At 37.5% G+C, this 60,948-nt stretch overlaps 5 protein-coding genes across 8 annotated transcripts in view; 3 read left to right on the forward strand and 2 right to left on the reverse strand.

The window, feature by feature from the left end:
- Positions 1 to 6,363, reverse strand: part of LOC127789521 (lipid droplet phospholipase 1-like) — a 13,921-nt gene extending 7,558 nt beyond the window's left edge. For all 3 annotated transcript variants that reach the window (XM_052318415.1, XM_052318408.1, XM_052318425.1), the window contains exons 1-4: positions 6,005 to 6,363; positions 4,938 to 5,005; positions 4,404 to 4,474; positions 4,030 to 4,272 (exon numbers count right to left, since the gene is read on the reverse strand). In XM_052318415.1, coding sequence (XP_052174375.1) covers positions 4,030 to 4,272; positions 4,404 to 4,474; positions 4,938 to 5,005; positions 6,005 to 6,141 — 519 coding nt within the window. In that variant the 5' untranslated portion in view covers positions 6,142 to 6,363. The remainder of the gene's footprint in view (positions 1 to 4,029; positions 4,273 to 4,403; positions 4,475 to 4,937; positions 5,006 to 6,004) is intronic.
- Positions 6,364 to 25,244: 18,881 nt separating this feature from the next.
- LOC127789596 (acid phosphatase 1) lies at positions 25,245 to 29,355 on the forward strand. The gene is made up of 3 exons (XM_052318534.1): positions 25,245 to 25,925; positions 26,124 to 26,333; positions 29,113 to 29,355. Exons 1-3 carry the CDS (start codon positions 25,510 to 25,512, stop codon positions 29,288 to 29,290), a joined length of 804 nt encoding a protein of 267 aa, XP_052174494.1. The 5' UTR covers positions 25,245 to 25,509; the 3' UTR covers positions 29,291 to 29,355.
- A 1,900-nt stretch (positions 29,356 to 31,255) lies between these two features.
- Positions 31,256 to 33,478, forward strand: LOC127789327 (L-ascorbate oxidase homolog). Its single transcript, XM_052318236.1, has one exon. It carries the CDS (start codon positions 31,421 to 31,423, stop codon positions 33,122 to 33,124), a length of 1,704 nt encoding a protein of 567 aa, XP_052174196.1. The 5' UTR covers positions 31,256 to 31,420; the 3' UTR covers positions 33,125 to 33,478.
- A 6,652-nt stretch (positions 33,479 to 40,130) lies between these two features.
- LOC127789565 (probable leucine-rich repeat receptor-like protein kinase IMK3) lies at positions 40,131 to 43,817 on the forward strand. Its single transcript, XM_052318486.1, has 2 exons — positions 40,131 to 40,925; positions 42,080 to 43,817. The coding sequence occupies exons 1-2, from the start codon at positions 40,436 to 40,438 to the stop codon at positions 42,664 to 42,666; spliced, it is 1,077 nt and encodes a 358-aa protein (XP_052174446.1). The 5' UTR covers positions 40,131 to 40,435; the 3' UTR covers positions 42,667 to 43,817.
- A 722-nt stretch (positions 43,818 to 44,539) lies between these two features.
- LOC127789319 (ceramide kinase) lies at positions 44,540 to 60,212 on the reverse strand. 2 transcript variants are annotated; one of them, XM_052318221.1, is made up of 13 exons: positions 59,846 to 60,212; positions 51,728 to 51,889; positions 51,472 to 51,639; positions 51,245 to 51,337; positions 49,745 to 49,837; positions 48,637 to 48,826; positions 48,476 to 48,502; positions 48,220 to 48,304; positions 46,865 to 47,014; positions 46,321 to 46,422; positions 45,334 to 45,696; positions 45,077 to 45,143; positions 44,540 to 44,920 (listed from the first exon to the last, which is right to left on the reverse strand). In XM_052318221.1, the coding sequence occupies exons 1-13, from the start codon at positions 60,014 to 60,016 to the stop codon at positions 44,780 to 44,782; spliced, it is 1,812 nt and encodes a 603-aa protein (XP_052174181.1). In that variant the 5' UTR covers positions 60,017 to 60,212; the 3' UTR covers positions 44,540 to 44,779. The 2 variants fall into 2 exon arrangements, with proteins under 2 accessions (XP_052174181.1, XP_052174172.1); XM_052318212.1 differs by having other exon boundaries at positions 48,586 to 48,826; positions 59,846 to 60,207.
- Between the last annotated feature and the right edge of the window lie 736 nt (positions 60,213 to 60,948).

The raw sequence follows: 60,948 nt of genomic DNA on the forward strand, positions 1-60,948 counted from the left end.
AAACTCCAAGTGCTGCCACTTTCTATCAACACCATCAGTTTCTTCTTGCCAACTTGCCCCTTTACCTTAATGATCTTCCTCGTTGGGCCCCCTCTAAGTGCATGGAAAGAGATCTCTCTCCCCTCATGCTCTTGTTCTTCCTCTAGTGAGTTCTCTGCCACTTCACACCGTTCCTCTTCCTTTCCTTCTTCAATGTCACCTGCTCTGTCCTCATCCTCTCTTTCCATATTCAACAGTTGCCTCTTACACTAGTGGCCAGGGCTATACTTATCTCCGCATCTGCAGCACAAGCCCCATCAACCTCCTTTGTTCCATGGTAGTGGCCTTATTAATAAGAAGGTTGGGGCTTCCTTTAGGCCCTCCGGGAGCCAATCTGGCCACTAAGGCTCGGGAATTCCCTCCTATAGAGTGGCTAACAGAAGGGATGGGCCTTGGCAGGGTCTTGCTTCTCTTAAAAATAGCTTCCAATGTAAGCTCCTGCAACCTAGCTTTTTTTGCCGCCTGCCTCATCGTGGTCGGCATCATCATTTTTAGCATGGATCTCAACTCATCCTTGAGACTACTGATAAAGCTAGACACAAAATATTGATCTGTAAGGGAGGGTTGGGCATTCCACATTAAGGCTCTTAATTCTTCAAATTTCTCCTGATATTCAGTAACCGATCCCTCCTGTTTAAGTTTGTTGAATTCCTAACTTACGTTAGCCATATGTCTCTCCCCAAAACACTTGCACAACTCCTCTGCAACGTCAATCCATCTTGTTTCCATTCCCCTAGATCTGGACCATCCTTGGAACCATGAGTCAACCGTATCATTCAGATAGGTTGTGGCTAGGGTAATCCTCTGATGTTCAGCTACATTATAAAATTGAAAAAACCTCTCACACCAGCAGATCCACCGTGTAGGTTTGAATCCTTCAAACAGAGGTATCTCTAACCTCGGCATGGACCCGTGATTAGTTCTAGGAGAAGAAAATTCTCTTACTTGATCTCTTGGTTCCTCATAAGGCAAATTTCCTGCCTCTAGTCTAGGGAGAATGCCTTGGCCAACCATTCCAAAATCAGCTACTGATCAGGGAGGAAATTATGATGGCAACCGAAATCGAGGAAGCGAAGATAGCATATTGAACATGCTATTGATCCTTTGTCCGTATTGCTCCATGGTCTCCCTATGTTGTTGTTGTACTTTCTATATATTAGTTTTGATGATGAAAAACATATATTGGCTTAATCCTTAAGTCATGAATCAAGGTTATGGTTTTCAATATATATCAATTTCAATATTACTTTATGAAAATGAAAACCAAATGAATTCCAAGTATCGAGGTTTGGAAAACCTTATTTTTTCTAAGTCTAGAAGGTTAGCACCTTATAAGGGAACATATAAGAAAATGTTTTCATTTTGGAAAACTATCTCATGGTATTTCGATATCTAATATCCATTGGTGTTAAAATAATTTTTAACGATTTTTTCAAGAAATAGAAAGTATATATTTTAGAGGTAGTAATATTGCAAAATCTTAAGTTTGTACTAAAATCAAAATTCTACTTTCTTATTGTTTTGGATTTTGATTTTCTAGATATTTTTTTTGAATCCAAATAGGGGGTATACTTTCTTATTTACATTTATGTATTAAAGTAAATGGAAGGTAAAATATAAATAAAAGAAAATGTGGAAATTTACTAAAGAAATGTAAATATGTTGCAATGTATACATGCTGTGAATTGTGCTTTCAAGTAAATGCTTATGAAAATCTGTCATGTTTATATGCATGTTTCGAAACCCCTTATGTAAAGGCTTTCAATATTTTTGTACATGTTATTTCGAAACATCTATGTACTGCATATGTTTTCAAACTAGGTTTTGGACTATGTTTCGAAACCTATATTGTATGTTTCGAAACCTCTGACTTCATATCAACAGAGCTTTTAAAAATCAGAGTTATATATGTTTTGAAACAAGTTTTTGAAATATGTTTCGAAACTTCTGGCATTCTGTCAACAGATCATTCAAAACCGAGATACATGTGTGCTGCATTTTTGTCTCTATCTAAAATGCTTCTCAATCATTTGTTTAATGCATTCTCCATGCCATGAGATTCAAATTTGAATTTGAATTGGAGATCATGTGTACAATCATAAGTGGGGAATAGATTATGTCTCCCACTCAATGTTGTCTCTAAGTGCATGTCTAGCTGGAAATGTTGTATGTTTCAAAACATGAGGAGTATATTTCGAAACCTTAGTGTAAATTTGTGATGTTTCGAAACCTGTATGTTATGTTTCAAAACCTACTTTTCTATCTTGTCACTAACGGCTAGATTTCTATCTCTTGATATAAATAGCAAGTGTTTGAAGAACAAGAACAAGAGAGCACACACTACAGACACATACACAAGCACAAGTGGTGATCAAAACCTTTATTCAAGTTCTCAAAGAAGATATTCTACAATCCTTGATGTGCATTGTGGTGTAAAAAGGAGAAGCAAGCTGAAATCCGAAGTATCATCTTTCTAGCTCTCCTAACCTCAAACCAAGAGGTTTGTACAACCATTTGGTAAAGCATTTTATTACTATACATTCTATTAGGCTGTAAAGATAAGTTTCATTTATCTTATTAATATTGTAAGGTTTGAGTTTAGCCTAAAACTCATTGTGGTATAAAGATTTGAGTTGAACCTAAAACTCATTGTGTCAAAGGTTTGAGTTTAGCCTTAAAACTCACTTGGTGCTAGGTTTGAGTTGAGCCCGTAAAAATTCATTATACAAGGTTTTGGGGTGAACCGTGGTAGAACCCTTGTTGTGATTGATCACTAGTAAAAGTGATTGGGATTGAAAAATCCTTCAAGTGGGTAAGCTTGAAGGTAGTGGACTAGGCGGGGTGCCGAACTACTATATATCTTGTGTGCAATTGTTCTTTCGTTTTTACTTATGCTTTCAAAAGAACTATTTTCAAAGGCAAAAACAAAGTTTTCTTGAGCTTAAACATACATATTCATATAAGCATATCTTTGATCTCAAATATCTTTAGTATACTCTTACTTATGTAAATCATCTTTGCCAAAGATCATTATTTTGAAATACAAGCTAAGAAATTTCAAAACAAGCAAAATAGTAAGTTGTATTTCGAAACATACCTCATAGATTTTGAAACAAGCTAAAACAGTGAAGTATATCTCGAAACATATGTAGTAGGTTTCGAAACCTACTTAATAGAAAAGTTTATTTCGAAACATAGTATTTTACCATCAATCATTGTTTTAAATTATCGAAAATTTATACGAATCCCAATTCACCCCCCTCTTGGGATATATTTGCCATCATTAGGATCAACATATGCCTCTCCAATTCCCTCTGCACACCTTCCCAAGAGGCTACCATATCCTCCTGCATTTCATCCCTGATCGCCCTCACCTTTTCTCTACTTTGAGAGACTGCTTCATGAGTTTGCATCATGCCAAACTCCAATGCTTCCATCCTTGATTCCAATTGCTTCAATTTCGTTCCCTCCACCATCCAATCTGTAAGATCTACACCTATTCAATCCATTGTGATCAACAATTCCATCCTTCGGTCACAATTCGCCCTTATTTGATCTGCTTTGCTTGACCGTAGCCAACGTTGACTCTATGCCGAGGATCGCCGACTCTAATATCAAAATGTCAAGTCTTGAAGATGAGACTTGGCAAATTGAGAATTATAGACGTCTGGAAGAGAAAAGAAAACCTTTTGGAGACAGAATTTGAAAAGAGAGAGAAAATTGAGATGGAAAGAAATTAAGAGGGAAAGAATTTTGTTATTTCTCACATGAATTCCCATCCTCATACATCTTACCCTTATATAGGCTCTTCTCTTCAGCTAACAACATCACTGAGGGGTATAATCAACAATGCAACACTAACTAATTCAGTTGGCTGATGCCAACACATCCAAAAAATTTCAAAATTGCCCTTGGATCGTGACACTTTTATACATGAAACATTCAATATTCATTATAATTAAAGACCAGTATGAAAAGGAAGAGACATACCTGCTTATTACCCCTTGAACCAAGGTGGGGTGTAGCCACAGTAATGAAGTTCATAGGTTCTAGACCACCTATTGTACCCTTGAATTCCTCTTCACGGGATTTAAGTGATAAATCCTCCACAATTTCCTTTTTGGGAGGCCTAAACAATCTCCCAATGGCATATCTTGCCACTAGTCCTCCAACTGAATGTGCAACGAAGGAAATTTTACGTAGATTTGGTCTTTGTTTAATCAACTCAAGGACCTGCCATGTATGCACTCAGCTAATATCAGAGGACACACAGATACATCTTGTTTGTTCAGGACAATTAAGCACATTTTGAAGTCAAAGCATCTAGTCTCATGGTAACTCTAATAGCAGAACAAGAAACTAACCTCCTGTGTCAATCGCTCACCCATGACATCCACACCATCTAATGTCAGCTTGGCTGTATTTCGCTCACTACCTGTAAACCAAGTCAACAACATTGAGGTAGGACCAAGTTCTCATTACATTGAGTACAGACTTTTTACCATCGGTTCTCTTTATGATGTTTCATATATTATATAGATACATATATGTACATAAATAAATTAAGGGGCGGAGGAGTCAAATAATGATAAATTGAATTGGCTCTCCCATGAATTATAGTATTAAAGCAGTCATAAGTGCATATCTCCCATTGATATACTGATATTTTTACATGTTCTTAAATGGTTCAGACATTGCATAGATGAAGAAAATAGAAGGAAATTTTCCACATTTATTTACACAAAGACAAAAGATAAGCAGAAATACAAAATGTTGAATGCACACATTACTCAAAGAAAACAGGATAGTATAATTTTTGCAGTCAGAGGTTGTATATATGTATTGAAAGGGGGTGGGGAGTTGAAATGCCAGAAGGAATGGTTAAAAAGGCTCCTTACAGTGGACAAATACTTTATCAGGGAGGATTCTAATAAATTGTTCAGATGCAAACTTCCAATCTGCGGCACTGCAAAACAATAGAGCACCATAATGAGTATACTGCATAAAATACAACAGGTTTCCAATAAGAAAGGGAGCAAATGTTGATATGCATAGGAAGTATTCCAGTAACTAAAAAGCCACTACTATTTGCCTGTATGGAAGACTGTTCCCTTAAAATGTAAAAAAATAACTTGCAGATATGAAATTCCTTTGTTGGAGAAGGGTGATGCCTGTTTATTTGGCTCCAAGTAGAAGTTTAAAAGCTGAAAATTGTGGCGGCTTCTTTCCGGAGAAAAATTTGTCCAAAAAGATAGATTTTCCGTTGCAAACGGAACCAAACAAAAGCTTCTATACAGGGGATTTGCAGAGTATAAACATCATAATAGAAATAACATTCAGTAACACCATCTTAAAATATCAGGACAGGTATGGGTGCAGCTAAAAGTTAACATCCACATTTGATCTAATCTCCGATATAAACCTATAATCGAAAGTGGGGCCATTGATGAAAACAGCATGAAGAAAGCAGGAAAGAGTGTCATGTCACCCAATGGAAGACAATTGTTATAACGAGTGATGAGAAAATAATCAATGAAGTCGCTGCCCCAGAAAACAAAAACAATAGGTCCAGTTCACCTTCACTTTCTCCTTTAGCATTCGGTAGGAAATTCAATGCATGTGGGGAATGAAAGGAACTAAAACTCCTGAAGCAATAGTCAGACGAAAAAATAGCAGGGCCTTCAAATATTCGCTAATACAATTGAAAATTTTCCCTTTCAGAAAACATCAAAAGCTAAATTTCATCCCGTAACCCCTGAAAATGCAAGTTGACATCTAAAACGGGCACATATGGAGGAAAATCCAAATTACACTCCAATCAAGGGTTGATTATTCCACACCAGCATCCAAAGTAATCAAAATTTGAAGTAAAATGCACCAAATCTATATCCGATGAAGAATTTACAGTGGAAACTGAAAATTAAGAACTCAGTTTGTCTTCCATATATATATATATATATATCACCTTCCCATGATTCCATGGACCATGACAACCAGATGATCAGCTGAAGAAGCATCAGATTCGCCACAGCTCCAGAAATCTTGCCCCCCGTTCACCGATTCTGACGAGCACACCCCCTTCTCCACAGCTCCGATCTCCATCACTCGTTCACCGTCAGCTCAGATCATTTACTCCGCATTCACTCTCGACACATAAAATTACAGGGCGGAGAGAGAGAGAGAGAGACCGGGGGCCGGGGGGGGGGGGGGGGGGGGGGGGGGCGAGAGAGAGAGATCGGAAAGCGATCGAGCTTCAAGTTCGAGGTCTCAAGCAATCGGCGAGAGGATCGTGACGGAGAGTTAGTTTTAGACTTAGTGGGAACGAGAAAGAGATGTCGAAGTTTAGTAATATATAAGAATTATTTTTAATGTTTAAGATAATAGAAAGCGGATATTTTTAAGATTTAATATTATATTATAAATTTTATTTTATTTTAATTAAATAATTAAAACATTCTTATATTTAAAAATCTTTTCCTCTTTTATTATTTTTCTTTCCATAAAATCCTATCTCTTCCTCTCTAGACACTATTAGATTTTATTTATTTAATAAAATATAAATTTTATGTGAAGTCTTGATTTAATAAATCTAAATTTTGTTTATTTTAATTTGATGAGTCTCAAAAGGGGTTTGAATTGAACATATCTCAAACGATTTATAAATTTGGCTAAACTCATATTGGTCTCGGATGACTAACAATTATTGATTGTTTATTTTTTTTTAATTTACTAAAATTAGGAAAAAGATGAAAGAAGATAAAAAAAACAAAATAGAAATGTAATGAAGGGTAAATGATTGTATCATTATTTCTTTGCTTAACAGAAGAGGAGTTTTTACTATTTTAAAATATAAAGAGTGATTTTTTGTAATTATATTAAATCGTAAGACTGATTATTATAATTTTTTTAAAAATAAAATATGTTGGGAGAGGTTCACGGATCTTTAAGTTGGGATTCAAGCAGCTTAACTTAGCCTTTAAGTTGGGATTAAAGTAGTTTAACTCAGCCATCTTGTCTTTACGTTCGGATTGAAGTATCTTTACTTAGCCAACTTGTTTTAAATTGAGTGTGATTTTGTTTACTTTGAAATAACTTAAAAAGGTCATTTGGATCTCTCTCTCTACCTATTCTATTTCTTTCTCTTCTCTTTCTCCTTTTTGTCCACGGCTGCCACCCCATTGCATTGAGGCGACGATGTAACGAGTTGACAGTGATTGACAAGTTAACGATGAGATGAAAGAGAAAGAGAAATAGAAACGGAATAGATAGAAAAGAAGATTCAAAATGACTTTTTTACCCCTAAAGTAAATAAAATCACACTCCTTTAAATTGAGATTAAATTAGTTTAACAATCTTGTGAGTTTGTTGTTCCAAAGAGCAATTCGCGTTATATATCATGTAAAGGATGTAGCCTAATTATTGAACATTGAGGAGGATTCACAAGCAATGAAGGCGGACTTTTCATAAGGCCCATGAACCGGTTGTCTCAAGGGCCATGAAAATTTGATTATTTGGAGGACCATAAATTGGAAATCTCTCTCTTTATAAGGGCTCATCCCTCTCCCTCTGCAAAGCTTCACCGGAAATCCCTGGGAATTCTTCCTTTTTTTTTCAAGTCTGTTACGTGCAACGTCATGAGTACAATCTTCATATGCAGATAAAATATCCGTCACATACAATGGCTGGGACCCGCGGTGATTTCAAGAACAACTTTCACATGCGGGTAAGAATCTCGAGAACCCCAGTCTTGCTTGTTTAACTAACAAGATCAATAGTCTTAAAACTAAAGGAGACATAATATAACGCAATAGATACATCAAAACACCGTGGTTCTTACATAATGTTTCCATAACAAAGTACGTAATACAAACAACTAAATGATAACAACGTTATCATACAACTGTTCATACCGAAATACATACTAAAGCCTCCAAAAAGATACAACATCTATCAAACTAAGCATCATTGGCCCTCAACTGGCCATGTTCTTGCCCTCGCAACAGTCCCTAGCTGGAACGTTGAACGTTCCAGGGGCATAATCTAGGTTAGATGATAAAACATCTAAGTGATGGTATGAAACAGTCTACTGAATCCATGAAAGACATACGAGTATGGCATATACAGATAACAACAATGACAACAACACGTCTAATTTGAGAAATCTCCTTGACATACTCAACCTCATGTGGAAAAATCATTCCACACACCGTTGGGGCTGATCTTGCCGTGACATACTTAATCCTCGAGTGCCCTATCGTGTCACCCGTTCACCTGGATTAACCTTGTCCTATTCTCAAGAAGACATCATCCTGTCCCCCAAGGACATAACCACAACACGAAAACCAATACCCGATAATATGAAAATCACACGCCATACACCGACTCTTTTGTAAGTAAAAACAGTTAATGCAATATTTTAACGCCCGTATATGGCAAATTAAATTAATTTTGGGGTAATTTAAATTAAAAAAAATAGTAAAATAATTGGTTGTGAGTAAATAAAATTAAATTATGTGATTTTAAGGAAATAAGAAATTAAGATAATTAATTTTGTTATTTAGGAATTTTTGGAAAAAGAAAAAAATTAAAATAAATCAAGTTGTGGGATTTTTAGAAGTTTCGGGCATTTCTGTAATTATTATAGGGGGTGATTGTGTGATTAATGGAAGTTGTGGGGTGCCGACGTGAATCGCGGAAGAGGCCAAAAGTCACATTAAATATAACTTAAAACATATATAGGTTAGATGTGAATGTGGGCGCGGGCGGTTCGTGCGCGAGGCGGCCAGCCGGTGGACGCGGCTTCGAGTCCGCGGGCAGGCGTGCGCGAGAGGTGGATTTTTGGGCTGATTAAATCAGCCCAAGGACGTCGAAACGACGTCGTTTCAAAGGAGGCGGTGGCCTCACCAGCAGCCGCTCCAGCGCTGCCACGTGGCGCCGCCCCCCCTTGCCCCCTTTTTGCGCGAGATTTAGCCCGATTTCAGGCGTGTTTTGAGTGGAATTCAGTAGCAAAAATTTCAGAAAAAAACAGCAGTGCGTGCGACGTAAATTTGAGGAATTTGGGCTTCAAAAATCGGATTAAACTCCGTTTAATCTCTGATTTAATTATCCAGGTATGTAATTAAACTAGTAATTAATATTCTCTGCGGTTGAAATTTCATTTGGGGCCCAATTTTATTAATTTTATCAATAATTGGAATATTGCAGTTTGTATAACTTTGACCGTGTTTGGTCAAATTGAGCCTAAGGTTATCTCCGGAAAGGCAAGTTCTTTATACCCTCATTGTCGATTCTTTCGATGTCAATTTATTTGACCTCCCTTCGTTGGATTTGGCTGTTAATAAATTATGAAATTTAAACGGTGTGTTTAATAATTTAATTTATTAACCTGGTTTCGAGAGTATTATTCGTTGGTTGCCTACGGGGGTTTGTATCACCCCCAAGCCTATGGGAATGATGTCGTACTCACCCGGGGCTAGGTTCTTAGCTGTCGGGTATTATTATTAGATTTTTGGTTATTTATTGACTAGAGTGGTTAGGCAGTGGGGGCAAGGGTTAGCTATACGGAGACGGTGTGACTGTTATACGGTCTATTTTAGACCGTTAGATGGTCTCTCCTAGTCACTGACCGCTGACCGGTGTCAGGCACTGCTAACCTACTCTACCGTTATGTGATTATAGCATGCCTGATTATTTTATTTTTGTTGCATGGTTTGGTATGCACATGGGTTCGGGCTACATGATGGGATCATCATGATTTGGTTATGCTTGATCACGGACATTTTAGATTGGTCAAGTTGCATCCAGCACGGGCATATGCATCGAGTGTGATTTACTACGTGGGCGGAGCATGGCTTGATGCCTGGATGTATGGGCGCCTTGTATCACGTTGGTGCTCATTACGCCTTGCATTTTATATGCATTGCATGGTTACTGGTAGTTATTAGTTCTCGGACGGGAGTACCGTTCCGAGGGAGCCTTTGGCTCGGCTGTCGGGAGTACCGGCAGGGATACGAGTGACGGGAGTACCAACCCGGGACAGTGCGCACAGGTTTGTGGTGATTTATGTTGCCTTTCAGGGCAGCGGCAGGTTGGTATGAGACTTGGGTGCCAGGTGTTTTATGTGGGCCCCAAGGACCGGTATATGTTTTATTATGCGGCACTGTTGCGTTGTTGCGTCACATGACTTGTGTGTACATGTGGGTTTATATTTGGGGTGATCTCCTCTTCTGTTTCGTTTACAGCCTTCCTTTTCATATAAACTTGCTGAGTCTTACGACTCACCTTGCTTTTCATCATTCCAGGTAAGGGTAAAGCTAAAGTCGAGGGCGAGGACCGCGCTACCTAGCAACCAGCCGTGTCGGTAGGGTGTACAGTTAGCTGCCCCCGTTTTCTCTGATGTTTTGTTAAGAGTTCTGACTCTCATTTTTGACTGTGCCCGGTTGTTCCTTGTATCTTTTATCGTTGGCACAGGTGTCTGTATATTTTTATATACTCCTTGACTGCTGTTCCAGCAGGGTACTTGTAGGCGTGCATGTATATTATTTTGCTTCCGCTGTTGTATTTTTCGTATGTATGCATGCCAGAGTATTTTTGTCTTGTGTTTGTTTCTCTTCTCTTATGTAGGCGCTCTCGTTCGGATAGACCGGGCGGTTGGGATATCCGGGCGGGGTTGCTTACAAATATACCACATGTTCAATATGCATATGATGCCACAAGTACATAAGTAAAATGCCTATATATAAAATCTCGAGTTCTGGAGGGTATAATCGCTCATCAGAACCGGCTCAATCACATGCAACCTAACCTCGAGAGGGTATAACCACTTACTTGAACTCACTATACGCACACCAAGACACCTCCAAGACAAAGTAAGATTAAAATCAAACAACTCACCTAAACGTATTCGGATTGCCCCGATCCTCATGCGCTACCTCGATTTGCGTGCCAAATCACAAACACCCGCACATATACTTAACCTCGAGCCACAACACTCGCTAAACACAATATTTAATGAATAAAGCATTAAAATCCATTTTTCTTCAATTTTTCATAATTTTCTCCCGATTTTTATCTCAATAATTCAAAAATAATTATCTCCTCAAAAATAATTATGGAAGAAAAATACCATAATTACCCCTATTCATGCTCTCTCACGCGCCTAGCGCGTGGCTGTGCGTGAGGTGTGGGGCGTACAGCTCACGCGCCACCATCTTTCTCGATTTCCAGCCACCGGAGATGACTCCGATAGCCGATCTGAGGGTACCCCCTTGAAGCCCTTGAAGATTCGATCCTAATGGCACTGGTTTTCGGCCGAAAGGACACCGAAAAATGCCCCAAACGGGTTGTTGTAGGCAGTGGAAGCGGTCTGCCTCGAATTTTTCGGCCGAGCCTTAAACGGCCATCAAACATGCTCCAAATACTCCGAAATGCTCCAGATATGATCCTTGAACCCTTGAGACCAAAAGCCCTCTATCCCTTGCCTTCGATTCACTCCCAAAATTGATCAATTTTTGGGCAAACTTTCGGCCAAAACCTAGCTATTTATAGGCGATTTTCCAGCCAAATTCCGACCAATTAGAGGCTAAACCTTGACCTCCAAGCAAGCCTCCGCCGTATACGACCCTCCTCGAGTCACCCTCGGCCGTTCTATCAACGAAATCGGCGGCCACGTGCGGTGGAAGGCGGCGGCCTAATTTCCCTTGCGCGTTCACATTGCCAACTTCCATTTATTACACTTTAATCCCCTGTTTTTTTCAAATGATATTTCTGCCATTTCCCTTAACCCTTTGATCTTTCTAACAATACCACAAAGACCCACAAGTTTAGTACTTCTCATTTCATCCTCAAAATTCCTGAAAATTTATCATTTTGCCATCCCTCGGGCAGAATTATAAAATTACACTTAGGTCTGATTGACCGATTTGACCTTAAATATCTTCGTTTCAACCCAAAATCGCTCAAGGGTTGTTTCATACATAAAATCTAAGTTCTCAAGACACTCCGTTGACTTTTCGGATATTCCCTACGTCGATTCGATTTTCTCAACCCGGTCGACAGTTGTACTGAAAATTGTTCCTGATCCAACTTCTTTCATCACCTAAAATCATAACTCGTATTACCTGTCAATACCATTATATTTTCCTTGGCTATCTAAGGTCTGGGGTACTCCCTCTGACTATTTCAATCATTTAAGACTGCGATAATGTGTCATATAACCTCATTCTTTTGATAATTCCTTTTATACCCTTCATAAAATACCATTTATAGCCTCAAGAGATTCCTGGGTATTACAGCCTCTCTCTCATTTTGCTGTTTTTTTGCCCTCGCTCTCACTACCTCTCTCTCACTTCATAGTTTTGAGCCTTCGTCACAGTTTCGCACCCTCACAGGCTTACCCTTCGTCGCTCGCCCTCGTGGCTGGTGGCTCGCCCTTGCCCCTTGCTTCGTTGCTCACTATCGTTGGTGGCTCGCTATCTCAAGTACGACATTGCAAGCGAACAGATGGGATCGACGACGATGGCTTATGTTGATATGAGTCAATCGATTGGTTGGACAATTCAGGTAAGGTCTAGTTTCTTTATCAATTCTTCAATGCGTGATTTCTATTATATTCCTTCTTAAGCAATTACATGTGAGTTGCACAAAACATATTTTGTAGAGTAATGATTCATATATATATATATTATAATTAGAGTTAGAGTCATATAATGTAAATAAAAAAATTAAATTAAGATTATATTGTTTGATAATTGAATTTAAGGTTTCTATTTATAATTAGTAATTTTAACTCCACGTTTGAACGAGAGATACGAAGAGGGAGGGGACAAGATAAGAACCTTTCCCTTGTTTGGAGGGAATTCATAATGGAAAGGTTCAGAAAGGGAGATGAAATTACTCTCGTCTTTTTTTTTTTTACTCTTATTTTGCTTACATCTTAATTTGGGGTGTAAGGAGAGAAAAGGAAATATATTGTAATTAAATATAATTATTATTTTTACTATTTTATTATTTATTTTAAAAATTAAAGGGTATAATTACAACTTTATTTTCTTCTGTTTTTTCCATCTTCTTTCTCAATCCAACCAAAATAAAATTATATTATTTTCATTTATAACATATAATTCTTTCCAAATATAAAACTGTAACAAAATTTACGTTATTATTTCTTCTGCTCTTAAATTGCATTTGGTGCCTTCCTACTAAAATCTCAACAATCACATTGTTAGGAATTTAATGTTGATGTGTTTAATAGACATGGCAAAGTATTAAAAATTTGAAAATTGATTTTCTTTGTTGAGAAAGTATTTAAAATTTCAAAAATACCCTTTTAACTTAGGTGCATAAAGGACATTTATTAAGTATTAATAATTTAAAATATTATATTTAAATAAATATGTAACAAAACAATGTAATAACAACAATTCAAAATAATGTAATTATTTAGTATTTTTAGTAATACCAAAAATTTATATACACATATATATATATATATGTGGAAAGCATTATTTATATAAATATCATAAAACATATTATGTATATTGTATATATATATTGCAAGAGGAGATGGGAGTTAAAAATATTATTATATTATATATATATATAAACATATTTAGAATAAGGGTGCGTTTGATTGCAAGGGTGGAATTTGAGTGGAAAGAAAATGAATTTCAGGGAATTGAATTCTAGGGAAAATGAATTCTTGGAAATTGAAAGTTTAAGCTATTTGATTGGTATAATTTTTTACCTAGAAAATGATGTTATTTTCCATCTTTTGGTGTTTGATTGGTAATATTTTCCATAGAATTGGATAATTTTCCTAACATTTCATGTTTGATAGGCATTATTTTTCATGAAAAATGACACATTTTTCATGAAATTCAATGGTGAAAATGTATTAAAAAATATTAAATCTTATACAGAAAAATTAAAATAATAACGTATTTTAAATTAATTAAATTATTTTCTCAAAAAATAAAACTACAAATTTTTTTTTATTTTCTAAAGAAATAATTTATATATAATTTTTGACATATTCACTTTTTATATATTTATATTTATTAATTATTAAATTTTTAACATATTCACTTTTTATACATATATTTATATATTTATATTTATTAAATAACCATCCTAAATTTAGCATATTCACTTTTTATACATATATTCATATTTATTGAACTCCCCTTGTAAGGGCCCACTCTCGAATATTCCCGCTAGCATAGAATATTCGAAAGGAGGTCATCACAGAGATGATATAGAACAACCACAATTAAACAAACAACTCATTTCATTCATTAGCAGCGAAAACCATGTTTAAGTTCAATGACACTTCTAATAGCTCAAGAGTCGGGCTCAACGGCCATACAAAATAGATAAGAGACTCTAATGTTAACTAACAAAATAAGACTCATTTCATCTCAAGTCTCACCAAAATGCTAACAGGATCTTCAAGTTAGGACGCGTCCCCGTACACCTCTATCCTCAGGCCTTAGTCCCACTGGACTCACCCCCAATAATAGCTTTCCCTTTACCTGGAATGGCAAAGAAGATCAAGTGAGCCACAAGGCTCAGCAAGTTCTAGGGTAATAAACAATGATTATGAACCAAGAATAAGGAGGCACCAAAGAGAGTACTCCAGAACATCATTGATGTATACAAGTATCACATTTTAAGACTTGATCAATTCCAAGTTAAATGTATAATGCCACCATGTACTATTATGCAAATGTGCATATAAATGTAATATCAAAATCAAGTCTCATAGGCTCGCGAGCCATAAATCAACACATGCCAAAGTGTATCACATAGACAAAACCTCACAATAAATATGGAGCCAACATGTCAGGCTATGGCCACCTCGTCCCGGGCCAAGTGCTCTAGGGTACCCTTTCTCCCTCCGCGCAAAATAATAGGTGCGCAAAATATATATATATGGAACCTGTACATGTATGCGTCATGTATGCATTTGCCAACCACATGTATTTAAATTCCTAATTTTGCGATATTCATGCTGTTAACATCACTTACCCATACCGAGTATTTTCCCCATCATCAGATAAATTCAACATATCTTACTTCATAATGTTTACCACATTCAAGATGTAATTTATGGCACAAAAATGCTTAATGTAATTTACAACACAAGAATACTTCTTTGAGAGATGCTATTTAATATTAAATCTCGATTCACCAGTTGAGGTGTATTATAAATTTAATAACTATTATTCCCATCATATGATTGTTGTGATTTCATTTAACCAGTGATAGTATGCATTTACTTGCATTCATGCTCATAGCTCAAATTCATTATTCGACCCCATGCAATCAAATGACCACACCACGTGAAATTGCTGACCAAACATAATCCTGAAATTTTTCTAAGGTAATGGACCAAATAGAACATTTTTTGAAAATGTCTTCATCTTGAAAAACTAACTCCCAGTAATTTGATTACTAACATTTATTGTTGTAAAAATGATTTTTAATGAATTTTTCAAGAAACGGAAATTATGTATTTCGATAGTGGTAAAATTGCAAATTCATGGATTTGTACTAAAACCAAAATTCTAACTTTTTATTTTTATGGATTTTGATTTTTTTGATATTTTTATTGAATCCAAATGGGGGGTACTTTCTTATTTACATTTATGTATTAAAGTAAAGGAAAGTAAAATATAAATTAAGGAAAATGCAAACATTTACTTAAGTTAAGGAAAGGTAAATATATGAGGTGAGAGCTGATAGCTCCCATTCAAGGCATATGGGACGAGCTCGAGAACAGCTCGAGGTCTTGAGGTCGCAGCTTACGGAGACAGCTCAAGAGACCTCGCGGAAAGGACAAGCGAACGAGCTCGGGGTCATGAGGTGAACGAGCTCGCGGTCAAGGGGTTGAGCAAGAGCTCGCTGGACGAGCTTGAGGTCAGGCGCGCGGCCAAGAGCTTGACAGATGAGCTCGCGATTAAGCGGCCAGGGAGCTTATAAGTGTGAGCTCGCGGCAAAGAGCTGGAACGAGCTCGCGGAAAGAACTGGAACGAGCTCGCTAGAACATCAATGACGTTGAACGTGTATATATATATAACTGGGTTTGCCAAACAGAACAGAACAGAACAGAGGCATTCGAATGACTGTTTAAGCATAATATATTTGTGGATTAGCTAGGCAGGGCATGCTTTAATAAGCTTTTCAAATCTTTGGGGGGGGGGTATCAGCTCGTTACGCATATTGAATATAAGTATTTACAAGTGGGTCTCATATATATAGGCGAACAGTTTATATATATTTTCAGGTGAGGCTTTTGCTGTTTGCTCCAAATACCTTAATGAAATCATTTAATGGTGACTTAGCACTCTACATTCAGCTATGGGTGAGAGCTTCCAAAAGTGATACAACATGTACATATATAAATGCCTGAACAGGGAGCAACGAGCTAAACAAAAACCCAACTGTAAGTAAGAAGGAAAGCCATTCACTGAACAAATATTAGGGTGAATCAAACCCCGCTTGAGACATCAAATGGACTTCACAGCAACTAGGAACTTTATAAACAAAATAGACACAGTGGAAAACACTAACAGCGAGGTGACACAATAAGCAACAGTTTGCAAATCAAGGAAACTTGCATTTCAATATAGAATATATCTAAGAAGGAGCTCGCACTGAAAGATAACATGGTTGCATTGGAATAAAAATGGGTAAGAGAACTTGCCTGTTGAGAATGAAATCAGAGAGAGTTCCACCCGCGCACATGAAGCAAACAGCAGCAGCAAACAGAAGTGATGGAATAGGATGGAGAGGGTAAAGAAGAAGAAGAGCACGGAGATGGACTTAAATAAGCAATGGAACAGTGCATTCAAAAAGAAGGGATATACCTTGCACTGAAATAGGATATTTGTGCACAGAGGCTGCTGGGAAAAAGGAACGCGCATAGGTCTGCACGCCAGCTCCAGAATTTACTGAAATAACCCTCTTTTCATATTACAAACAAAAAATATCCAGGGGCTTGAGTGACAAATGCTACTTAATTTATTTTCTTTTCCCTATTTTCTTATTACACCATCAAGCCCATTATTTCTAAATAATTTCTCACCATAGGCCTAAGCCCAAATCACATATATCCCATATACATATATTCCAAGCCCACCAGGCTTAATTCTCTACTTGGGTTAGACATCTCATTAACTATTTAATTGAGCCCCTTTCACTTAAATTTCTGATTCCATGCACTATAGAATAAAATTATGTAATCTAAATTATTTCTGTGCCACCAAGGAAATTAACATTAAGCATTAATAAAAATATTTAGTCCAACATTCTAATTGCGAAACACTGACGTCAAGTATTAAAACACCTAGACCCACTTTAGGGTCGTTACACCCCCCCCCCCAAACCAAACCCCCGAGCGGCTGCCACCTCCATTTTTCAATTATCAGAAAAATTCCATTTCCTCCCCCAAAAAAATTGATTTTCTTGATTTGAAGGAAAATGACCTCACGTGACCAATGGTAGGAAATAAATTCCCTGGAAAAAAAATGCTATCAAACAATGCAAAAGTTGGAAAATGGGTGAAAAAACTACATTTTCCTTGAAAAATTTGGGCTATCAAACACGCCCTAATTGAGTTTTAATCGTTCCATTCCATATAATTATCCAACTAATTAAACTCCTAAAATTCAATTTACATAATCTAGAACACACAAATCCAAATACACCCACTATAAGAAAAATGTATTTTAGCGACGAAATTTAGTGACAGAATTATTCCGTCGCCAATTAGTGACGGATAACGAATGAAATCCCGTCACTAAAATTAAAAAATATTAAATAAAAAAATTAAAATTGAACCACAGGCACCTGTTGTTAAAAAATAAAAAATATTAAATAAAAAAACTAAAATTTAGCAACAGGGTCAACTCTATCGCTAAAAAATAAAATAAAAATTAAATTAAATAAAAAAATTAAAATTTAGTGACGGGTAAAACCATTGCTAAAAAATAAAAAAAATTAAAAATTTAATGACGGGCCAATCTCATCGCTAAAATATTAAAAAAATTAAATAAAAATTAAAATTTAGATATAAAGAATTTAAATAAAGAAAATTAAAGTTTAGGACAGACGATTTCCGTCCTTAAAAAGTAAAAAATAATTAAATAAAGAATAAAAATTTAGCGATGAAAAATATCCCGTAATTAAAAAATAAAATAATTCAAACTTAGTGACGGGGAGATTCTCGTCACTAAAAAATAAAAAATAATTAAATAAAGAATAAAAATTTAACGACGAGAAATATTTCATCGCTAAAAAATAAAAAAAATTAAATAAAATAATTAAAATTTAGCGACGGGTCAATCTTATTGCTAAAACATAAAAATAAATAAATAAATAATTCAAATTTAACGACAGAACTAAAAAATAAAACAAAAATTAAAATTTAGCCACGGACAATCCCTTCATTAAAAAATAAAAATTAACTAAAAATTAAAATTTAGATAAAAAATTAAATAAAATTAAATAAAAAATAAAAAAATTTAAATTTAGCGATGGAGAGATCTCCGTCGCTAAAAAATAAAAAATAATTAAATAACAAATTAAAATTTAGTGACGGGATAACCTCGTTGCTAAAAAATAAAAAAAATTAAATAAATAAATTAAAATTTAGAGACGGGTACACCCCGTCACTAAAAAATAAAATTTTTTAAAATAAAATTAAATAAAATAATTCAAATTTTGCGACGGGTCAACCTGTCGTTAAAAAATTAAACAAACATAAATAAAAATATAATTTTTCACTACTAATATTAATATTAGTAAAAATTAAACTTGTAATTTTTAAATATATTACAAATTAAAATGAAAATAAAAACATATTTTTTCACTGTTAATATAATAATTAATAAAAAAATTAAATTAATAACAAAATAAAATTAAAATTAATACTCATTTCCTTTTACTAATATTAATATTAAAATTAATATCATTAAATAAATTTGAGAAATTTTGGTATAAGTATAATTCTGAAATATTTAGAAGAGAATATTATAAATATATTTTATATACATCAATAAACAAGAAGGCTTCCAAATCGGCTAGCTCGCTCGCGGAACTTAGTCATGAGAGGTTCGGGGTTCGAATCCGATAAAGAGCAAAGATAATTGTTAAAATTAATATCCCAGCACTACCATGTGGCGAGCAGAGGCGCAGCCACGTGGTGCACATGAGGGGAGGTTGGGGCCTGACTCGCGTTGAATTTTGAATTTTGGAGTTGAATTTAGCGACGGGGTTAGCCCCGTCGCTAAAAAATAAAATAAAATAATTAAATAAAAAAATTAAAATTTAGCGACAGCCTCAAACCCCTTGCTAAAAATAAAAAAATTTAAAATTTAGCGACGAGTTCAACCCCGTTGCTAAAAAATAAAAAAATTAAAATTTAGCGACGGGCTAAAACCGGTCGCTAAAAAATAAAAAAAATAAAATTTAGCAACGGGTTCAACCCAATCGCTAAAAAATTAAATAAAATTTAATAAAAAAATTAAAATTTAGCAATGGGGTTAACCTGTCACTAATTTCATCGCTGATTAACGACGGGTACAACCTCTATCGCTGATTTCGTCGCTAAAAAATACCCGTCGCTAAATTTCAACGACGCCCTTTTTAGCGACGAAAATATTCCTATCACTAAATCCGTAGTTAAAAAATTTAACGACGGATTTTGATGTTTTAGCGACGAAATAACGTATATTTGTATGGTTAGGATGGTGGTGCAGGTAAAATTAAAAATTTTAATGTGCATCAGATATATATAGTGAAATCAATAAATACACATACTATAGACAATTTGGATATTTAAGCAATACATTATTTCATTATATAAAATATAATAAAAAATACTTTGATGTCACGTTAGATACTAAAACTATTTATGTATCGAGACTGAATCCACCTCAAGTTATGGTGGTTCTAGTTTATCCACATCTAACGTATTATTCGATATCACTTTGTGCACCTCTTCTTGTGCTAACTCGAGGATTCTGTACCACTAGCTCTTGCGTGACTCTTACACACTTGTTAATTTACGAAGACAAAAGCAGAAATTGACAAAAGAAGCAAAAAAAGTAGAAATACATAAGCCAAGCAATTTTAGCAATCTGAATTTCACTTCTTCACATCCAATTTTAGGTTGTAGAGTCACCCCACCACCTCCTCCCAATTTACTATCACGTGGACCAAATTTAGGAAGACTGAGGCAGCACCGAAAGTCAACTCCCAAGCATGAGATAGTTGACTCTCTATGCTCTAGCACACTAATACTTAATGCATTGTCATTAGTAACAGTTAATGACAAATTTGAGACACAATTGACTCATAATGTTAATATCAGACACAACACTATTATGGTATGTGATTTTTTAGGTTTACTGCTTGTTAGCAAACAGATAGCCCCAAAACTCGTTTGGTACCGATTAACACATTGATCCATCACATGAATCTCTTCATATTTCAATGACAATCTGAGAGGTCCTGAGAAGCACCTAATAATAGTTCAGGACAATATAAAAGACAGTGAAGTCTCACTTTAAGTAAACATATTACAGTTGACGATTATCGTGTGTTATAATCCTTCCACCACCTAATGTCCCAACTGAACAAGAGTAATGGAACGATAATTTTACAAACTCAGTAAGTATATGTTCAATCTCATCAGCATAACTAGATGATACTTCAGGAAACACATTTCCTGATAATCAATTTGCCCTAGGTATGGACTGTCCTGTCACACTAATAATAGACGACATAGGACGTTCATCCCATCAATAACAACGAGGGTGATAGATCATATTCCTGAACATTGCCTCCATATACCAGTAATATGAACCACATAGATAAACATTTCTACCTCGCAATTGGATGATTCAACCCATTGGCAAATCCTGCACACCAATACACAAGACAACCGTGTTAGTTCAAATTTAAGGATCAACTACATTATTGCAACTAAACAACATAATCATTATCCGTAATGCCATGTGATCAATCATCAGCGTCACATTCAGTGTGTTATTCTTCAACAATCACCCATGAGTTTACTAGAGACATCTTCATATCATATGGCATGTGACTCATCACCCTTACCATCAGTAATTCATACTAATCAAGGTAGTAAACTCTATATTAGTCCATATTTAACTAATCAAAGTTTCCATCTGATTAATCTAAGGACTAAAAATCAGGGGCAGACCCAGCCCATGGGCAGGATGGGCTGGAGCCCCCCAATTTTTTTTTTTTTAAAAAGTAGCCTTTTAGTATTAAAAAAATATTTTTTTTTCTAAGCCCACCCTAATCAACTAGCCCAAATATTTTTTTTTTCAAACTTGCCAACCAACCAGCCCAAATATATTTTAGTCCAAGCCTAAATATATTATCAACCCAAACCTAGAATAAATCTCTAAAATATTTTAACTCTCAAATCTGAAAATTAAACCTAAGCTATTCTTTCAAATTGGCTCTTCCTATGGCGATCTTTTTCTTCAATATTGCCTCAACAATCAGTTTTCTACTTTCTCATCTTCCAGAATCAAGATCTATTTAATAAATTGAATGGGGGTTTTCGAGGATGGCTAGGGTATTTCTATTTAATATTTATTTTTTGGGGGGTTGTTAGAATAGCAGTCTTCGTCAAGGCCAATTCTTATTTAAAGATTAAATTTTTTTTGGGTAGACAATCTCCATCTGAAGACCACAATTTCTAATTCAATTTATGTGGGTAGAATAGCATTTTTGGTCGTAGTCCATCTTTACTTTGAGTTTATCCCTAGGGCCTATTTGATAACTGATTTTCATTCAGTCTTTCTAGTTTGGAGACCACAAAACTAATTTCCATATTCATTTAGATCCGTTTGTGAGCCAAGATCGAGCTCGGCTTGTTTAAAATGGAATACTACCGACGAGTAACCAAGAACATAACTCTCATTCCATATGTTCAAAATATTTACAAGAGATCCAAACCATGAGATAGTACAAAAAAAAAAAAAAATCAAAATCAAACCATAAAACTAATAATATTGCCAATACTTAGTGATGATGATGGTTGTCAAACACAATGGGTCTTAGCTCATCGATGTCGTCTCGAAGTGGCATCTGGCTACTACTACTGTCATTAGGGTAAGGTAGAGAAGTGGTTTCGGAAAACTAGAGAGCGAGGCATTTTCTAGAATGATGGGAAGATCAGGGCTCCAGTTTGGCTTTGAATCAGGTTAAGGAACATGTTAGGGATGTGAAGAATAGTGTGCAAATAGTGAATCCTGCAATAGAGCTCAATAAGCTTGCAGATCACTAACCTGTTGTTGAAGGGCAAGAATTTGAGATACACAACCATAGGCGGGGTTTTGAAGCCGGGGTTGAGCTTCAAATAAAAATGTCATAGCAGCTCTAAGCCGGTCACTTTTCGGAAGATGGGCCAGGAGGATAGAGACATTTCTGTCACAAAAAATGCTGTGGATGGTAGCAAAATAAGTGGATCCTTTCTCATGACAGAAATAAGGAGCAAAGATGTACAGTGGGGTACACCGTATTCTCAAAACTCTACAGGCACCGCATCGAAACGGGTCGAACCTTGGCATGATAGATCCGAGTTCTGGCTAAATCTAAGTAAATCGGGTATGAGTCAGATCTAATTGGATGGGTTGAATCAGATATAGGTCAGATCTAATTGGATGGGTTGAATCAGATATATGTCAGATCTAATTGGATGGGTCGAATCAGATATGAATAAGATCTAATTGGATGGATTGAATTAGATATGAGTCAGATCTAATTGGATGAGTCGAATTAGATATGAATCAGATCTAATTGGATGGGTCAAACCTGAATCGGGTTGGGTCGGGTTTGGTAGCAGCGGGCAGCGGCGTTGATGGCCAGCGGAGGTGGCGATGGTCGTGGTGCAGATCTGGAAAGTGCGTGGCGCAAATCTGGAAGGTGCGCGGTGCAAATCAGGAGCGACCGGTGGATCTGGACGGTGCGCGGTGCAAACTGGTGGCTGTCGGTGCAGATCTATGACAGTAGTCGGTGATCGGTGGTTGCCGGTCCAGATCTAGGATACATGGTGTAGATGTGGAAGGTGCGCAGTGATCGATGGATCTGGAAGGTGCGCGGTGATCGGTGAATCTGGAAGGTGCGCGATGTAGATCTGGAAGGTGTTCGTGCGTGCAGGAGAAGTTCAGAGAAGAAGGGAGGAGGAAGAAGAAGGAGAAGAAAAAAGGAGGAGGAGAAAAAAATTAAGGAAACGAAATAAAAAGAAAAAGAAAATATTAAACAAATATTTTAAATAATTAATATTATTATATAATTAAAGTTATTATTAATTATTATATATTATATTATATTATTTATATATATGTATATTATTATATATTATTTATATATATGTATATTATTATATATTATTTATAATACATATTGTCGGCAATAATGATAGGGTCTAGGGTCCTACAATCCCACAATTATATTGTTGTGCTCAATTTTTTATTTTTTATTTTTTTATTTATTGTGAGGATTGCAATTAATTGATAAAATAAAAAAATAAAATGATATCAATTGATCAATTATTATTAATTAAATAAAAATAATATAATTAAAATTTTCATATAATTAAATTTTAGATTGATTAATAACATGACCATTTTTTGTATTTTTTTATTATTTTTTGTTTTCTCTTTTTAAGTTAATAAATTATGTTAAATATGCATACAAAATTCGTTAAACTTTTTTTTTTTATCTTTTTTTTTTTTTTTTGATAAAGCTCGATTAGAAAAAAAAAATTTGAAACCCCTCCAAATAAAAAATTCTAGGTCCACCCCTGTCAAAAATAATTTAAGAAGTCATTTCAGCAAAGAATTTTATCACAAAATCTTAATACTTTAAGAATAAAACTCTTAAATAAGAGATTTAGAGACCCATTCATATAAAAAATTAGAAAATTTATGAAAGAAGACAAATTTATCTTTTATTAATATATATAAAGATACAACAAATATATCGAGATCCAAATTTAGAGCATACTAGACTAACATATTCAAGAGTATGTAAATCAAAATCAAATCAATCTTGATTTGGAGAATAAACATTGAATATATGTGAGTGTATTTGATATTCAACAGTATACCAATCACAAAGCAATCTTTGATTTGGAATGCAAATTATGGAAAACGAGTAGTAGTTTGGAAATGAAGCTCCAACCGCGTCAAGATTAACATGATAATATTTCACAAACCAACCTGATCAGAGTAGTCTTTGCTCCCCACCTCGAAAACATTGAATCGAGTCGTCGGATACTGTAGAACTCAACTACATGGAGATGGCCGCGAGATTCGCCGGCCATATTGCCTGAATTCCCTCCCGAAGCAGTCATCGGCATTGGCATGGCAGCGATGCGATCCTCGTCGGCAGCTTCAGGATGCAATCTTAATTGCTTGGTGGTTGGATTGAGAACAAGAAGGATGGACTTTCTCTCATCATCGCCATAATATATATAGCCGGAGCAACAGAACAGCAAGCCACGGCATGAACTCAAAATTCTCGATCCTGATAAGCCTGGAGATAGCGTGAGAGCTCCGCCATCGGAAAAGTCGCCCCCCCCCCCCCCCCCCCCCCCCCGCGGGATTCTTTTGATTCGTTGCTCCAATTAGTGTTCAAGAATAGGCCGGAGACCGTGCCGGAATCAGCGATGAGAGAAAACCAGCGCTTGGATACTGATCTGAAGGGGAGGAGTGATTTCACGGGGAGGCGAGGCGAGGCGAGGCGAGGCGAACGAGGATTTCAGGTAACAAGACGTCGCTGTCGGTAATTTCATCAAGAGATGACAGGTTAGAGACAGACTTTTTATTTGCTACTGGGAAGTTGGCGTTGACAGTTCAATGCTAATAAGTAATAAATAATAATAGTTACTTCTAATTACCTGCCGCATTATAATTTTTTAATGATAAACTGAAATATAAAGATTAATTTATTATATAATCCCACTTATATTGGAATTATTATTATTATTATAACGAAAATAATTACGAGATCTTTTTCCACCAAAACGTGAAATAATAAATAAATTTGCAGTAACGTGCAAAACACACTCTCTTAGACTTTTATTAACCGTCTTACGGCCTTCTTCTTCGTTGACTTACTGCCATTCCTTCGCTGTCACGCCACAGACCACATTCTCCTTCTCCGCCCCCCCCCCCCCCCCACCCACTTCCTCCCAACCAATCTCTCCCTTCCTTTTCATTCAGACCCGGCCGCCCATTCTTCCTTCCTTCACAGTTTTCGATTCGATTGGGTTTTCTGTCTTATCCGAATCAAGAAAAGCATCGCTCTCAAAAGCTGCAACCCCACTCACCATTCCTTTGGATTCTCTTTCCAGCCCCACAATCCTTCCTTCATATATTCATGTGAAACTCTCGCTGGGAGGTTTTCTACTTCTCTTAAAAAATGCGCTTCTTGAGATTTTCCCTCTTCTTGTCCCTGCTTTCCCTCGCATTCTCCGACGAAAGTTTGGACTCCCACCTCCTTCCGAGGCCTTTGATCATTCAATTCCCGGACCCCATTGAAGCGGCGCAGTTCAGAGAATCGGCGGAGGAGCTTCATTTACACTGTAGCAGTTGGAGATTCGCCGCTGAGACTAATAATTTAAGCCCCTGGAAGACGATTCCGCCGGAATGTGCCGATTATGTGAAGGATTACGTAACAGGTAGGGCTTACGAAATTGACCTCCGAAGGGTTTCGAGGGAGGCCGGAGGGCACGCGAAGAGCGTTGAATTGGGTGAAGACGGAAAGGATGCTTGGATTTTTGACATTGACGAGACTCTGCTTTCCAATCTTCCATATTACTCGGAGCATGGTTATGGGTAATCTTCTTCAAACTTTGGCAAAGTATCTGTTTAATAATCAATTTCTTGAAATAATTGAACCTCAAATGTGTCAACCTTTATGCTTGATTTATTCTTTTGGGTGTTGATGGAATTTGATTTTGATTCTGCAAGTGAGGGTGGTAGAATTGAGGAATTCACTGATTTCTCCTTTGGGTTCTTGGTGGGAATTTGTAGGTTAGAGGTGTTTGACAGTGTGGAGTTTGATAAGTGGGTAGAGAAGGCTATGGCACCTGCCATAGAGTCCAGTTTGAAGCTTTATCAAGAGGTTGTGAAGTTGGGATTCAAGGTTCTCTTACTAACCGGGCGTAGCGAAAGGTACAGAAATGCTACTGTTGATAATTTGATCAATGCGGGGTTTCGAGATTGGGACCAGCTCATATTGAGGTCAGTTATAAAAATGTTCCACCTCAATGATAGTCTCTGTCATGCGTATGATGTTTATAGGCCAAACTTGTTTGATATAATACCTTTCCTTTGACAATTCATTGTAGTTTTATTGTTAGGTTTGGATACAATTTCAAGTGTTTCTAATGTTCATATATTGGGCTCTCCAGAAGATCTACAGTCTTGGGCAGAAATGTCGAAGTATTAGCTTTTACATTCATGAAATCACACTTTGAATGCAGAAATGCAAAATGCGAGTATTTTGATGAGCAAATCTTTTTATCTAGGTGATATTTTGCAGTCCATTTTATGTACGTCCAATCTACTTTGCCATAACCTACATTTCTAGTGTTTGATAACCAAGATTAGAGTGCACATCAGAAGTCCATACAAAAATGGCACATTTTGAAGTTAATAGTCAGGAACTAAAAGAAACAAGGATTTTCCAACCATCCGGTTCATTCTACATGTTATTGTCTCAATGGTAGTTTTACACTATCCGTATCTCATTATTTATGACAGAAATATCCAGTCACGCCTTATTAAATTAGATTTCTAAGTTATAGGTTAACCATACTTCGAATTTATTTCTAAATCTACTATCTACTATTTGCAAAAAATTTCTGAACTACTACTCTTTTGAGAACTATTTAGCAAAGTACTACTGAGTATTTTACGTTAGGATGAAATTGCTGGTTCACTTAGCGCTTTTCTAAAGAATAATAAAGAGCCGTTGGTTGAACCAATGGTTCTTCCAAAATAATTAAAAAGAAAATTACTTAAGAGTAGTAGTTTCTTAATAAGTTTGGTTTGACCAGTAGTTAAGTTTAATAATGTGGGTGTTTCTTTTATCAGATCACACACCACACACAGAAATCAAGAGAAAAAAGACACCAAAATTACATGGTTGGATTTTAATATACCTACACTCATGATCTCACAATAATGGGATATATCTGCTTGGTCAATGATGATATAGTTTTATTACAGGAAAAAATAGATTCCCTCCCATGGCATAGTTTTTGCACGAACTAAACCATAAACCCTCACAATTATCATAACTCTGGATAACTGGTCTCACACTTCAAGGGCACTGGTTATTGAGTCATCAAACACGCTCTGAGCACACAACTATTGTAACCTAGTTATATCATCTCTCAAATTACTGAGATGTGGTCACCCAGAAGGGCCAGAACTATACTGGAGACGCCTATTATAGAAAGCTACTATAACGGGTTTTCTTATTCCCACCTATATTACTTTTTTCATCCATACCTAGATTTGGTTTTCCTAAAAAACTAATCCCATCTAGTTTGGGATTTGAGGAGGTATCTTAGGATAACCAACATTACCTCCTGCAATCATATAATATTGCTAATCATGGCTATATAAAGTCAAACTCAAAGCACCTAGTAGTTGAGGTCCTATATATTTCTCTATAGTTCTAGAGATGGTCATATTGTAAGAAGGATGCAATTGCTTATGGTAATGCTATGTCCATGTCGACCAATGGGTGGAATAGATGGCCTATATCAAACCTAAAGTGCATCAGCTTCATCACTGAACCACAATCGAGGATAATCTAGGTTTCTCTACAGTTCAAGGTCACCTCTCACCAAAATTATGGACCTTTTTGAATTTATTGATGGAGCTGGTAGTTAATTAATCGGGTTTTCACCAATAGAATCACTTAGCCAAGATGGAGCTCCTCACCTAGAATTTTACAATGGAACTCTAAATCGGATGCCTATGCAGCCTAATCTGGTCCTCTCACGTATCTGCATTTTCACTGGGGCTCCTTTGCCAACTTATCTCTTTCACCTTTTTCACTCTGTATTCTAGCTCATTTGTCAAAAGTCTGCATCTTAAGCTTAGAACATCTGTAAAATTTACTTCCTTCCGTCTCAGTTCACTATTGTGGTTTTGTCAACCTACTTTCTTTGAATCTATGACAAGGATTGCCATGAACTTCAATTTTGTCATGAGCTGCCTGGTGTTCTTTGCTCATACTGACTTATGCATGTTTGGTTATTTGAATTGATTTGATTGTGTATTTTGTTCAGTTAATATGTAAAATAACCATTTTAAAAGCTTTATGGAAGCACGACCAATCGGAGTTCCAAAAATATGACAATTCTGCAAATATAATGCAATACATCCATTGAAAAATGTATGAAATTGCACTTCTTTGAATCCAGTAAATATTTACACATCTTTTGCTGCCTGTGGATTACATTGACGCCACCTTGTGTCTGTTCTTCATCTTTTGTGTATCATCCTTAAATCCACTCGAATCATCATCTGTCCCAAAACTCAGGCACAAGAATCCAACATCCATAACTACAAAATTAACTATTAGAAATTCAGAATATCGAATTTCATTCTGATTTGTTTTTTAATGCCTCCTTACCGTTAACAGTTTAAACTACAGTGATACAACCTGCTTTAATTTGCTTGATTTTTAAGAGTTCAATTCAATCCCATTTCATCGGATACGAGGCAAACTCAACTTTGCCCACTAAGAGTCTAATTTGTCCCCCTTTAGCAGGACAATGCAATTGATGCATTAAATAACCATACATGTGATCTTGTCTAATGTTTCTTTTTCTCTTTTGGGGCCCCTGATTAATGAAGGGCAAACAAGTTGAGCTGTCAATAGACAAATTAAGCTTCCAATTTGATTTATGGTGTTTATGCTAAATATTCTACCATTAACTTCATCGCTTACTTCATTGATCTGGAGCCTTTTATCTAATTTTAAGCCTTTTAAACTGTTCAGAGCCGCTGAGGAGCACGGGAAGCAAGCAACGGTATACAAGTCCGAGAAGAGGAACAAGATGGTGGAAGAGGGATACCGGATTATTGGAAACTCCGGTGACCAGTGGAGCGATTTGCTCGGTTCCTCCATGTCTATGCGCTCGTTCAAGCTCCCAAACCCCATGTATTACATCCCTTAACTGCACAGGATCCTCTTGTCCATTAACTTCTCATTGAAATAAAATAAAGTTCTTATAGCAGGGAACTAGCTCTTGTTCATTGATGAATCCGTTATATATATATATATATATAAATGTCTATGGTTCTTGATTGAAGTTCAGGATTAAAATGTCATTCATGGTTGTTTGTGAACTTTGTCAAAACTGTTATTGTGTAATTTTTATTTCTGGGGAAGTAGGTGCTAGCTGTTGGACTTAGGTGCTAGCTGTTGGACTATGTTTCTTGTGTTCCAGAATTGAATAAAAAGAGCCAAATTAAGTACTGATTAGTGATTATGCATTGGTAGAAACTTAAGCATTCAATGAAGAAGATAAACTAAAGATTTTTATTCAATGAACATAACAAGATATTCTCTGTTAACTACATAAATTTTAATTTCTTTTCGAAATTAATCGTGATAAAAAGTATTTCCTCTTAACATTTTTGGTGTTGAGGCTCGAACCGAGACTTGGTTACAGTCTCTGGCTTACAATCTCAGGGAGATCATAAGGTCTCTTGGTTCACAATTTTTTGGAGGTTTTAAGGCCTCTCGGTTCGCTATAGGTCTCCTGATTCATGGGCTTCAGGAGGATTTAAGGCCTCCTGGTTCACGGGCTCTAGAAGGCTTTAAGACTTCCCAGTTCGCTGCCCTTAAAGGTCTCCCGATTCATGGGCTCTGGAAGGCTTTAGGGCCTCTTGGTTTGCTGCCTTAAGGTCTCTCAGTTTAAGTCTCCGAGAGGCTTTTAAGGCCTCCCAGTCTATTGTTATTCAGGCTCGGCCTATCAAAAGTTCAAAAATTCTCTTGGATTTTTGAACTTCTTTGGTTTTTTTAATGGGCTTTTTTGGCTATGATACATCGCTTGTAACATATTATATGCATGCATAAATATTGAATGGTGCAATTAATGAAGATCAATAAAATATTTATTCAAATATGTGAATAAAGGTTATGATCATGCGACCGTCCCTTCTGGGTAATAAATTTATATTTGGTTGTCATGAGTTTATTGATTTCTTATAGAGTTCTACCATGCTTTATAAATGAATAGGTTCGAAGATAAGTAGTTAAGCCCTTTTGTTTTGCTTAAACTTTTTAATGGAATATATATTAATTAATTAGACACAGTATGTCTTCATGTTTGTTTCTTGAGCAACTCCTCATAAAATCGTTTAGTTGACTATATATATTAGCCTTAAAATGGAAGTGGAAGCATTTTTGTTTCCTAGGTGAACATACATACATATATATATATATATATATATAAGAGGAAAAATGTCTAAGAGACACCCAGAAGCTATGAAGGATCAAAATCAACATTAGCAATGCGATTGTGGACAAGCTTATACTAAAATGTGTTTTGTTATTAAAGATATGATTATTGTTAATTAGCTGAGGTTTGGTTAATATATAAGGTCGTTGTAATTTGTTTTTTTTTTTTTTGTTTGTTTGGTTGGATAATGTTTCCACGCACGCACTGATGATTCCAAGTTTTGTTCAGTATGGAATTTAATTTGCTGCAATGAATCTGGATATATTATTTCCATTGTTATATTAATTAAAATTGGCTCATATGTTTGCTAATAGCAGAGTGTGCGTTTTTAGTTATTAATTAGGGTCTTATGTATGTATATAAAGAAAAAGGTATAGATTGCAGGTAATTTGAAAAGTAATTAAGCTAACTGCATCCCTAAGGAAAATGTAGAGGAGAAGAAATCAAAGATGGAAATGCGAGGCGGAGCGCAAGCGGCGGTGCAATAGACATGGGGAGCCGTCGAGCACTTGGCGGGTGGCTGCATATAAGAAGGCCTCAGGGGGATGTAGCTATTCATTCATTCATTCATTCCACAACACCACCACCAGCAACAACGACAAACACATCCCCATTTCTTCTTTTCTTTAATCTCTTTCTTCTTTGTTTTTTTTTTTTTTTTTTTTCTTATTGAAGATTAAAGAGCCAACGAAGCAAGCGGTGTCCTCTAGCAGAAGGAGACCCATCCATCCATCCATCCATCCATCCAAAGCCAAAAGAAAAAAAAAATAAATAAATAAACACACACACACAAAAGCAAATCAGTGCTGCTGTTGTTTGTACGTAGCCATATCGCGCATCATGGGAACTACTAGTAGAGCGAGCTCGAGCTTGCAGTTGGCCGCCGCTTTGGCAATATTGGTGGCGGCGTGCCTTGTTCCTGTTGGGGCAGAGGACCCTTACTTGTTCTTCGAGTGGGACGTGAGCTATGGGGACGTTAGCCCCCTGGGTCAGCCCCAAAAAGGCATCCTCATCAACGGCCAATTCCCCGGCCCCAGGATCAACTGCACCTCCAACAACAACATCGTGGTCAACGTCCACAACAATTTGGATGAGCCTTTCCTCCTCACCTGGAGCGGCATCCAGCAACGCAAGAATTCTTGGCAGGACGGCACCCCCGGCACCATGTGCCCCATCCAGCCCGGCTCCAACTTCACCTACCGCTTCCAAGTCAAGGATCAAATCGGCAGCTTCTTCTACTTCCCCACCACCGCCCTCCACCGAGCTGTAGGCGGCATCGGCCCCCTCCAGGTCGTCAGCCGTGAGCTCATCCCTGTCCCATTCGACCCCCCCGCTGACGACTACTACGTGCTCATCGGGGACTGGTACGGAAAGGACCACAAGTCCCTGCGCAACCAGCTTGACAGCGGCCGCTCCCTAGGTCGCCCTGCCGGCCTCCACATCCACGGCCAACATTACGACGAGTCCAAGCCCCCGCCCCCGCTCTATACCATGGAGGAGGGCAAGACCTACAGGTATAGGGTGTGCAACGTCGGCATGAGGATCTCCTTCAACGTCCGCATCCAGAACCACCCCATGAAGCTGGTGGAGGTGGAGGGATCCCACGTCGTCCAGAATGTCTACGACTCCCTCGACGTCCATGTCGGCCAGTGCGTCTCCTTCTTGGTCACCGCCAACAAAGAGCCCAAGGACTACTTCCTTGTGGCTTCCAGCAGGTTCACCAAGGGGCCTCTCATCAACAAGGCCATCCTCAGGTACGCCAACGGCAAGGGATCCGCCTCTCCAGACCTGCCGCCACCCCCACCAGAGTCAGCCGTGGGAATCGCTTGGTCCACCAATCAGTTCCGCTCCTTCCGATGGAACTTGACGGCCAGCGCTGCCCGCCCCAACCCCCAAGGATCCTACCACTACGGCCGCATCAACATCACTCGCACCATCAAGCTGGTCAACTCTAGGGAGCGAGTGGATGGCAAGCTGCGGTACGCAATCAACGGAGTGTCGCACGTGGACTCGACCACCCCGCTGAAGCTGGTGGAGTACTACGGCGTGCAAGATAAGGTGTTCAAGTACGACACCATCAAGGACGACCCAGGCACTGAGGCACCCTCGAAGGTGCTGTTACAGCCCAATGTGCTCAACGCGACATTCCGCAACTTCGTGGAGATCATATTCGAGAATAGGGAGAAGACGATCCAGACATGGCACCTGGACGGGTACAGCTTCTTCGCAGTGGCAATGGAGCCGGGGAGGTGGAGCCCGCATAAGAGGAAGAACTACAACCTATTGGATGGCCTAAGCAGGCACAACGTGCAAGTGTACCCGGGGTCATGGTCGGCGGTGATGTTGACGCTGGACAACGCGGGGATGTGGAATTTGAGATCGGAGATGTGGGAGAGGTTCTACTTGGGGCAGCAGCTCTACCTGAGCGTCCTATCCCCGCAACGCTCCCTGAGGGACGAGTACAACCTCCCAGAAACCACCCTGCTCTGTGGCATCGTCAAGGACATGCCCAAGCCCCAACCCTACAGTATTGGCCCCTTCTGATCATCCGGCCAATCCATCTTCGGCTTTGGCTTACGTACAACAAAAATTAATTAATATTAATTGTGCTTCTGCCCTTTGCTTTTGTTTTTGTTTTATTTGTTTTAAAAAACAAACTTTTCTTGTTCTTGTTGTTCTTCAAACTCATCTTCATACCCATGAGTGTCCGTTGTTGGGTCATGATGAGTATAAGTGGCTGGATGGGATGGAGCCGCGGGCTAAAGTGGAACCTCTGGAAGGGTGGGAACTAGTGAAGGATGAACTGGGGGCATCTAGGTGATCCCCAAGTGCTAAAAGAGGGTGCGTATCATCCTTTGCTGCTGGTGCAACTCAATGGTCAGGCTAGAGATCGTTTAGCACATATCAGGCCTGATCATGGTTCTAAAACTGACATTTTCGATTCCACTTTTTGGTAGGATCAGAATTGAGCCGTCTATAGATTGTTTTGGTTCCGATTCTTTGACGGTTCAGTTCTGGTTCTCAATAATTCTAATTCCAGTTCGAATTGGTTTAATAAAAATACAAAAAGAGAGTTTGAACTTAATTTATATAAATTAAGTTGTCTACATATCTTTTTAGATTTAAAAGAATCAAAACTCACACAGTTCACTTAGCGTTTGAATTTAAAACCCTCTTACCTTAATCAAACTTATTTTCAAAAGTACCGATGATTGTGTATTATATTATATATTTTATATTTATTTAATTTATTTATTTTATCATTTTAACCAATTTGATTCTTTATTTTTTAAGAATCATAACTGAACTGTAAGTCTTCAATTTTGATTTTATTTTTAAAAGAATGATTCCAATTCGTTTCACAGTTCGAATCGAATCATGGTTAAGCCCAACACATATTATCAAGCTTTGAAGGAGACACAACTGCACTAAATGAAGGAGCCATGTAATCAGGATAAGCTGTCTCAAGCCCAAATATGTGTCTCTTTCTATTACTTCAGTAAATTAATAATTGTAGGAGGGTACACCCAAAGAGAATGAATTGGGTGTTTCAAAAAACTTCTTCGTTTATTTTAAAGATTATGCACTTAAACTATTTTGAATGCTTTCATGCCTTTGAAACCATTTGCCTTGAATAAAAATTGATAATGTTTGTGATTTCAAAATCAATGTTGGGAATGTTGAATGAAAATAATCATGTTCATGTGACTTCAAAAAACAATGCTTGAAATATAAATTGGAGAAGCACAACATATGAAAATCAATGCACAGGACAATAGAAAGTAAATAATGAATACAATATTTATAGTGATTCTAATTGCTTACATCCACTACTATTGTTGTGGGATTACAATAATTAAAATTTATTTATTTTGAAAAAATTCAACAAGATGTTAGCTAGGCCAGGTAAGATAAAAGAGCAAGGCCTGCCCGAAAGAGTCTATGGCAAAGTTGCTACAGACAAGGCTCGATCCGTTATCCAGGAAAGCAAGGGGTGCTCCGATGAGGAGTTGCTCGGCAAAAGTATGTCTAGAAGAAAGTTGCACTGAAGAAGTTTTGTGGGGAACTAGGGTGCCCGACAAAACTTGCATGGAGAAAATGGTTCGGGAGAAGCTAGAGAAAGTGCAGAGAAGAGTAGTGTAGAAGAACTTGCCCAAAAGAAGTTTCTATTGTTTGAGAGGGTTGACATGTGTCCTAGGAAAGTGAATTGACTTCAAGGTAGAAAACAATTAGAAAGCACGTGAGATTTCTCCCATGCAAGCTCTTCGATGACTAAGTTAGATACTGTCATGATGAAGCAAGAATGCACTAGGAATGCAGGTGTTGTGTGGGTTAATTGTGCGGATGCATGGGGGAATTGCACGGATGAAGTGCGAAGATGAGTTAAACATGTGAGGTATGTGGGTGAGTTTCACGGGTGAAATATGTTAGAAGTCTAAAGGTCAGAGACAGGATCCAAAAGTCGAATGATGATAGGGTATTTATACCATTCAATTGTGATTGGGACATGTGACATGCGTGTACGAGAGATGCACGATTAGGGATAATAATATATATTCATATATGGATGACAATATACATTCACTTCACAAATTTTGATTTTTTTTAGTCGGGTATATCATATATGGATGTAAAATTTGGTTCAATAATAAGGACATGAAAAAAAAGATATTCAAGGAAACTAAATTCATGGATTTAAATTAACTTAGTTTGGTCTTTTGTTAATTCATTTTGGGTTAGTTTAGATGATTAAAATTTTAGCTCTTGGTTTTTATAACTGGATAAACTGAGGTTTTTTCTAATTATTTTCAACAATATAAATGAATTTTAGGATATTCAAAAACTTAGTACTAAGATAAATTTAAGTTGATATCTAAAACAATAATAATGACACTTATAAAACATTTAAATTTCCACTAAACTTTCTTAATAAAATTGGATTATATTAATTAATTTAGGTCGTTCTGGTGACTTTTGTTATTCCAGTTCAACATTTGATTTGGTTTAATTTTGCTGTCTATAAATTCTATTAATTCGGTTCTGCAAGTGTCCATAACATATTACGAACACATTATGCATGCAAATCCATGCCCAAGTGATGAGCCAAGGCCAGTTGTGTGTGCTGATTGCTGAGTAGTGGCCACACCCACTCTTATTAATACAGAAGACACAGAAGGTGGGTTCCAGTTCAAGGAGAAGGGCGAGGAGGAAACAGAGGACCTGATCGAGTTCCAGGGCAGGGCGGAGAAGATCTCACCTTGCATGAAATCCTGGATGCTCCCGGCGAAGTGATCGGAAAATAGGGCTACGGCTCCGGCCGGCCTGCACCGGTAGTACCAACGAAGTGGTGGCTACGGTTCAGGTTTTGGGTTCGATTCGGCACCCCAATTTGGTGCCTCTGGGAGCGTTTTATGCCGCGCCGAGAGGGAGAGAAACTGCTGGTTCATCCCTTCTATGGGCGGGGAAATCTGGCTCAATTCATACGAGGTAATTAATAGTGCTGCAGTTTAATCTTTTAGGTAGCTCTGATTCTGGTATTACTTGTGAGGATTACCTAACACAAAAGAATCAACAGAAAAATTACAAAAATCCTTTCGCCGATCATAAAGTTAGACTCAAAGCAACTAGTAGTTGAAGTCCTATGGATATTTCTCTATAGCTCTAGTGATGGTTGGTCATATTATAAGAAGGATGGAATTGCTTATGACATGCTATGTCCATGTCGACCAATGGGTGGAATAGGTGGCCTATATTAAACCTAAAGTGCATCGGCTTCGTCACTGAACCCCAATTGAGGATAATGTAGGTTTCTCTACAGTTCAAGGTCACTTCTCACCAAAATTGTGGACCTTTTTGGATTTATTGATGGAGCTGGTAGTTAATTAATCGGGTTTTCACCCATAGAATCAGTTAGCCAAGATGGAGCTCCTCACCTGGAATTTTACAATGGAACTCTAAATCGGATGCCTATGCAGCCTAATGTGGTCCTTAATTTCACCTATCTGCATTCACTGGGGCTCCTTTGCCAACTTACCTTTTTCACCTTTTTCACTCTGTATTCTAGCTCTTTTGTCAAAAGTCCGCAACTAAAGCTTAGAAAATCTGTATATTTTACTTCCTTCCTTCTCAGCTCACTATTGTGGTTTCGTCAACCTACTTCTTTGAATCCATGACAAGGATTGCCATGAACTTAAATTTTGTCCTGAGCTGCCTGGCGTTCTGTTCGTCATCTTTTGTGCATCATCCTTAAATCCACTCGAATCATCATCTGTCCCAAAACTCAGGCACAAGAATCCAACATCCATAACTACAAAATTAACTATTAGAAATTCAGGATATGATCTCAATCTAATTTCAATCTAATTAGTTTTTTTAATGCCTCCTTATCGTTAACAGTTTAAACTACAGTGACACAACCTGCTTTAGTTTGCTTGATTTTTAAGAGTTCGATCCCATTTCATCGGATACAAAGGGAAACTTTAACTTTTCCCCAGTCTAATTTGTCCCCCTTTAGCAGGATAATGCAATTGATGCATTAAATAACCATACATGTGATCTTGTCTAATGTTCCTTTTTCTCTTTTGGGGCCCTGATTAATGAAGGTCAAACAGGTTGAGCTGTCAATAGACAAATTAAGCTTCCAATTTGATTTATGGTGTTTATGCTAAATATTATACTATTAACTTCATTGATCTGGAGTCTTTTATCTAATTTTAAGCTTTCTAAACAATATAATATCTCATATCGAACGAAAGAAAGAATCGGATCAACTTTATCTTGATGGACCTACGCAAATTTTCTAAAAATCACCCATCCTTGCGTTACTCTAGTTTAACACACTTAAGTTGGGAGTTCTTTATTCACATTTAACCTAAAATATATGCAACTGATGTTATTTATTTCCTTATTATTCTTGATATATATACTAGTTTTCTTGATATTATAATAGTTTCTTTAGAATTTCTTTTTAGACCTAATGTTGGACTCTCGAAGTATTATATTGAGGAGTACGGTAAGCAAGTAACAATATATAAGTCTGAGAAGAGAAACAAGATGGTGGAAGAGGGATTCCGGATTATTGGAAACTCCAGTGACCAGTGGAGCGATTTGCTCGGTTCCTCCATGTCTACGCGCTCGTTCAAGCTCCTAAGCCCCATGTTTTACATCCCTTAACTGCACAGGACCTCTTGTCCATTAGCTTCTCATTGAAATAAAATAAAGTTCTTATACCTCTGGCAGGGAACTAGCGAACTAGCTCTTGTTCATTGATGAATCCATTATGCTATATATATATATGTGGTTCTAGATTGAAGTTTAGGATTAAAATGTCATTCATGCTTGTTGGTGATTATATTTTTTTTCTTGGGATTATCGCGTCCTTGTGCAGTCTCTTTCAGCTCGCATTTTCAATTTCGACAAAAAAAGTAAATTGTAAGTGGAGGTTTGTTTTATTGTGCAAGATAAAAAGTCAAACCCCACGACTTACTGTACAAATTCTAACTTATTGCGACCCGATCACTTGACCTATGCCTTGGAGGCATGTAGTTTTCTTATTACTTGTTAGTAAACCTCGTACAAACTGTAATGCTGTAATTTTTATTTCTGGGAAGTGGGGAATTAGGTGCTAGCTGTTGGACTATGTTTCTGTGTTTCAGAATTGAATAAAAAGAGGCAAATTGAGTCCTGATTGGTGATTATGCATTGGTAGAAACTTAAGCATTCAATGAAGAAGATAACCAAGCTCACCGGTTTCAAGATTGAGTAGGGATTTAGGGGGTGATTAACTAAAGATTTTTATTCAATGAACAAAACAAGATATTCTTTGTTAATTACATACATAAATTTTAACTCGTTTTTTGAATTAATCGTGATAAAAATGTACTTTCTCTTAACATCTTTGGTGTTATGAGAGAAATTTGCAAGATAATAATAAATTAATAAATGAATTATGATAGAGTGTTGGTGAAACAGACAAATCTCAAATTTTGATTATTTCAATTTAAAAGTCAACCTAATGCATCAGGTAATTTGGAATGCTTCCAAAGTGAGTCACTCTATATGATTATTCTCCAGTTTAATGTTGGTGAATGGTGACATTTAATCATCCAAATTATTTATCATCATTTTCGCTTGTTCTTTAAAGTTGAAGTATGTCATTTAAAAATACTTTCAGGGCACAAATCAAGTGATTAGATCACGATAAATTAAGATTCGCACCAGTAAGTTGTGAGTTCGATTTCTTATCTTACACAGTAAGACAAAATCTTCACCTATAATTTATTTTCTTTATCAAAATCAAGAGTACGAATAATAAAAGACCACGTAAAAATAATAATCCAAATATATCATCCAAAGATTTTTCAACCTGCAAGTTTGGCGTTTGAGAATTGTGATTAGGGCACATGTTAAAGATGATTGGGGGAAGTAACCATTAGCCAACAATTGCTTAAATAGTCAATCTCAAAGGGACAAAGAAAATTAATTAATTGATGGGAGTGCCCTTTTCCTAATTCCTACCAACTTGTCCCCATTGATCATCAATCATATCCCCTTGCTGAGGTCCACCAACACTAAGCTAGCTAGCATCCGTGCATTGTTCTGTGTCACCAAAGTCCACTTCTCTTTCATTAATTAACATCATTTATTGTGTTTTAAAATAAACTGACTTAAATCTTAAGTTAATATCTTCTAGGGTTGAAAATGTTCCCCGACCAAAATGCCAAACACATTTGGATCATCAAATGCCCATAATTTTACCCTTGAATGTGGGAACTTATTACCATCTTTAGTTTTTTCTCATTTAATAAAAAGGATAACAACTAACTCAATGTCATGTTTGGCTTGGCTTAAAATAAATTTTTATATTTGTGTATTTAAAATCACATTAACCCTCACAATGCACATAATTTAAACACCATTTGCATCACGAAAACTAGACGCTAGGTGCCGAATGCTGTATGCCAAACACTTTTTCAAACGGACAACTAGAAAGCGAAGCATGGATAGGCCGAGTGGTGATTAGGTGGGGCATGGTAGTGCCTGCACTGCAGCACCACACAATCATCCCCACGAGGTGGAGGGGAAGGCCCCACCCGTTGATGATGTCTCCCTGGGCCCAACCCAGCCTCCATCAATCAATTTATTACATAACAGCCTCAGCCAACCACCACTCGGCCCTGCCCGCCCGGCCCCAGATCCAAATCGAACTCTAGCCAAAATAAAAAATAATATTAAACAACCTAAAGCATATAACTTTAAATTAAAATAGAAGATATAAGATAAAAAAAACTAAATGAACACTTATTTTAATTTTATTTAAATAAAAACAAATATTCAATTGAATAGATATGTGTTCTAATCCAATAATGAAGGTAGCAAGAGACAAGTAAAATACCAGCGGGTACAAATACACGTACAAGTCCAAACTCTGAACTGCATTGGCTCGCCCGGATTCAATTCTCGGGTCAGGCACATATGGGGGTAAAACTGTCACTACGATAATGAAGGATGGCAAAAAGGGAAATTACCAGCTCCAGCCTCCAGCGCATAATGTGGCAATCAATCAGATGATGTCACATGGCTATCATCTGCGAAAACTTTCTCTCTCCCCAGTTTTCTCTCTCTTGTTCTCCCTCCTCTTTCTCCTCCTCCTGTCTCTTCTGCTCTGCAACTCAGTTCTAGAAGCTGTACCCAGAAATCTGGGTTTTTCCTAAAGCCAAGAGGTTTCATTCATTGAACTTCAGCTACGATTTTTCTCCATTTCCCATTTCCATGTCAACGACTTTGTTGTCTGTCCATTTCCCAATTCTCTTTACATTCTGATAAAGCCAGATCTTGGGCAACAACTCTAGTGATATGGAACGCAAATTCAAGCTCATTTTGGTTCTGGGTTCGAGCTCTTTAGCTATACTGCTGATTCTCTGCTCAATGATTTATTGTTTGTGTCGGAGAAAACCTGGGAGGGATCAATCGGAAGACACGGAAGGCGGATTCCAGTTCAAGGAGAAAGGCGAGGAGGAAACAGAGGACCTGATCAAGTTCCAGGGCGGCGAAGATCTCACCGTGCATGAAATCCTGGATGCTCCCGGCGAAGTGATCGGAAAATCGGGCTACGGCACTCTGTACAGGGCGAGTTTGCTGGGGGTGAATTCGGTGGTGGTGCTCCGGTTTCTCCGGCCGGCCTGCACCGGTAGTATCAACGAAGTGGTGGCTACGGTTCAGGTTTTGGGTTCGATTCGGCACCCCAATTTGGTGCCTCTGGGAGCGTTTTATGCCGGGCCGAGAGGGGAGAAACTGCTGGTTCATCCCTTCTATGGGCGGGGAAATCTGGCTCAATTCATACGAGGTAATTAATAATGCTGCATTTTAGTCTTTTAGGTAGCTCTGATTCTGGTATTACTTGTGAGGATTACCTAACATAAAAGGATCAAGAGAAAAATTACAAAAACCCTTTCGCCGATCATAACCATAACGACAATAATTTTAAATTAAAGGGGCCTATCTATATATGACAACTTTAATGAGAGTAGTGGCCAACGTCTATTCAATTTCCTTATTCGATTTTACATGAGAGACTCAAATCTCTAATAAATTTTTAAATTTGAAGAGTTATTTAACATATTTTCCATCATAATGGTTTTTCCTTTCGTGGGGTTTTGTCATATGTGGCTGAAATATTAGGTATTTTGGGGAGATGATGATAGTCCTTGATCTTGACTGACAACCCATACTTTGTGGAAAGATAGAAGGAAAATGAAATGGTTTTGTACCAAGCTTTCGGAATTGGCTCGTGGGTCATCAGAATTTTTTATGGTTACATCTAATGGTGTCTTGTATCAACCATTAGATCTTTGTCAATTACCTTTACCAAATATTATCCAATTAAAGAAAAAGTAATCTACTTTTACCAAATTGGGGATGAGCATATTTATTTTGTCCCTTTTTTAACGGTTTGTTCTTTTTCTATTCCTGCTTCATTATTTGTTTTTTTCTTGCTCCTTGTCTTCTTCATCCTCCCTTTTTAGGTTCATACTGATTTTGCAGGACTAACATTTCAATTTCTTCTCTCTTTCTCTAGAAGTAAATGAAAAGGGCAGGGACAAAAATTTCTTGTATGTTTCTAAAATTATTTTCTGTGAAAATTCCCGGTTCCAAACACGGCCAAATTAAGCATCGGGCTCTTGTTTGCTTAGCTAATCTGAACTGGACTTTTGAAACTACTGATCACTTTTTACCTGCATTCTTAATTTCTCTTTGATTAGATTATGCTATTGGATAGTGGGAAATTGTGAAGGACTGGACTTGTCATCATCCAGCCATATCAAATTTAGTGCCAGTTCTTGTCACAGTCTCTTTCAGTTTTGCTTTAGATCTTGTCTACCGTTTGGTTAAACCAAGTCAAATTGCCAGTTGTTTTCCTCCCGATCAGTTTGTCAACACAATTGAAGTTTGTTTTGTCATTACGTATTGAGTGGCACAACTTTGTTTTTCCTATGGCAGATGGAAATGGAGCTCACAAATGGGAAATCATATACAGGATCTCACTTGGTATTGCCAGGGGAATAGATCATCTTCATACTGGAATGCATAAGCCCATAATCCATGGCAATCTCAAATCGAAAAACATATTATTGGACCGCAATTACCAGCCATGCGTGTCAGATTCCGGCTTACATCTCCTCTTGAATCCCACAGCAGGGCAAGAGATGCTCGAAGTGTCTGCAGCACAGGGATATAAAGCGCCCGAGTTGATTGAGATGAAGGATGCAAGCCAAGAAACTGATGTATACAGCCTCGGCGTGATCTTTCTAGAAATTCTTACAGGGAGGGAGCCAATCAACGAGAACCCAACCCCTGATGAGGACTTCTATTTGCCAAACTCCATGAGAAATGCCCTGCTTGAGAATCGAATTATGGACCTATACCGCGCTGACATTCTTCTTGGACAAAGCGGTGATCAGATTCGAGTTCATGAAGAACGCATACACAAGTTTTTTCAGCTTGCGATATCTTGTTGTTCTACTTCACCCTCTCGTAGGCCCCACATCAAGCAAGTCCTCAGGAAGCTTGATGAAATCGGAAGGTAAAAGCCCGGATTCTGCGGAAACTAGGTCTTCTTGATAAATCAGCTTAGACAAACTGATATGAAGCTGAGTATGACACTTAGGTTAACTAAATTCGTCGTCCCTGATAGTTACAGATAGAATGGTGATGGTTACGAGGGATACAGATTTTTTTTTTTTGTTTTTGGTGGGGAGAAGGGGACTTAATTTGGTGACTTTGAAGCAAAGAGGAAGCTCTTTAGCCATCAAATTCTGATAGTTTCGTCGGCATGGACGCCCCTTTAGGTATAAAGATTTTGAACATTACAGCAAGCTAGCACGGATTATAGAGTTGGCTGTTTCAGGGATTTGATCTTCGGGGGATATTGAAATGTTGCTTGGAGCATGAAGAAGGGCGAGATGGGCTATTTTCAGTTTGTTCAGTTCCACATGTTTGAGTATCAGTAAGCTGAAAAAGAGGCTAGAGAGCTCTTCTATTGAAGTTGGATTTTCTTTTCCAACTTCTAGACGAATTAATTTCCCACAAAATTTTTTTATGATCCTTAGTTTGTTAACAGTACAGGACTCGCAGAAAATGAATATTGGGGTTAATACTAGAGTTTCTTTTCTGTTGGTTTGTGCATTATTTAGCTCTTTTTGAGTTTGATCATCTTAAGAAACTAGTTTTCAGTTTCGTCCTTTACCATGAAATCAAAGTTTTCCCTTTGTTTTTTAGGGCACGTTTTAGTAGTGTTCCTGACAGTCAGAAGCAAACCAACGTCGAGGGATGGGGCCCTGCGATTGGTCCGTCAAGAAATGGCTAGTACATGCAAATACTCTGACGCTCGAGTGAGTAAAAGAGAAAGAAATGACAAAATATTAGTAAGTCAAAGAGAAACATATCTTGGTTCTGAAGAAAGAGTTCATATAGAAAGAGGAGTTCTCTTATATGCATATGTCGTGCGTTTGAAGGTGATGGAACCGAGTATTCGGCATCGGTGGAGATTTTCAGGTGATAGCATAGTATCGACAAGAGTCTCATTAATGTGAATGAGATCTGCCATTAATGAGGATGAGATTTGAGCGAGCGTGCAAATACTTAGTATGGGGGTTGTAATGATGCTGCTGCAAGCTAGTGCAGGACCAGGGCCAGGCCAAGATTGAGCTATGAAAATTGGGTCAAGATTGAGCGGGAGAGTCACGTACTAATGGTAAAGTTCTTTTGTGATTAGAAAATTGCAAAATTAAATTATAAAGATGACTTTCTTGTTCAATTCTTTTGGGATAAAAAATCTCAATAAATTAATATTTTTAAATAAAAAATTAAAAAGATTTGACTTCCCAATTCAATATTTTGAAGATTTTACCTACTCCCTCCATATTTATACACAATGTGTATCGCTATATAACATATATCTAAACATTACTGTTCATTGTCCTTAAATCTCTAGCTGGCAATGGATGGGGAAAGTGTTGGATGGTAGTTGGGTGTGCATTGGTCTTCATGTAAGAATGCATCTATCTTGGGGTGGCATTGGCAGGCTGATTAATTTGATGCCATACTTTGTGAAATCATCATGACATCATCTATACGGCTGAACTTAATTCGGTTTTTATTTTTGATTTTGATTTTAATTTTATTATGAATAAGAATACATTATCTGTACTAAATAAATTTATCGATACATTAAATAATTCATAAATTACGTCCACCTAATAAATACTTAAAAATCTCATATGACTTTTGCATGTGATGAATTTAAGTTTTAAAAGTTTAAATAACACATAATATGAAGAAAATATATAATTCTAATCATGGTTAAAAATGAAAATCAAGATTTGAAACACTATTTTGGTCGTAATTTAACAATCAAGCTCAATTAATTAAACTTTTATATAAAAACCAAAATAATTGAAATAATCGGAAAGACCAAATTGGATTGAAAGCAGAACCGATGCTGAAAATGTTTAATGGGCATTTAGAACATTTAATAATAATAATAGTCTAAAATTTAGTAACTTTGTAAAGTGATCATCCCATTGGTAAAGCCGAATAATGAAACAGTACAAGGCAGAAGAATATTACAACACAAAGATGGTGGGTACAATGGAGAGTATTATCTTCTAATCTTCTGAATTAGAATTATTGCTTTGATGATTAGACTTCAGGGCCAGTGGCAAATAAGCTGATGAGCCCCCGGAAAACTTGCGCCGAGAGCTGGTGTGCTTGAAGGACCTCGCCGTCTACATTCCAGACGCTCTCCTGGTTGCCCGAAGAAGTGAACACGAAGGCCGGGGTCTACACATAACACGCGAAAAGAAGTTAACAAAGGCGTCCAACTTGGTGCACGAAACATCCCGCTCTATGTGAATGCATGTGCAAGTAATTTAAAAGCGAAAATCATAGTTCTGAAGATAGGTTGAAAAGAAATGAAATGGCGGGGAGGAAACATACTTTGTGGTGCTCCACAAACTCAAAGTCCAGGGGATGTCCGCCTCGCCTTGCCAGCTGCATAAGGTGCCTGTAGAAATCGAAGAACAAAAATGGAAAAGCAGCCCACATTAGAATCTTTGATTTGTTGTCAGACATGATCTCAAAAAGGAACACACAATTGAACATTGACGGGTCTGACGAAAGCGATGCAGAAGTTCTATAACATGGCAGCATTGGAAAACCCTTTCCAGTTTCTATGGGGAAAGTCATTTGCTTACCATAAATATAATGGACGAGGGCAGTCTCTAATCAGTATAAGATCCAGTAACCCGTCTGAAAGGTGTGCATCGGCCACCAAACCATCAGGTGCTCTTTCATTTCTGCAAGAGATTACAGCAGCTCCAATGCTAAGAAAGCGCCCTTTCGATCTCACCCATCTTGAGTCTTGTAGATTCTGTGCTGGCATCGGTTGCATTGCTTTTGTATTACAAACACTACAATTGGCACGGCAAGCGGTTCTTTCAGATCTTTTAGGTAGGCCCCATAATGCTCTTTTTCTGCTATTCTGAACACTTTTCTCGGAAGCGGAATGAACTCCTTCAGATTTAGTTTCTATGTACGCTATTTCTGCTTCATATGAACTGAGGGAGAGAAATAAAGATCATAACTTAAAATGTCAAAGACAATTGGTATACTGTACAAAGAATAAAAGAATGTATGAAGCCAGTCTCTCACAAATCCACCACTCCACAATATAAGAACTCGACCACTTTTCTTTTAGTGTCAAGATAAGAAAAATATTGGCAAAACCAGGTCAACAGCTCAAATGGAGAACCAATCCACAATAATTATCAAAAAATAAATATTGACAGATAAGAACTACAACTGAGATTGTTTACACATATTAGTCAACAAAAGAATTTCAGTTGAGCAGGGTTTGATGAAAATCCTGAGTAGGTGTGGCTAGCGATTCTGTCAAAGCTTGAGTAACAGAACTTGCAGTAAACCAGGCATCTCTTACTTTTAATTCTATCAATAAAATTAATCCAAAAACGTGTAACTATTTCTTCCAAATATAGAAGGGGAATTTTTTTTTTTATCAATATATTTATGGTTTTTCTCATATAAAACCAAAATCTGCACAGAAATTTCTGTGCGACTGAGCTAATACAATAAACCAGAGAGGCCTAGAATAGCACAAATATTGAAGGTCAAGATCTACTACTCCATAACACCAAAAAGATACATGGTCTCTGAGAGAAAACCTGTGTCTCAGGAACACCGTGGTTCCTGCATAATCATACCGCTTTGGGCCCATCCAACGATATTTTTCACTCTCTGTGATGACATCTCCATAAAATCCATACCTGGTAAGATTCGGCAAATAAATAATTACAAATCTAAAAATTAAATCTCATGTTCTACTATATAACTATAAGCCCTTGTGTTAAGTATTGCAACAACTGACAGTTCATGAGTTAAAACTAGTTCCAAGTTTCTTGAAGAACTTCTGGACCATATCCAAACTTAATTATATGGTCAGGTGGCCATAATTTCTCAGTAGCTTCACATAAGAGCTAGAAAACAAAACTTAACTGATCAAGCTGGTCCAGGTTATTACGATTAAAGAGGAATCAATATGGAAAAAAAATTTGACCCAGCCTAGTCAAAACACACACACATGCACACATGTTACATGTACATTTGCAGCAAAAAGGTTAAAAAGTGAACATAGTTCACAAATTTTTATTGTGTCAAAGGCATTGTGTGTCATCCTAAGGTATGTGCATAGTAACAATGAGAAATTACCCAGCAAAGGAAGCTGCATAGCGTACGTAAGGTTCATCCTTTGATGTTGATGCCAGTTTCCATCTTACAACTTGAACTATATCAAGGCATACCCTTTTACCTAGGACGATATGCAATGCAGATGTTATAGGATCTCGAGTTCCAGTAGTACTGCAGAATTCAAAGCAAATATGCTCAACTCCACAAATTATTTTTGAAATAGTAAGCTCTGTAATGTAGACCATCAGAGAATGCTAAAGCAATTTACAAGCAGCTCATGCAAAAGGATAATGGTGGCTTTACACTAACTCTTTAACTAAATCTAGGACATGTGATAGCTGATCAAATAGCTCAGTACTATGAGTTTTCAGGTTCCTCAGACAACTATAGAACTTTCATATTATCTGCTTAAATAGCAGGGTGATTCATTTAGTTCCCTCCATGACTCAACCTCAGGCATCAAGAAAAAAATAGAACGCCACATCTCATAAGCTGCACATAAACCAAAGCCAGATCTGGCCCATCATGCAGAGTAATTACATTCAACTTCCAAGGTGTTAAAAAAGGAGCATTTTAGCTTACTTAGGTTGCCAAATATCAGAAAGGTGTATTTAGCCAGCTAACCAAGATATACTTGAATATACAACAGATAGATTCTAACAGAAAGGCATGTGCTATGTTCATAACACTCAGTCTCTTTTCTTTTCTTTTCTTTTTTCAACTTTTTTTTCCAGTAAATGCAAAGAAAGAAAAGTCCATTCTCACAGAAGCCTATGCTCTCTTGCTTACAAATGTCCATTTCTAAATAAATTGAAAAGCCTGAAAGAAAAACATGGTTGGAAGAAAAGCCTCAAGCTCTTATACAGGCAGCAAAATGCAATTCAAAATTTTGAAGAGAATTTAATAGAGCTTCAATGTATATCCCACATCACCCAGATAAAACTTAGAAAGTGATCCTTGAAGTGCAAACCATAAATTGCAACTAAGCTACAAGGTGGAAGCTGAATGGAGCACTTCAAAAATTTATATAATAAGTTTGATACAGATATCACAAGATATTTGGGCATACCCCCGATATATAAGGCTCCCTACCTTGCGCAATTCATTTTTGTATTCAGCCTTACCCTTGCTTTGCAAAGAGATTATTTCCACAAGGCGAACCCATAACCTCTCAATCACAACTGAGCAACCCTACTATTGCCACTAAGTCTCACCCTCACATCACTAGACACTCCAGCCGCTAAGAAAATTAATGTCAACAAGAACTAAATATGTGGAAATACTAATTTCAATGAAGATATCTTAAAAATAAGAGAACAAATAAGCCTCAAAAAACAGAGAGAATTATGGATCACAAGGCAACAGAAACAAAATACCACATTACAATGGCATCGGTGGAGCCTGAAGGAATAATGCCAAGTCTAAACCTTTCATTTGGGAGAGAAAACTCGGGACCTTTGTCTGCTTAAACCAACAAAGAGGCAATAATCAGATGCCCACATAATAAAATATCCAATTGAAATTACTGCTTTATTTTCTTTTCTTTTCTCTTTGCCTTTCTAGAGGAGAGTGTCAAGTGCAGTTTACAAGCTTACAGTGATCGCCTCAATAGATGGATACGCATAAACTGACCTGTATTGCCACAATTGTCTTCAGTTCCTGTACCACATGACCATGATAAGCAAGACGGTTAAGCAATGAAGTTACCAAATCATACTACAAAGACATGTTTGAAGGTATACCACTATGGCATGTACTAAAACTTTTTGATCTTGATTCATTAAGTCTTGAACCTGGGAGAAGAGGAGAACTGGCTTCACTGTGGTCAGAAGGCTCAGCAACAGTTTCATTTGCATCATGAACCTTGGCACACCCATCATTCCCACTATTATGCATGAAATCTAGTGGAGCTGGTGGATAAGGTGCTTTAAGCCTCAAAGACAGAAGCCCATTAAGGATCTCATTAAAAAAACCATCACCACCCTGGATCCAAATCAAATTGTAAAGTCCCAAAAAATTTGGAAATTAGCTGGAAGAACAAACAGAATCTTATGTTGCTGCAAAAAACAGGAATCAGAAACCATCACAACAACCAATGTTGTAAGGGTGTAACATAAATACATGATAACTTACCAGAAATCAACATCTAGATAAGTTACATTTGTGACCAAAAGAACAAAAAAAGTTTCACTGGGCATTTTTATGTTGATTCATCAGATTTCAGGAAATCCACAATGGGCTTAATTTTGTGTGACCAGTGCTTACCACGATCAAAAATCTCTTTCCTGTTGGATAAAATAGACAGCAATACAAACAGTTCACCATTTTAATTTGAAAGGAATAAACAGCATCCACCAAGTTCACACACACATGCATGTATATATATCTCCCTTCATGTCAAGGAAGACATATTCCTTAAAAGCTTCAGATGTTTCTTCAGGAACCCAATTCCATAGCACCCATCATCATTAATGTCTTTAAATATGGGTTTTACAATTCACATTGGAGAGACCATCACTTGCTAAATGCCATTCTGCATTGCCCTTTTATTCTACTGCCACATAGCATTTGGTAATACTCTGATGATGACAAACTATTATAATCACAAAAGATTTGAAAAATAGGTACACCATTTGTGAAAGCATTGGAAGTGGAAAAAAAATGGATAATGCCCAGAAAATAAAACAAAAAAAAAAGAATTGATAACACAGTTTGAATTTAAATGATTCCAATAAACTAACTACAAAGTGTCTCAACAAACAAAAAGAAGCTTCAATGCAATGGATAAGGTGGAAGTACTGTCATAATAATAAGCTTGAGAGGATCTGTAACCTATAAAACCACCTAAAAAAATATCTAAAAGTTTGCAGAAGATAAATGCCTGAGAGTCTTTATACTTACAACAGCTACAACACCATCATATGAATTTAGCTCCCTATTTGTAATGGTGGACATCACATCAAATGCATGTCCTGCCCTCTGCGTCACAATTACCTAATGAAGAGATAGAAAACAAATGTGAGATTATGTTATTAATAATATTGACCAAACTCCATGTGGACATACTTGTAGTTTAACTTAAAATGCCGAGCAGAAAAAAAAACTCAAAATGATTATGGACAAAATATTAGCAAGCGATTATGCCATAGTTCAATAATCAGCTCAAGTAGAACATTTTCACCTACAATGTGGAGTCAAAGTCAACAACTCCAAAAAAGTTAAGCTAACAAGACGATGGTGACACACACTCATATACTTAATAAACAATAAGCAAGATAAATACATAAAATCCCCGAGTGCAGTGCCCCATGCCTAATTTACATGCATCTGGAGGCCCCATATGAAAGTCAAACATTCATATCTATACCAAGTATTTTGATATTTCATAATTCCGAGCTACCCCAAAAATGATCAAGTTGCCTGACACAATGAATATACAGACTAAATATATCATCCCCAATGAAGAATCACTGACACAATTAAACATGCTGTTGTTCTTCAGACCGCCACACACACAGCAAACTATCCCTCCAAGAACTCACTGATTATACCCTCAAAAATCAGACACACAGCACTCGATAGAAAACACAAGAATAGGAATAGAAAACAGCAACAAAAAAACACAAGAGACACAACAATTTTATCCTGGTTCAGTCTCATAAATGAGACCTACATCCAGACTGCCTTAGGCCCATGAAAACTTCACTATCTTGAAACCCTTACAGCGATTACATGCACTAGAAAATTACCCCTCTTTCCCTCAGTCTAAAACCCTAGACTAAACAGAGAAGAACACCCCAAGAGAACATACAAAATAACCCTTCTCTCGGCCTAGTACATACTTGCTCAAATCTCTCAAGACTAACCAATGTTTTCATGCCTCATACCCGAGCCCTCCCCAGCCCCTATTTATAAAACATAAGGGCGGGCAGGACAGTTACAACTAACTGCCCATCCTGATTGAAATAAATCACCTTCCGGTCAGCTTAAAACAAACTAACAACCAACTGTTACAACAAGAAAATATGCTAACAGATTTCCTAGAGAAAAATACTAAGTACAGAAAACTAATCTAAGACAAATGTCTTCACACATGCAAAAAATTATAGAATAAAAATGTTGGAAAATTCTTTGCCTTCTGATCTCCAAGTCTGGTCAACCACCTGGTTAACCCTCACAATTAAATAATGACTGTATAGTAATCTCATTGTAAATCTCTGGTAAAGTTGTCAAAAAGTTGGGGGCAGATTTTCTACTCTAGTTCCTCATTCATTAGTTCATACAAATAAATATGTTCATCATAGATAAAGTTAAATATAAACAGATGTACGAAGTTCAAGTTTGAGTTCTTCGAACTGTAGAAACATCTATTACCCGTGTCAAATGTATATAGAAAGTTACCTTTGTCTTTACTTTAGCATGAAAAAATATGGGAGCCACTGCTTCCCAAGTTCTACATCCATTTCCTTTCCCGCTCTTTGGATGAACAAAAACCTAGTCAACACAAGTAAAGTCTGGAAAAAATAGTGATGCTAGTTCATTTCCATTTCAGTGACCCAGTACGGTGTACAAAGAAATTAGAATGAGAAAAGCACAAACTGAATTACATAATTACTCATTCTGCATACCAGAAGACTCTTTGGTCGCCCCTTTTCTGTGTTAAGAGAAGCACTAATCCGGTTAACCCAAATCTGGCATGCATTCAAGTCCTTGTGACCAAAAGTGTATACAGATGGGGCCCAAACAGAAGGTCTTGAGTTTGACCTATGAACCCCGTGCACTGTAAAGCGATACATCTGCAGCAGAAAACAGAACTTTATACACCAATAAAACACAATAGCATGTAGAATAATAAGGGAAAAAGTGAATAAGACTGGATATGACCTCAGATGTACGGTGCGAAAGACATCTACCAGCATTTGCAAGAATAGATTCATGAACCAAACCCCAGTCTATGAACTCAACAGCATATACATCAGAAAACTTGATTGCACTTTCACTCTTAGAGTCAAGTTTAATGCCCAGACAAGATGATTCCTCTGGCTCCTAGCACACATAGACAGGAAAACAACATAAAAGGTCAGTCCAGGCACTTATCCAGAAAATAATGGGCAATAACTGCACAAGCTGAGAGGCTTATACCTATCAAATTAATGATGCATATTTTTTTTTTTTTTTTTTGAGAGAATAAAACCTCTATCACTAACATAGTCCAGGAAAATAAATATTATTCTGTAACAAAACCTTCTAAAAGAAAATCAACACACATAGTTTGACCTGAGTCATAGTGCTAGGAAACAATTTTGAAATAACCAAAAAATGAATGGGATTACCCCAACCTTGTCACTCTTAGAATCTTCCAACGAATTAAATAAACAAGCAATCAATTCAAAGATTCTTGAGTTTAGCAATAGCAATAGCAATCATACACAATGAGAGAAAACCATTAGTATATGTGAAAATTTTCCAACAACACAATGTGGTGAAAAGCCACATGCTCATCCAACACAAAAGAAAAAAAAAATGAATCCACTAATATCTGTTTAAGAGGTGGAATAAATATAAGGGTAACAGAAAAAGTTCACGATCTAACTCTTTTTTTTTTTGCTTGTATCAATCTAACTCCTTTTTAGTCATCTCTCCTTGCATTACCCACAATGCACCACTCTTGTGGATCTTCCTCTGCATCAGCCCTTAAAATGACTCTCTCTCTCTCTCTCTCTCTCTCTCACACACACACACATGCACGGCATGCACTCACAATGAACATATCCCTAGAGTAGCCTCTCTCTCTCTCTCTCTCTCTCAAACACGCACGCACGCACACTGATGAAGATCGAAGGAGCAAATATTTTGGGAAACAATATTTTAAGTGTAGAAATAGGAATTAGTATTGCTTTAATATTTTATTCTGTTTTCTTTCCTAATTTCTTTTGTTTCTTTTAATATCTTTTTATTTCCTTTGTAGACTAGTTAGATTGGGATTATGTTTACAATCTTTAATTAGATTGGATCAAGGAATCCTAGTTAGAGTAGATTATTATCTATCAATTGCCTATTAATAGTCCTTTTTGGTTGCAATTGAAGACAGATTTTGATGATTGATATTGAATATTGATGTTGGTTATGAGTAACCAGGATTACTCATGTGTTTTAGTTTGGGTTCTGCATCACACACAGATACACAGAACCACGTGTGCCCAAGACAGATTTCACATCTGCCTGTGAATAAGGACTCTTTAAAAACCATCAAATTCTTTATCTCCATCTCTTAAAACTGACTCTAATACTGTTTAAGAGAAAGGAATATGAAACTCTGTCCCCAGCACAAAATATGGAAAACTAGATCTTGCAATTTCATAGCCCTGACATCCCACAAGATGCTCCCGAAGCCACGTCATGGCCACGGCATGACCACAAGCTACCTGAGAAGCTCTCTATTAAGTTTTCAAATTTCAACCACTTCGGGCTGTGAAGTTCCCTGTTTCCCATGCAGTATCTTAGTCCAAGCATTCCTGAGTCAGGGGCTCAAGCCTCTGTCCAGCCCCTAAAATGGGCTGGAGTTGAATCGGAATTTCTGGGAAATTCCGTTAGAACAGAGTTTTAGGGAGAGAGATAGAGAGACGAGAGAAGAGAATTGAGAAAGAAGAGAGTTGTTATTTCATTCCAAAAACTGCTTTTCTGTTTCAGCCTTCCCCTATTTATTCATAGGTAGGTAGGTAGGTTAGTTCTAACCCCCTCTCCCGCCTTCCATTCTCCTTCTACTTATTACAATAATACCCCTCAAGTCCTAACAATCCCCCCCCCCCCCCCCCATGAATTAATTCTTGACCTCAAGAATTTAGAGCAAGCTGATAGCATGGGGAAATCTTGTCAACACATCTGGCAGGTATTCCCAAGTCAATTGGTCTGGCGGTAAATGAGACCATCGAATCAGCACTTGAGTAATAGGGGCAGCTCCTCTATAGATCACCCTTTTATCCAGAATTGCCCGAGGTTCAATGGGCTCTTTTGATTCCTCCTCTATAAGTGGTAAGACAGCAAGTGATAGGCCTTCATTTCCTTCCTCTACTGGTGGCAATGAAATCCCAGTAGTGGTTGTTACTCCTCTAGCCTTTTTTAATAAAGATACGTGGAATACCGGATGTATTCTCACATCTTCTGGTAGTTGCAACCGATAGGCCACCTCCCCTACCTTCTCTACAACTGCATAAGGCCCAAAATATTTTGGATTGAATTTGGATACTGCTCTCTTAGTAAAAGCAAGCTGCAAAAAACTTCTGACCTTCAAAAACACTACATCCCCCACATTGAACTTCCGCTCACTTCTCTTTTTATTTGCATAGTGAACCATCCTACTCTTAGCAGTTGCTAATTCCCTTTTAAGCTCTACTAAGACTTCTCTTCTTTTCTGAAAGTATTGTTCTACATCTACCATTGTAGCAGTAGAACTGGAAATGACATGAAGTAATGGTGGATTGTACCCAAACACAACTTCAAAAGGGGTCCGTTTAATAGTTGTATGATATGTAGAATTGTACCACCATTGAGCAAGTGATAGCCAACGGTGCCAACTCCTAGGCCTAGCAAAACACATACAGCGAAGGTAGGCCTCTAAACACTGATTTACTCTCTCCGTTTATCCGTCCGTTTCAGGATGATATGCTGTAGATAAGTGTAGACCCACTCCCAAATTCTTGAATAATTCCTGCCAAAATTTACTGGTGAATACCTTGTCTCTATTAGACACAATGGTCTTGGGAATTTCATGAATTTTAAAGACTGAATCCAGCAATAATCTGGCCACTTTTGAAGCTGTAAAGGGGTGTGTCAAACTGAGGAAATCGGCGAACTTAGTTAAACAGTCCACAATCACTAAAATTGTATCCTTGCCTTCTGATTTCGGTAAGCCTTCTATAAAATCCATTGAGATATCCTTCCATGCTTGATCCGGAATTGGTAGTGGCTATAATAACCCTGGTAGAGCCACAGTTTCATGCTTGCATCTTTGGCACACTTCACATTCCAGCACATTTCACCACTGTTTTCTTTAATCCTGCCCAATAGAAAACACGTCTTACCTGATGATAAGTGGCTCTTACCCTTGAATGTCCGCCTACTGCTGATCCGTGCATGGCCCTCAAAATCTGTAACTTTAGCTGGTCATCCTCCCCTACCACAATTTGGCCTTTGAACCGAATGAGTCCCCCAACAAGAGGATAGCCCTGTTGTCCGTTAGTCGTTATTGCTAACTGCTATAACAATGTCTGCAACCAAGGTGTTTGGTCATAGCTCCTCACCACTTCCTCTACCCATTCAAGAGTTACAGCTATGGCTTGGCAGACCCACTTTTCCTCTCTTCTGGACAGCGCATCTGCCACTAAATTCTCCTTTCCTCTGTAAATGAGTGCGTAACCGCTGTTGAAGCAAAAATTGAAGGTTTTTGTGGTATGTTTTAATCACAAACTAATTATTCTCCAAGTAATGGCGCCACTTTTCAACAACTACCAAGACTGCTATCAGCTCTTTATCATACACACTCAGGCCTAGATGTTTAGGAGCTAAACCTTGGCTTATGTAAGCCAAAGGTTTCCCTTCCTGCATGACAACACGCACTCCGCTATCACAAGCATCTGTTTACTAATTGTTTTGAGAAATCTGGAAGAGCTAAAATAGGGGCTTGAGTCATGGCCTGTTTAAAGATTCCAAAGGCTACTTCAGCTTTAGGATTCCAATAGAAATTGTCCTTCCTCAATAGCTCTGTCAAAGGCCGACTAATCACTCCATAATTTTTGACAAATTTTCTATAATATCCGATCAAACCCAAAAAACCCCTCAACTCCTTCACATTCTTAGGCCGTGTCCAATTTACCATTGCCTCTATTTTTTAGGATTTGTACTCACCCCCTTAGCTGAAATTACATGGCCTAGATATTCCACCTCTCCTTGAGCAAATGTACACTTAGACATCTTGACATATAATTGATGAATTCACAAGACCTCAAAAGTGGTTCGGAGGTGAGATAGGTGGGTTTGTAGGGTTGGGCTGTACACAAGAATATCGTCAAAGAAAACAAGTATAAATTTGCGAAGGTATGGACTGAAAATCTGATTCATTAAAGCTTGAAAAGTGGCAGGAGCATTTGTCAAACTGAAGGGCATGACAGTGAATTCATAAAGCCCTTGGTATATTCTGAAAGCGGTTTTAGGGATATCGGCTGGTCTCATCCTAATTTGGTGATAACCAACCCTTAAATCTAGTTTAGAGAAGATGACAGCTCCATTGAGTTCATCTAATAAATCCTCAATGATAGGAATAGGGAATTTATTCTTTATAGTAAGGGAATTGAGCTGCCTATAGTCTATACAAAACCAGTTCCATCTTTTTTGTTGACAAGAAGGACTGGAAAGGCAAAGGGACTTTGGCTAGGTTGTATGATTGAATTAGTTAGCATGTCCTTTACTTGTTTCTCAATTTCAATTTTCTGGGTAGGGTTATAGCGGTATGAACGAATATTTACAGGTTTTGTATTTGGTTTAAGATGGATAGCATGGTCTAAAGGTCTTTGGGGTGGTAGGGTAGTCGGTTCTTGGAAGAGGTCTTGGAATTCATGCAATAATAAGTGCAAGGGATCATAAGTGTTTACCTCTGTTAGCAGTTGCATTGTAGCTGCTATTCCCATAGATTGTGGTTTGTCCCCTTCTTCCTCCTCATACTCCATTGCATGAATAGAGTATAATTCTACAATTTGCTCGCTTTTCCAGTTTATTAGCTTGTGCAACCTCCTTCCCGATAATACTTTGCATTCCCCTTGATTTAGGCTTCCCATCAGTGTCAGCTTTTGGCCTTCAACCTCTACTGTCACCTCTAGCTTCTTGAAATCAAAGGTTAAAGGGCTTACATTCTTCATCCAATCTACCCCCAGCACGATATCACACCCTCCTAACTCCAAGACCCTCAAGTCCGCCACAAACTCTACTCCTTGCATTACCCACTTGAAATTCAAACATTTATGATTGCTGTACATTCGGTCCCCATTAGCGACTGTCACTGATAGTGGGTTGGTTCTGGTCATTTCATACTTGAGATCTTGGGCTATTTTCTTGTTCACAAAACTATGGGTGCTTCCGTTGTCAATCAACACCGCTAACCTTCGTCTTCCCATCTGTCCTTTAACTTGTATGATCTTCCCCGTAGGACCCCTTTCAACGCGTGAAAGGAGATTTGTCCTCCATCATCTTCCTACTCTTCCCCAGCATGGGGCTCTTCCTCTGTATCTTCTTCTTCTGCATCTTCATCATCAGAAGCCTCCGTCTTCAACATTAACCTCCTACATTGATGGCCAGGTCCATATGTTTCCCCACATTTGAAGCATAGGCCTAATTGGCGTCTCTGCTCCAATGTCGTATTCTTGCTTGTTCCTATTCCATTTCCATTCTTGACGCCTTCTTGGTTTGTTCTTCCCACACCCAGTTTGAAACTATTTCCTCTGCAAGGAGTTCCCCCTCTGTTGACGACCCATCCTCCTAGTGGCCATGGCCTATTCTTCTTGAATACTGCCTCCCATGTTACTTCTTGGAGACGTGCTTTTTCTGCTGCTTGTCTTACCGACACTGGCCCCAACATCTTTACTACAGATCTTAAATCGTCTATGAGTCCGCTAATGAAACTCGAGACAAAGTAGGACTTGGGCAAGCTCGGATAAGCTGCTCCTATCAACGCCTTTAATTCCTCGAATCGCCTCAAATAATCTTCGACCGATCCTTACTATTTCAATTTGTTAAATTCTTCAACCATGTCCGCCAGATTCCGTTAGCCAAAATGACCATACAGTTCGTTGGCAAAATTGGTCCGCGACACCCATCCCCCTTCTGATTGCCTCCAACTCTGGTACCACGCATCCACGGTATCATCCAAATAGGTCGTTGCCATTGTCACCCTTTATTCTTCTCCTATCTGGTACAATTCAAAGAATCTTTCAATGCGTCGTACCCACCAGTGTGGTTTAGATCCATCGAAGATTGTAATTTCCAATCTTGGCGTTGGCGGGTGTCGCCCATCCAATCTTGGCCCGGAATTCCTACCATGGATTTCACGTTCCCATGCAATCCTTTCCTCCGTTCCCCTCGGGCCTCCTGGTCTCAGTAATATTCCATCGCCCCTTACATCTGTCTCCAAGGTCTGTCTCCATTCTTGGAACAGACTCTTCTTGCGATCGGAATTGTGGCCATGTCGACATGATCGCAAACATGAGATCTATCTTCTGTCCATAAAAGTCGGCCCGTTCTTAACCCTTTTCTAGTTCTCGTATACTGTCTTTGATGGCAGTTAAATCTTCCCTTTGGATCGCCATATCCTCCCTTTGGATTGCCATGTCTTCTCGTTGGGCCCTCATGTCTTCTTGCGTCTGGCCCATTAAACCATCAAGATTCTCCAGGCGAAGCTCTAGTTGTTTCAGGCGTGTTCCTTCCGCCATGACTTCGTGGTTGCTGAATCGGAGCTTCCGTCACCTTCTAATCGTGCGCCAGAAGCCGTTGAAGAAGGTTTAGCTCTGATACCACTTGTCCAGCCCCTAAAATGGGCTGGAGTTGAATCGGAATTTCTGGGAAATTCCGTTAGAATAGAGTTTTAAGGGGAGAGAAGAAAGAGATAGAGAGAAGAGAATTGAGAAAGAAGAGAGTTGTTATTTCATTCCAAAAACTGTCTTTCTGTTTTAGCCTTCCCCTATTTATTCATAGGTAAGTAGGTTAGTTAGTTCTAACCCCCTCTTCCACCTTCCATTCTCCTTCTACTTATTACAATAATACCCCTCAAGTCCTAACATTAGAAGTTCAGGCTTCTGGCATGGGGTTTATAACCTCTTGGGTACCCTTCCCTTAACAGCTAGCTTTTGAGGGTGAGTTCTACCTGAGAGTTGTAACAGTGGTATCAGAGTCGGCCCCATGATTCCCAGTGTAAGCGAGCGGCGATGAAGGTGACGTCGGCATTGCAGTGTTTGCTCGAGATTAGCAATGGCTAGTGCACAGCCTGCTGTCGTGGGCGCCAGGCTGCAAAACGTGGTGGTATGTTGTGGTGCACTGTAAGGTATGAGACTTGTCCCACATTGGAAGTTCAGGCTTCTGGTGTGAGGTTTATAATCTCTTGGGCACCCTCTCCTTAACAGCTAGCTTTTGAGGGTGAGTTCTACCTGAGGGTTGTAACAACCTCTTTCAATTAAAGGTTCATGATAACAAACCTAATAATCTATTTTTTTTAATAAAAGAAGTATACCAAACCTAGTAACCTATTACAACTTGATAAACCATACAATACATCATTCATGTGTTGATGTAAATAGAATTTGCAAACTAAGATCTAAACAATTTTGGTTGGCTAACCAATGGGTAAATATAACATATTGCCACAAAATCTTCAAGTTAAATGTTGATGTATTGACCCACAAATCAAGCGGCTGAACTCAAACTTCTACTTCCAATTTCCCACAGTTTCTTAAAGTAAATAAGACTACAAGAAATGACAGGTGCCATCTAAATAAAACCCGAATCACTCTATTACTGCATTAGGCAAGGGAAAAACCAAGCCTGATTCAACCATTTGTTGAATTAATAATCAACCCGTGGAAATGTAAGAAAACAACCTGTACTGACTACGTACAAACTTGTATGAATTCAGATCATAACAGCTAAACAAAGAAACCCTTTTTCATACAAGAACTAACAAAAGACACTTGATGAGCAGGATTTTCGATCATAATACAAAAAGATGACATATTTCAAAAACCCACTACCTTAATGATTAATCATCCCAACAAAAACAATCTACATAAAATTAGCAAAATGACCATCTAGAGATAAATACAGGCATACAAGTACACGCCCACATTAACCCACATAAAAGACATACATCCAGATGATACTATTGGGTAAAATTTTGATTTACTCAAAAATATAATACACATGCACGTAAACATACATACGTATACACACACACACAGAGCTTACATTATGGATGGATTTGATCGGATTCCAAGACAGCCCATCTGAATTAAGGGTGAGAACAACTTCTCCGACCTGGTCCAGGAAGAAAGTCATATTAACAGCAGGGGTCTCGCCGGAGATTGGCACGGCTGGGTGAGATTTATCTCCTTCAAAACGATCTCCATTTCGCTCCATGGCTTTGGGATAATCTGAACGAAGATCGGGAAGCAAATCCGATTCCTCGATTTTAGCAGATACCCAATTAAATTTTAGGAAAAGAAGGCGTCAGGAAGAAGATCTTTTGGGCAATTAATAATTACCGGGTGAATATCAATTGACCACCAAACCGAAGACCCCATTGCCCATTAACTTTATATACATATATAGAGACATCTAAAAATACAGTGTATGTATACAACAACATACTTATAATAAATTACGAAATTATCTGCTCTCATCTAAAAATGTCAGCTTAAAACAAATTTGAAAAAGAAAAATGGTTTAAATAACACATGCCTTGACCTTTTGCTCTTGGATAGAGTCTTCATTATCGAAGATAGGTCATTTTGATAGATAATAGATTGCTGTCATCATCCTCTATTAAGTTCTTCTCTCTTGATATTGTTTTACTGCATATTTTAATTATAGTTAATGCATGATATTGTTTGAGAGTATAGAACATTTTACATGAATTTCATCCACACAGGTGACAGGACTATCATCATATTTTCAAATTCTCTCTCTGAAATTTGTGATTGTGGATGACCGATTTTAGGCAGGCCAATGCAGAGTTAATATTAGATTAATGTGCCTGTATGTTTAAAATATATATTGATGTGACGTTTATTAAAATAAATAAGATAAAATTCTATCAAAATAAAATTCTATCAATATATTTTAAAATTTTTATTAAATTATTTATTAAATTTTTTTAAATGCACTAGAGGATACAAGTGTCATTTTTTCTTTAATAGTGTTTGTTAACCAAAACATAGATAAAAAAAAAATAAGATATAGAAAATATTTCAGATTTTTATATTTTTTAATGTGTTTATTAAATTTATCTGAAAACTCTTGAAAAAAAAAGTCACTTGAGTTCTTATCTAAATTTTTCCAAATATGCTTAT

The sequence above is a fragment of the Diospyros lotus genome, chromosome 1, assembly GCF_014633365.1.
Source record: "Diospyros lotus cultivar Yz01 chromosome 1, ASM1463336v1, whole genome shotgun sequence".
NCBI classification, from domain to species: Eukaryota; Viridiplantae; Streptophyta; class Magnoliopsida; order Ericales; family Ebenaceae; genus Diospyros; species Diospyros lotus.

Bases quoted from the DNA above. Each gene is read 5' to 3' on its own strand.
- LOC127789596 (XM_052318534.1), top strand. From the start codon at position 25,510: ATGCGCTTCTTGAGATTTTCCCTCTTCTTGTCCCTGCTTTCCCTCGCA. The intron at 25,926-26,123 runs GTAATCTTCTTC...GGGAATTTGTAG, and splicing joins TACTCGGAGCATGGTTATGG to GTTAGAGGTGTTTGACAGTG. The intron at 26,334-29,112 runs GTCAGTTATAAA...TAAACTGTTCAG, and splicing joins TGGGACCAGCTCATATTGAG to AGCCGCTGAGGAGCACGGGA.
- LOC127789327 (XM_052318236.1), top strand. From the start codon at position 31,421: ATGGGAACTACTAGTAGAGCGAGCTCGAGCTTGCAGTTGGCCGCCGCT.
- LOC127789565 (XM_052318486.1), top strand. From the start codon at position 40,436: ATGGAACGCAAATTCAAGCTCATTTTGGTTCTGGGTTCGAGCTCTTTA. The intron at 40,926-42,079 runs GTAATTAATAAT...TTCCTATGGCAG, and splicing joins TCTGGCTCAATTCATACGAG to ATGGAAATGGAGCTCACAAA.
- LOC127789319 (XM_052318212.1), bottom strand. From the start codon at position 60,016: ATGGAGCGAAATGGAGATCGTTTTGAAGGAGATAAATCTCACCCAGCC. The intron at 46,423-46,864 runs GTAATTTCTCAT...GAATCTTACCAG, and splicing joins TATGCAGCTTCCTTTGCTGG to GTATGGATTTTATGGAGATG. The intron at 44,921-45,076 runs GTATGTTTCCTC...TGTTATGTGTAG, and splicing joins AGTTTGTGGAGCACCACAAA to ACCCCGGCCTTCGTGTTCAC.